Source organism: Ahaetulla prasina, chromosome 2 (genome assembly GCF_028640845.1).
Source record: "Ahaetulla prasina isolate Xishuangbanna chromosome 2, ASM2864084v1, whole genome shotgun sequence".
Taxonomy (NCBI): domain Eukaryota; kingdom Metazoa; phylum Chordata; class Lepidosauria; order Squamata; family Colubridae; genus Ahaetulla; species Ahaetulla prasina.
This window is the reverse complement of record NC_080540.1, coordinates 243236579-243308667: the sequence shown is the minus strand read 5'-3', so window position 1 is coordinate 243308667 and position 72089 is coordinate 243236579. Positions and strand designations below refer to the sequence as shown.

At 38.6% G+C, this 72089-nt stretch overlaps 2 protein-coding genes across 3 annotated transcripts; one reads left to right on the top strand and one right to left on the bottom strand.

Annotated features, from left to right (window-relative positions):
- Window positions 1–37309: 37309 nt before the first annotated feature.
- Window positions 37310–42093, bottom strand: HINT1 (histidine triad nucleotide binding protein 1). Its single transcript, XM_058173311.1, has 3 exons — window positions 41943–42093; window positions 39920–40024; window positions 37310–37616 (listed from the first exon to the last, which is right to left on the bottom strand). Exons 1-3 carry the CDS (start codon window positions 42051–42053, stop codon window positions 37452–37454), a joined length of 381 nt encoding a protein of 126 aa, XP_058029294.1. The 5' UTR covers window positions 42054–42093; the 3' UTR covers window positions 37310–37451.
- A 6395-nt stretch (window positions 42094–48488) lies between these two features.
- On the top strand, window positions 48489–59055 carry LYRM7 (LYR motif containing 7). Of its 2 annotated transcripts, XM_058173307.1 has the most exons (5): window positions 48489–48551; window positions 52234–52306; window positions 54711–54781; window positions 56649–56730; window positions 58915–59055. In XM_058173307.1, the coding sequence occupies exons 1-5, from the start codon at window positions 48537–48539 to the stop codon at window positions 58983–58985; spliced, it is 312 nt and encodes a 103-aa protein (XP_058029290.1). In that variant the 5' UTR covers window positions 48489–48536; the 3' UTR covers window positions 58986–59055. The 2 variants fall into 2 exon arrangements, with proteins under 2 accessions (XP_058029290.1, XP_058029291.1); XM_058173308.1 differs by lacking the exon at window positions 56649–56730.
- Window positions 59056–72089: the final 13034 nt, after the last annotated feature.

Sequence of the window (72089 nt, the reverse complement as noted above, 5' to 3'; positions counted from 1 at the left end):
TTTCTGTTCTGACCACACAATTGAAAAGAATTCCAATGAGATTCTGAAGCCCAACACGCCTTTTTTCAGTTCAAACAAGCATTCATTTCTTGATTTAGCTTTCATCATACAAATCCAATTCCTGTACATTCTTTGAAAACTTATATTAATGCAACCTAAAATTACATATTTTTTTTCTTTTTATGTACACTGAAAGCATATGCACCAAAGACAAATTCCTTGTGTGCCCAATCACACTTGGCCAATAAAGAATTCTAACTATTTGCCCTTTTTGCAACCATATTACACTTTGAGCCATCTCAATTCAAATCAAAAGTGATTGCTAATACATTTATCTTCTATACTTGCAGCAGAGCGGTTGATATCATTAAACAGCAAAATGCCACCTTTGTGAATACTGAGTTATTAAATGCTGTAATAGATTATGTTATAAATAAATAAAATCCTATTTGCAGGCATGTATGCTATATGATTTCCTTTGTTCCTTTATTGTTTACCAAAGCAGTGATTTTGAACCAATCATGTTAGATAAAATAATTGCATTTTACCTTTTACTTTTGTTCCTCTGTGTGTGTGTGTGTGTGTGTGTGTGTGTGTGTGTGTGTGTGTGTGTGTGTGTGTGTTCAATCGTGTCTATTTCTTTGAAACTACCTAGACAAATCCTGCAATTTTCTTGCAAGGTTTTTTCAGAATTGGACTGTGGGTAGCGTTTTTCTTCTTCTTTTGTACACATGGGGTTTTTTTTTGTCTTTTTGTTGTTAGTGTTGGATGTTTGTTAATCTGTTTTTTTATTTCTTTTTCTTTGTTTTGTATTTTATCTTTATTGATAAAAGATTAATTAAATGTGTTTAAAAAAGAACTAGAAGCTGCAATTTCACATTTTTGTGTATCTAATGACATTAATAATAAGATTGTATCAAAGTATAGATTATTCATGGTGTTTTGCAGTCACCCTCCAGTGAAAATTCTGTGTTATTTGTTGAAATTGTAGTCTATGCTCCTATTTTCAAGACTATTCATTCCGGTTTCAGTCTCTGCTCAAACTGCAAGAACTACTGCAAGGAAATTCCATTAGAAAACCACAAATACTAATCTTATTCTGCCCTCCAGTGGTCAATCCTGAAATCACAATGCCTCAGAAATGCCGATAAATTCTGCCAATACAAAAAGACGTATTATGACTTTCAAAATGAACACCTAAAATTGCATTTTATTCATTTTCTTCACGCCTAACTAATCTGTTGGGGTGGGGGGTGGAATCCACTGCTTTTATTCAGTCATTCACATTTATTAATATAGATTTTTAAATAAACATTTTCTTTTCCTTCAAAGTAACTTGAATAATGATGCTATTATAAAATTTATAACATTTATTTTTATTCAGAATTACAGGCAATCTCTTTGTATGTTTTCTCCAAAATTGTCATTTTCACAATTTTTTTTAGACAGACTTGAAGTCACACTATTATTTTTTATGATTTTATTTTTTTACAAAATGAAGACTTAAAATATTTTCTAGGTTTGTAAGCTATAAACTAGCTAAAAAATGTAGAATTGCACAACTCCAGAAGCCTCAAAAATAGTTTACCACATTTAGCATCTGTTACATCTTAAGGTGGCTAGGTTAAGCATGTGGTAATGGATAAAACTAGTGAATGTGGGAACTTGATATGCATTTTCCACATGCTGGTCTAATATCTTATTACACTATTAACAAAATTCCCTTCCTCCTCCAAATAAACATAGATACAAATGCTCTTTTCCTGGCCAATTATTTTTTTTCTGCCTTCAAGACAGACTTGACTCCTGGCAACTGTGTGGAGAGGTCCCTTCAATTTTCTTGGCAACATTTTTGGAAATAGCTTGTGATTGCTTTCATTTCAGGACTGAGACAGAGCCATTGACCCAAAGTCATGAGCTGGCTTTACAGCTAGGCTAGGATAAGAACTAATATTCTCTTAGTTTCTAGACAAATGCTTTTAACCATCAAACTAGTTCTCATAACTAAATAAGCCTAAATATCTAAGAACAGAATTTTCCTCTTCTTCTAATGAACATCTCTTGACACAGGAATTTGTGGGAACAGGCAAATGATGAAATAAGTGCTGTGACATAAACTCTGCTTCTTTTGCATGTGAGTAATGCCATTGTACCTATCTATATCAAGGGAAAAATTTGCAATGTGACATTGTGATCATTTTGTGATCAAAATGTTTCATCATTTTGATGCAACTGCCAGCTTTCTCGGGCTTCCTTCTTGGTATCTTTCAGATATTTGTCTTTCTATGAATTATTTGCCATGACTTCAATAATTTATGATCAAGCAAGCAATGTATACTGTGTGCATCTCATTCATTGGTATCCTGAATTAAATTAAACAAATTTGGACAGAGTGTCCAAGCTAGGCCATGTCTGATACCTACTGAAGCTTGTTTAGTAATTCACAAACAGGAAAAAAAACCCTGCAAAAATTGTACACAAGTGCTTTTTCAAGAGGCAACTGGACTTTGTTTTTTTAATTTTATTTATTTATTTATTAGAGTTATATTGCCACCTATTCACCCATAACGACTCAAGGCGGCTTACAGAATATAAAAAACCGCATTTAAAAAACAGAAAAACTCATAAAAAATCAAATAAATTAATGTAATAAAATCACACCCACCTCCCGCCCCAGCGACAGCCAATCACATGAGCCATTTAATGGGCTCCATCTCATTCTGGGTTCCCCAGGCCTGCTGGCAGAACCAAGTCTTCAGCGCCTTCCGGAAGAGAATTAGGATGGGGGCCGTTCTAATCTCTGGGCGAATGATGTTCCAGAGAGACGGAGCCACCACAGAGAAGGCCTTTCTTCTGGGTCCCGCCACGTGTATCTTCCTCGAGGATGGGACCTGCAGCATTCCCTACCTCCCTGCTCTAATGGGTCGGGTAGATGTGAGTGGCAAGAGACGGTCCCTTGGATAACCTGGCCCCAAGCTGTTGTAGTCCACCAGCAGCCTGCCAAACTGGCAGCAGTCAAACAGTGAGGAGGCTGGGGAAGAACATGGGCCAGTCCTGGAGTCTGGGGAAGGCTCAGATGAGGGCTCTGCATTGGAGGCAGACATGGGGCCAGGGCCATCTGGGAGTTATGTGCAGAATCCAGAGCCTCCAGAGTCAGACATCAGAGAGGCAGAGGAACATGGGGGCCGTTCCTAGTGTGCGCATGTGCAGAGCAGCCAGAAGGTAAGAACAATTAAAACAAAAGGGACGACTCAGGAGTAAGGCTTGGAGAAGACTGGCCCTTCCCATAAGACATAAAGGAAGAGCAAAGGCATGTGGACCTTTGCAGGAAGCAACCTTGTTGATGGTGTCGGTTTGTACTTTGAAGCTCTGTTTTTGACTGTGTTTCCGTGTGGCCTTGCCAAGATAATTGCCAATTATGTCTTTGGCTGCATGTCAAAGAAGATAAAGGTGGGTGTTTACCAGCCTTATCCAAAGGACTGTGGCAGACTTCTGTTGGACTATTTATAAACTCTTAGTAATTCAGCACGTGCTGTGAATGAAAGTAATTAACAGTCGTTAAAATAAAAAAAGGGTTTGGGACTAATTGTGTGCTTTTTACTATATCAGGAAGCCTAGATCAGAACACAAGCCATGAAGGGCTTTAAAGGTGACAACCAGCACCTTGAATTGCATCCGGAAGCAAATCGGCAGCCAATGCAGCTCTCACAGAAGCGCGTGCATGATACGAACCGGTGGCAAAACTGGTTAAAACCCACCACTGTCCTGCCTCCCTGCAGGGGGTGCCGGGGGGTACAGTTCTTGAGAAACTACTGAAGCTTGTTTAGTAATTCACAAACAGAAAAAAAAAATACCTGCAAAATTTGTACACCAAAGTGCTTTTTCAAGAGGCAACTGGACTTTGTTTTTCTTTGAAGATGTTTTGCTTCTCATCCAAGAAGCTTCTTCAGCTCTGATTCCGACTCTGAAAATTGTACACATTTCTTCCTGAACTCTCTAGATAAGGAAAAGTCCTGGGTGAGCAGAGATGAGGAGTGAAATATTTTGAACACCAGCTCAGTCTTCTAATTAATTAGTGGGTTTAAGGGATTTCTTTATTTACTCTCAATCTCCATGCCTAACTTGAAGTCAATTATTTTCTGTTTGCCATCTGCAATTCCTCAGCATTTTCAATCTATTTCTTTCTCCCCATTGTGAAAAAATAATCCTCTTCTACTTGTCTATGTACTAAAGCTTTGCAATTGAATTAATGACCATGCGCACAAGTATACTATCGCTTAAAAGTGCAGACTTACAAAATAGGTCTTGAAAGAGGCGGTGGTGAGACCCCTCAAGAAGCCTTCCCTGGACCCAGCTATTTTGGGTAATTATCGTCCAGTCTCCAACCTTCGCTTTGTGGCGAAGGTTGTAGAGAGTGTGGTGGCATGGCAGCTTCCCCGGTACCTGGATGAAGCCGTCTATCTAGACCCGTTCCAGTCCGGCTTCCAGTTCGGATATAGCACGGAGACAGCTTTGGTCACGTTGGTGGATGACCTCTGGAGGGCCAGGGATAGGGGTTGTTTCTCTGCCCTAGTCCTGTTAGATATCTCAGCGGCTTTTGATACCATCGACCATGGTATCCTGCTGCACCGGTTGGAGAGTTTGGGAATGGGAGGCACCGTTTATCAGTGGTTCTCCTCCTACCTCTCTGATCGGTTGCAGACGGTGTTGACAGGGGGGCAGAGATCGACCGCGAGGCGCCTTACTTGTGGGGTGCCTCAGGGGTCGATTGTCTCGCCTCTCCTGTTCAACATCTATATGAAGCCGTTGGGCAAGTCATCAGTGGCTTTGGGGTGAGTTACCAGCTGTACGCTGATGATACTCAGCTGTACTTTTCCACCCCGGGCCACCCCAACGAAGCTGTCAAAATGCTGTCCCGGTGCCTGGAAGCCGCACGGGTTTGGATGGGGAGAAACAGACTCAAGCTCAATCCATCCAAGATGGAGTGGCTGTGGATGCCGGCACCCCGGTACAGTCAGCTGCAACCACAGCTGACTGTTGGGGGCGAGTCATTGGCCTCAACAGAAAGGGTGCGCAACTTGGGCGTTCTCCTGGATGGACGGCTGTCATTTGAAGACCATTTAGCGGCCGTCTCCAGGAGAGCTTTTTACCAGGTCCGCCTGGTTCGCCAGTTGCGCCCCTTCCTTGACCGGGATGCCTTATACACGGTCACTCACGCTCTTGTCACTTCGCCTGGATTATTGCAATGTTTCTACATGGGGCTACCCCTGAAGTGCACTCGGAGGCTTCAGTTAGTCCAGAATGCAGCTGCGCTGGTGATTGAGGAGCCACACGTTGCTCCCGTGTAACCCCTCTCCTGGGCAGTCTGCACTGGCTACCTGTGATCTTTCGGGTGTGCTTCAAGGTGTTGGTTACCACCTTTAAAGCGCTCCATTGCTTAGGGCCCGGGTACTTACGGGACCGCCTGCTGTTACCTTATGCCTCCCACCGACCCGTACGCTCACACAGAGAGGGTCTTCTCAGGGTGCTGTCCACCAAACAATGTCGGCTGGCAGCCCCCAGGGGAAGGGCCTTCTCTGTTGGAGCACCTACCCTCTGGAACGAACTTCCCCTGGTTTGCGTCAATTACCTGACCTTCGGACCTTTCGCTGTGTATTGAAAACGCACTTGTTTATCCAAGCGGGACTGGCTTAATTTTTTTTAAAAAATTTGAATTTTAATAATTTTAATTGGGGTATTTTATTTATGGGTCAAATTTGACGGTTTTAAATTTTCGGCCATTTATAGAATATGTTATTTTAACTGTTGTTTTAATTTGTATATTGTATTGTTTTAAATCTGGTTGTACACCGCTCTGAGTCCTTCGGGAGAAGGGCGGTATAAAAATCTAAATAATAATAATAATAATAATAATAATAATAATAATAATAATAATAATAATAATAATAATAATAATAATAATAATAATAATAATAATAATAATAATAATAATAATGGTTATTCAGTTAACAATGACACACATTTTCAGATTTTTTTAACTGCTGCACAAGCAGCAGTTACATGCAAAAATTTAGACACCTGGTCAATTTGTATTTTAAATTGTATATTGTATTGTCTGTTTTTACTTTTGGCTGTACACCGCCCTGAGTCCTTCGGGAGAAGGGCGGTATAAAAATCGAATAAATAATAATAATAAAATAATAATAATAATAATAATGGCTGTCATGGAAGCCATGAACTCCCGAGCCGCCAAAGATGCTCCGCCGGTTGATGGCAAGTTGAAATCCCCCATGACCATAAGTCTAGGGGTCTCAACCGCCATCCCGGCAAGCACCTCCAACAGCTCGGGCAGGGCTGTTGTCACGCAGCAAGGAGCCAGGTACATGATCAACAAACCCACCTGAATCCTATGACCCCACTTCACACAGAGGGATTCACAACCAGCTATCTGAGGTACAGTGGTCTCCCTCGGCTCCAGGCTTTCCTTAATAATGACCGCCACCCCCCCACCCCTTCCTTGGGCCCTTGGCTGATGAAATGCCCGGAAACCCGGTGGGCACATTTCAACTAGGGGACCCCCCCCTTCTGTGCCCAACCAGGTCTCCGTAATGCCCATCAGGTCCACGGCACCCTCCCGAATAAGATCATAAATCAGGGGGGCCGCGGTCATTTTTAGTCATTCTTCACTTTTTAATTTACTCTTTTAACATCTTTTTTTCTTTTTATATTTCTTCTATGTTTCTGTAGTTATTTAAAAATCTTTGTAAAATCTTCTTTTAATAAAAATCATTTTAAAAATTTAAAAAAAAGAAATTCAGTCCGACTTTCTCAAGTCCAGTTTCATAGCCTTTCACAACTACTTGGAGTTGTAAGAAGATCATAAATATTAATACATTGAGCCAAATCAGTAGTCAGCTTGTAGAATTTTGTAGATTTTTTTTTCAGCTTTTCCTGAATCAGAGTGAGAAGCATTTTCAGTGCATAGTCCTTCATTCTCTTAAGCAAAAGAAGAAGAAGAAGAAGAATGGATTTATATCTGTTTCTTCACGGAACTGAAGTTGTAAGAGCTGAAGCAGGCAAAGAAAAAATGGTTCTCCAGCTAAAGGTATCAGCTTCATAAACAACCACCATTGGGCTTAAGGCCACCTAGTGTCATATTAGCTATACATATATATGAAAGGATGGGAGGAAGAATCCTTGGTTGTAAATCCTTGAAAATATATTGAAGAATCCCTTATATCATTCCACTAAGTAGACAATCAACTGTTGTATATGACTGAATTCTTGTCTGCAATAAAGATTTTAATCTAGCTGAAGCATGACTATTATCCTGCTGCCAAGTCAGGCTGAAAAATTGACCTAAAAACGTAAAGTATAGTTTACTATAATTTATTGCCAAATCCTGTTGAAGAAGTCTGACAGCTTGATTAACCCCTTTCTGATTCAGAATAGCTTGGGTTTAAATAACTACATGAATTTTTGTGGCACATCTGAGAGCTAGCTTTGAGGATCTGATCAAGCAAGTGACTGCCAGCTATGAAATCCATCACTTATGAAAGGGTTAGTGTTGGGGGCAAGAATAATGCTATGGGCTAGAATGAAAGAAACTGACCAGTTTGAAGACAGACTATCAGATGAAATGCAGGATGAGCTCATCCATCAAGGCATCAAAAACAGGTGACAGCATTAATCAACTGGGCTTTGATGGAAGACTTGAAGAACGGAGTATGGGAAGAAAGCAAAGGTACCACGATTCTTTCATTGTCTCCTTCATCTCCCTACCCATTCAAGATCAACTTTATAATCAATGCAGTTACAAAGTAGTAGAGACTTGGATAAAAGTTATACCAATGCACATATGGGAAACCTGACTTCACACATGAATGCCCTGCTAAAGGCATTACCACTACAATTCAAGTGGTATTCAGCAAGCTCTGACCAGTTCTGGAGAACCGTGTGAAATTTTGAATAGTTTGGAGAACTGGTAAATGCCACCTCTGACTTGGCCCCCCTATTCTCTGCCTCCCGAGTCTCCACCGATCAGGAGGAAATGGAATTTTGCAGTAACCTTCCCTGGAGTGGGGTGGGAATGGAGATTTTATAGTATCCTTCCTCTGGAGTGGGATGAGAATGGGATTTTACAGAAACCTTCTCCTGCCATGCCCACCAAGCCACAGTAAGAACCAGTAGTAAAAAAATTTGAATCACCACTGTACCATTCAAGACATAACAAAATGTCATTGTGAACAACAAAGAATTTCTCATGAGTAGATGATGTGTGACTTGTTAGGTAATGAAACAGCGCAGTCCTTGAGGCTCAGAAACTGGGACAACCAGTATGGCCCAGACATGTGGGGTTAAATGACAATGCCAGTTGTCCCTATTACCTTAGTAAGCCAATGTGGCATAGGACAGAGGTCTCCAACCTTAGCAACTTTAAGACTGGTGGACTTCAACTCCCAGAATTCCTCAGCCAGCTTGCCAAGTTTGCCAAGTTGCCAAGATTGGAGACCCCTGGCATAGGATAGAACGGTAAACCACAGTAGATTTCGGCATCACAGATAGGTTCAGTAAATTACCCACAAAAATAAGCTTTGCCCATTCAATCTCCTGTTCATGTTGAAATATTGATGGTTTGCACTTTTATTTAAAAGTCCAGGTAATGGATTAGCTACAGGTGCACAATCCACATATTCATTAGATCCATGATAACATCATCTTTGATTTCCCAGAATACAAAGCTTATAGATGGCAAGGACTGTTCATTCAGCAAGTGCACTCTCCAACTTAGCCTGTTGAGTATATGGATAATTCTGATTTGTTTGCAGGGACACAATGACTCAGTGGTTAAAGACACTGAGCTGGTCAGCTGGAAAGCTGACATGCCATTCCTGCTCCAGCTGCTGCCTACCTAGTAGTTCAAAAGCATGCAAATGCAAGTAGATAAATAGGTACCACTTCAGTGGGAAGGTAACAGTGTTTGGTGCACCTTTGGAATATAGCCATGCTGGCCATATAATCATGGAAATAGTCTTTGGACAACGCTGGCTCCTTCAGCCTAGAAACGGAGATGAAACTTGACTGTTGGGTCTGCGCCCCCCCAAGCCAGCCCTCCTGCCAGAAAATGACTTGGACAGTGAGGGGGAAGGGCCATCACTTACCTCGGGAGCACCGGCTTCCCTGGCTCAGCTCCAGGAGCCAGAAGCAGGCCAGGTGGAAGAAATAATGAGGCCTCCGTCCCCTGACTCTTTCCCCCGCCTGCAGACCCAGCTGACAGCAATCAGGCGTGGTTGAATCCTAGGTTTCGTAGGCAGGAGAGGAGGGAACAACAGAAGCAAGGGTGGGGCAGGCCTAGGAAGTGCTGAGTCATGGAGCCACACCCCACAGGATATAAAAGGCAGTGAGAGCTGGTGTGTCTCTTTGTAACAGGCAAATCCACTGATTGACTAGAGCTGAAGTTTGTGACTCACCATCGTCGTGGAAGATAACAAGGGCTCTTAGCAGACGCTGGCTATTCTGTTGCCAGAGCTGATAGTGCCGGCTAATTAAGCCATCATTCGGACGGAGGCGGAGGAGGACAGAACACTGACCCTTAGAGTCAGACACGCTAAGGGAATCCTTTACCTTGATGTGTTTGCAAAGGAAAAATCACAGAACCATCCTGTCAATCATATTGATTCACACAAAACGTCACTACCTAATGTCAAATAAAGTTTGGCCTGTCTAAAGACATTGAATGATAAGAACCTATAAAAAGTTCTAACTCCCTTATGCCAGTATTCCTACTATTTTCAAGAATATCCTTTTATGTAGTCCATCAGTACCAGCTCCTGAATTTTGTAATCATTAGGTATTACTACCTTCAGACAATTATTTCTGAACTCTTAGAAGAGTTGAAGAAAATAATCATTTTACCAAATTGGAGCATACAATTTGAAGGGAGTGGTGGTACAATAAAATGCTTTTGATTGTAAATATTGGAAGAAAGAATAAAAATCTACATCTTTTGACCTCCAGCTGGCAAAAGTAACTTCTAAAGATTCACAAATTTCTTTTTCCATTATTTTCTGGACAATACTTTGATTATCTATTTAAACAATTTGATTTTTTCTAAAGCTCCTGATCTTCATGTCAATCAAGTTCAAACAGTTCTTCAATACTTTCCTGTCAGCCCCACTGGAAACCAGACCATGAAATCAACTTCTCAGGAAGGTTAAAAGTATCTTTACTGATATTGGCTGTAATAACAGAAACCTGCAAATCTGATTGTGCTGTTTCTCCTCTTCCTGGTTCAGTGAAATAGAGATCTCTACCTAAGCAGTTTCTGAAGGTTATCTGGTTATTCTGGACTTTAAAAAAATACTTTAGCTCCTTTTGCCTGGGTAAAAGCTTCTCTATATCTCTATCAAAGTCATCTTCTCTACTCTCTATACCTCATGACTATAGCCTCTAGGCCCTTGATGGCGAACCTATGGCATGCATGCCAAAGGTTGCACGCAGAGCCATATCGGTGGGCATATGAGCGTTGCCCTAGTTTAGCTCCAGCAGGCATGCGCATGCCAGCCAGCTGATTTTTGGGCCTTCTGGGCCTACCAGAGTCAGGAAATAGGCTGTTTCCGGCCTCCAGGAGGTGGGGAAGGCTGTTTTTGCCCTCCCCAGGCTCCAAGAAAGCCTCTAGAGCCTGGGGAGGGTGAAAAATGGGCCCACTGTACCATCGCATGCCAAAAGTGGGGGGAGCGCAGAGGGGTCATGTGCACATGCATAGGGGGAAGGGCACATTGAATTATGGGTGTGGGCAAGCATGTGTGCAACCCCCCTGCACTCCCCCCCCCAATTTTGGCATGTGACCGCAAAGGTTAGGCATCACTGCTCTAGGCCAAGGATGTCAAACAGGCAGCCCATGGGCTAGATCACGGCACATGCAGGCCACACCCACCCCAGCTCTGTGAAGGGGAAAACATCGTGATATATCACGTGTCGGCAACGTGACACCGTGAGTTTGACACCCATGCTTCTAACTTATAAAACTGTATTGCTGATCACTCTGTGTGGAATTATTTGGAATTCATGTGAACCCAGCATCTAAGGTACAGTAGTTTATAAGATCATTTTCAGTCATATGCAGATTTGGAAGAAATTTGACCATTTTTACTATAGAATTTGTCCTATGTTTTCTGTTCTGACCACACAATTGAAAAGAATTCCAATGAGATTCTGAAGCCCAACACGCCTTTTTTCAGTTCAAACAAGCATTCATTTCTTGATTTAGCTTTCATCATACAAATCCAATTCCTGTACATTCTTTGAAAACTTATATTAATGCAACCTAAAATTACATTTTTTTTTCTTTTATGTACACTGAAAGCATATGCACCAAGACAAATTCCTTGTGTGCCCAATCACACTTGGCCAATAAATTCTAACTATTTGCCCTTTTTGCAACCATATTACACTTTGAGCCATCTCAATTCAAATCAAAAGTGATTGCTAATACATTTATCTTCTATACTTGCAGCAGAGCGGTTGATATCATTAAACAGCAAAATGCCACCTTTGTGAATACTGAGTTATTAAATGCTGTAATAGATTATGTTATAAATAAATAAAATCCTATTTGCAGGCATGTATGCTATATGATTTCCTTTGTTCCTTTATTGTTTACCAAAGCAGTCGGATTTTGAACCAATCATGTTAGATAAAATAATTGCATTTTACCTTTTACTTTTGTTCCTCTGTGTGTGTGTGTGTGTGTGTGTGTGTGTGTGTGTGTGTGTGTGTGTGTGTGTGTTCAATCGTGTCTATTTCTTTGAAACTACCTAGACAAATCCCTGCAATTTTCTTGCAAGGTTTTTTCAGAATTGGACTGTGGGTAGCGTTTTTCTTCTTCTTTTGTACACATGGGGTTTTTTTTTGTCTTTTTGTTGTTAGTGTTGGATGTTTGTTAATCTGTTTTTTTATTTCTTTTTCTTTGTTTTGTATTTTATCTTTATTGATAAAAGATTAATTAAATGTGTTTTAAAAAGAACTAGAAGCTGCAATTTCACATTTTTGTGTATCTAATGACATTAATAATAAGATTGTATCAAAGTATAGATTATTCATGGTGTTTTGCAGTCACCCTCCAGTGAAAATTCTGTGTTATTTGTTGAAATTGTAGTCTATGCTCCTATTTTCAAGACTATTCATTCCGGTTTCAGTCTCTGCTCAAACTGCAAGAACTACTGCAAGGAAATTCCATTAGAAAACCACAAATACTAATCTTATTCTGCCCTCCAGTGGTCAATCCTGAAATCACAATGCCTCAGAAATGCCGATAAATTCTGCCAATACAAAAAGACGTATTATGACTTTCAAAATGAACACCTAAAATTGCATTTTATTCATTTTCTTCACGCCTAACTAATCTGTTGGGGTGGGGGGTGGAATCCACTGCTTTTATTCAGTCATTCACATTTATTAATATAGATTTTTTTAAATAAACATTTTCTTTTCCCCTTCAAAGTAACTTGAATAATGATGCTATTATAAAATTTATAACATTTATTTTTATTCAGAATTACAGGCAATCTCTTCGTATGTTTTTCTCCAAAATTGTCATTTTCACAATTTTTTTTAGACAGACTTGAAGTCACACTATTATTTTTTATGATTTTATTTTTTTACAAAATGAAGACTTAAGATATTTTCTAGGTTTGTAAGCTATAAACTAGCTAAAAAATGTAGAATTGCACAACTCCAGAAGCCTCAAAAATAGTTTACCACATTTAGCATCTGTTACATCTTAAGGTGGCTAGGTTAAGCATGTGGTAATGGATAAAACTAGTGAATGTGGGAACTTGATATGCATTTTCCACATGCTGGTCTAATATCTTATTACACTATTAACAAAATTCCCTTCCTCCTCCAAATAAACATAGATACAAATGCTCTTTTCCTGGCCAATTATTTTTTTTCTGCCTTCAAGACAGACTTGACTCCTGGCAACTGTGTGGAGAGGTCCCTTCAATTTTCTTGGCAACATTTTTGGAAATAGCTTGTGATTGCTTTCATTTCAGGACTGAGATACAGCCATTGATCCAAAGTCATGAGCTGGCTTTACAGCTAGGCTAGGATAAGAACTAATATTCTCTTAGTTTCTAGACAAATGCTTTTAACCATCAAACTAGTTCTCATAACTAAATAAGCCTAAATATCTAAGAACAGAATTTTCCTCTTCTTCTAATGAACATCTCTTGACACAGGAATTTGTGGAACAGGCAAATGATGAAATAAGTGCTGTGACATAAACTCTGCTTCTTTTGCATGTGAGTAATGCCATTGTACCTATCTATATCAAGGGAAAAATTTGCAATGTGACATTGTGATCATTTTGTAATCAAAATGTTTCATCATTTTGATGCAACTGCCAGCTTTCTCGGGCTTCCTTCTTGGTATCTTTCAGATATTTGTCTTTCTATGAATTATTTGCCATGACTTCAATAATTTATGATCAAGCAAGCAATGTATACTGTGTGCATCTCATTCATTGGTATCCTGAATTAAATTAAACAAATTTGGACAGAGTGTCCAAGCTAGGCCATGTCTGATACCTACTGAAGCTTGTTTAGTAATTCACAAACAGGAAAAAAAACCCTGCAAAAATTGTACACAAGTGCTTTTTCAAGAGGCAACTGGACTTTGTTTTAATTTTATTTATTTATTTATTTGAGTTATATTGCCTATTCACCCATAACGACTCAAGGCGGCTTACAGAATATAAAAAACCGCATTTAAAAAACAGAAAAACTCATAAAAAATCAAATAAATTAATGTAATAAAATCACACCCACCTCCCGCCCCAGCGACAGCCAATCACATGAGCCATTTAATGGGCTCCATCTCATTCTGGGTTCCCCAGGCCTGCTGGCAGAACCAAGTCTTCAGCACCTTCCGGAAGTGAATTAGGATGGGGGCCGTTCTAATCTCTGGGCGAATGATGTTCCAGAGAGACGGAGCCACCACAGAGAAGGCCTTTCTTCTGGGTCCCGCCACGTGTATCTCCCTCGAGGATGGGACCTGCAGCATTCCTACCTCCCTGCTCTAATGGGTCGGGAAGATGTGAGTGGCAAGAGACGGTCCCTTGGATAACCTGGCCCCAAGCTGTTGTAGTCCACCAGCAGCCTGCCAAACTGGCAGCAGTCAAACAGTGAGGAGGCTGGGGAGGAACATGGGCCAGTCCTGGAGTCTGGGGAAGGCTCAGATGAGGACTCTGCATTGGAGGCAGACATGGGGCCAGGGCCATCTGGGAGTTATGTGCAGAATCCAGAGCCTCCAGAGTCAGACATCAGAGAGGCAGAGGAACATGGGGGCCGTTCCTAGTGTGCGCATGTGCAGAGCAGCCAGAAGGTAAGAACAGTTAAAACAAAAGGGACGACTCAGGAGTAAGGCTTGGAGAAGACTGGCCCTTCCCATAAGACATAAAGGAAGAGCAAAGGCATGTGGACCTTTGCAGGAAGCAACCTTGTTGATGGTGTCGGTTTGTACTTTGAAGCTCCGTTTTTGACTGTGTTTCCGTGTGGCCTTGCCAAGATAATTGCCAATTATGTCTTTGGCTGCATGTCAAAGAAGATAAAGGTGGGTGTTTACCAGCCTTATCCAAAGGACTGTGGCAGACTTCTGTTGGACTATTTATAAACTCTTAGTAATTCAGCACGTGCTGTGAATGAAAGTAATTAACAGTCGTTAAAATAAAAAAAGGGTTTGGGACTAATTGTGCTTTTACTATATCAGGAAGCCTAGATCAGAACACAAGCCATGAAGGGCTTTAAAGGTGACAACCAGCACCTTGAATTGCATCCGGAAGCAAATCGGCAGCCAATGCAGCTCTCACAGAAGCGCGTGCATGATACGAACCGGTGGCAAAACTGGTTAAAACCCACCACTGTCCTGCCTCCCTGCAGGGGGTGCCGGGGGGTACAGTTCTTGAGAAACTACTGAAGCTTGTTTAGTAATTCACAAACAGAAAAAAAAAATACCTGCAAAATTTGTACACCAAAGTGCTTTTTCAAAAGTCAACTGTACTTTGTTTTTCTTTGAAGATGTTTTGCTTCTGATCCAAGAAGCTTCTTCAGTTCTGATTCCGACTCTGAAAATTGTTCACATTTCTTCCTGAACTCTCTAGATAAGGAAAAGTCCTGGGTGAGCAGAGATGAGGAGTGAAATATTTTGAACACCAGCTCAGTCTTCTAATTAATTAGTGGGTTTAAGGGATTTCTTTATTTACTCTCAATCTCCATGCCTAACTTGAAGTCAATTATTTTCTGTTTGCCATCTGCAATTCCTCAGCATTTTCAATCTATTTCTTTCTCCCCATTGTGAAAAAATAATCCTCTTCTACTTGTCTATGTACTAAAGCTTTGCAATTGAATTAATGACCATGCGCACAAGTATACTATCGCTTAAAAGTGCAGACTTACAAAATAGGTCTTGAAAGAGGCGGTGGTGAGACCCCTCAAGAAGCCTTCCCTGGACCCAGCTATTTTGGGTAATTATCGTCAGTCTCAACCTTGGCTTTGTGGTGAAGGTTGTAGAAATGTGGTGGCATGGCAGCTTCCCGGTACCTGGATGAAGCTGTCTATCTAGACCCGTTCAGTCCGGCTTCCAGTCGGATATAGCATGGAGACAGCTTTGGTCATGTTGGTGGATGACCTCTGGAGGCCAGGGATGAGGTTGTTCCTCTGCCCTAGTCCTGTTAGATATCTCAGCGGCTTTTGATACCATCGACCATGGTATCCTGCTGCACCGGTTGGAGAGTTTGGGAATGGGAGGCACCGTTTATCAGTGGTTCTCCTCCTACCTCTCTGATCGGTTGCAGACGGTGTTGACAGGGGGGCAGAGATCGACCGCGAGGCGCCTTACTTGTGGGGTGCCTCAGGGGTCGATTGTCTCGCCTCTCCTGTTCAACATCTATATGAAGCCGTTGGGCAAGTCATCAGTGGCTTTGGGGTGAGTTACCAGCTGTACGCTGATGATACTCAGCTGTACTTTTCCACCCCGGGCCACCCCAACGAAGCTGTCAAAATGCTGTCCCGGTGCCTGGAAGCCGCACGGGTTTGGATGGGGAGAAACAGACTCAAGCTCAATCCCTCCAAGACGGAGTGGCTGTGGATCCCGGCACCCCGGTACAGTCAGCTGCAACCGCAGCTGACTGTTGGGGGTGAGTCATTGGCCCCAACAGAAAGGGTGCGGAACTTGGGCGTTCTCCTGGATGGATGGCTGTCATTTGAAAACCATTTGGTGGCCGTCTCCAGGAGAGCTTTTTACCAGGTCCGCCTGGTTCACCAGTTGCACCCCTTCCTTGACCGGGATGCCTTATGCACGGTCACTCACGCTCTTGTCACTTCTCATCTGGATTATTGCAATGCTCTCTACATGGGGCTACCCCTGAAGTGCACTCGGAGGCTTCAGTTAGTCCAGAATGCAGCTGCGCGGGTGATTGAGGGAGCCACACGTTGCTCCCGTGTAACACCACTCCTGCGCAGTCTGCACTGGCTACTTGTGGTCTTTCGGGTGCGCTTCAAGGTGTTGGTTACCATCTTTAAAGCGCTCCATGGCTTAGGGCCCGAGTACTTACGGGACCGCCTGCTGTTACCTTATGCCTCCCACCGACCCGTACGCTCACACAGAGAGGGTCTTCTCAGGGTGCTGTCCACCAAGCAATGTCGGCTGGCGGCCCCCAGGGGAAGGGCCTTCTCTGTGGGAGCACCTACCCTCTGGAACGAACTTCCCCCTGGTTTACGCCAATTACCTGACTTTCGGACCTTTCGCTGTGAATTGAAAACGCACTTTTTTATCCAAGCGGGACTGGCTTAATTTTTTAAACTTTTTGAATTTTAATAATTTTAATTGGGGTATTTTATGAATTTTATGGGTCAAATTTGACGGTTTTAAATTTTCGGCCATTTATAGAATATGTTATTTTAACTTTTGTTTTAATTTGTATATTGAATTGTTTTAATTTTGGCTGTACACTGCCCTGAGTCCTTCGGGAGAAGGGCGGTATAAAAATCTAAATAATAATAATAATAATAATAATAATAATAATAATAATAATAATAATAATAATAATAATAATAATAATAATAATAATAATAATAATAATAATAATAATAATAATAATAATGGTTATTCAGTTAACAATGACACACATTTTTCAGATTTTTTTTAACTGCTGCACAAGCAGCAGTTACATGCAAAAATTTAGACACCTGGTCAATTTGTGTATTTCAATCATTTAACAGAAGCCGACACCACCTCTCCATGGTGTAGAGTTAAATGCATACTATTTCCATGGTGTAGAGTTAAATGCATACTATTTCTGCAAATTTGAATGTATATTTATGGTGCACACTGGGTGACTTTGGGTGAATGAATCCTTTTCAGCCCGAACTACATTAGCTGTTTTGAGGAAAAAACTGAAGGGAATGCTCCTAAAGGAAAAGTGGGACATCAGTCTAATAAACCATTCATAATAAATTGCTAAAGCTAACTCTGCGGAACATTTATCATCCTTCTGATTTTCATTCCACTGTAACAAAAAAAATTAAGCAGCTGGGTTCCCTACTATAGTCTATGATTGAATCTTGTATGAGTTATCTTGAATTGTTTCAACACTAGCATAATCTTCTTTGGCCCAACTCCATATTGGATTTTTTTCAACCCAGAACACTGAGTTCCAGAGTGTTCTGGAACTCAACCATTTCATGGCAGGAATAAAATGGTTGCTTCATTTTAAATGATGGAAAAGTGACGAAGTGATTTAATGGAAGAAGGTAAAGCTATTTCAAATTCTCCCCCTTCCCTCAATAGATTCCATTGGCCCATCTACCCTTCCAACTTTTCCAGTGCCGTTTTCTTTGTCATTGTCGATGAATTAGCTTTTCTTTTTCCTTTTTACAAGGGTCTCACTCTAACCCTTTTCCCACCAGCCGTCATCTACCCCATTCTTCTCAACATCCATAATAGCTAAATCCTACTGGGTAGGTAGATATTTTGAGCTCTGAGCATGTTGGGGGCATTCAAAATTGGATGCCCTGAGTGAGTTTTGTCTAATTACAAAATGGTCACTGCTGGAAACTTGGCAAGCCTCTAAATGCCCATTAACAGAGAATGAATGAAAGAGGCTGCTCTTTCCATCCTAGTAACACTCCCTTGCACTGATGTTAAGTCAATATGTAAAGATTCTTTGGTTCAGTTATGGTTTTTAGAATATATTCTGATTTTCTTCAAAGAGCGTGTTTGTGGGTATTGCATTAGTTTCAGCAAACAAAACAGCATTTTGAGAAGCAAAAGGAAAATAGATGAAGTTCAAATTAATTTGAATTTAGAAAATAAAATAGATGATATTCAGGTTAAGGCTGATAAGGCAGAGGAAGAAAGGGTTATATTACAATATAAATTAATGGAATATGCTATAAGGGTAAGGGTTTAAGAGAATTTAAAGAGGAAAATTTGAAAGAGATTTTTATTCAGGCCTTTGCCCAGATAGAGGAATGGAACCAGAAGATTTTGAAGTTAATATTGAAAAAATTTATCGTGTTAATTCCTGGTGGGCAAGGCAGAAGTGTTTACCGAGAGATGTGGTTATTTATTTTACAAATAAGAGGATTAGGTATGGAATTTTGCAAGCATTTTATAAAAATAAATTTCAAATATTAGGACAAGATATAATAATGATGAAGGAAATTCCTCCTAAAATGTTAAGAAGAAAAGAATTTGCCTTTCTGGTGGATGAGCTTAAGAAACATCAGATATATTTTAGATGGGAGGTTCCAGCAGGTTTAACACTGAATTATAAAGGAAGAAAAGTATTTTCTCAATACAATTTGTAAAGCACGAGATTTTTATACTAATGTATTAAAGATTGGGAATTCTTTGTTAACAGATGTTAAGTTGAATGGTGAATAGATGGTTGAAAATGTGTAAGATAGAAGAAGGGGAGGGAGAATGTTTAATTTTATTAAATATGATTATGGTTAATTTTTGTAAATGACTTATTGTGGATATAAATGTGTAATTTTAGGGGTACTATATGATATATTAAAGGTATAAAGGAATAGGAAGATGGAATATTGTTTAATTTTGGAGGATAGATAGTAAAATTTAGGAACTTGGATTAAATATTATATTTAAGAGATGGATGTAATGTTAATTAGAATGTAATTGTTATAATAGATATATTTTGGATGATATAGGTGTAATTTTAACAATGTTATTTGACATAAGTAAGGTAAAGTGAAGATTTTAATTATTACAATTGACACTTTGGATATTTGTAATATTATTTGTTGTATATATAAATGTTAAAGATGTGAAAAGATGGACTATTGCTTACCCTGAAGGTTGGACAGAAAAATTAAAGAAACTAAGTTGGAAATATGAACTATTTTGAGAGATTGCTAAGGAAGAAAGACATTTTAGAAGAAACCTTGGTGAATATTGGAAGATGGAGCGTTGTTTTGATATTGATTGATGAAGGTTGGATATTAAAAACTACGTACTTTATTCAAGAATAAACACTAACTCAATTGGAAACTTTGGAGAATTCTAGGAGTGGAATGGTTTGATATATAATGGAGTGGAAGAAAAGTATCTTCTTTGTCTTTGGAAGGAGTGGAGGTTTTAAGGAACGACTATGGATTATGATTTGTGCTAGATTTTAATTTTGTTGTTAGTTTTATACCCTGTACTCGGTTCTCGGAAGTCCTGGGGGTGGGGAGGAAGGGAAGGGAGGGGAGGGTAGAAAATGGAGAAAGAAATACTGGATTTTAAAGATTTGGTGGAAGAGCAGAGTAAGGAGATGAAAAATTAAAGGAATCAATTACTCCATTATTGTTATCTAGTACACAGACAGAAGAAAGACTGAATGAATTTAACCAAATTAATTTAGATTTGCAAAGGAAAATAGATGAAGTTCAAATTAATTTGAATTTAGAAAATAAAATAGATGATATTCAGGTTAAGGCTGATAAGGCAGAGGAAGAAAGGGTTATATTACAATATAAATTAATGGAATATGCTATAAGGGTAAGGGTTTAAGAGAATTTAAAGAGGAAAATTTGAAAGAGATTTTTATTCAGGCCTTTGCCCAGATAGAGAATGGAACCAGAAGATTTTGAAGTTAATATTGAAAAAATTTATCGTGTTAATTCCTGGTGGGCAAGGCAGAAGTGTTTACCGAGAGATGTGGTTATTTATTTTACAAATAAGAGGATTAGGTATGGAATTTTGCAAGCATTGTATAAAAATAAATTTCAAATATTAGGACAAGATATAATAATGATGAAGGAAATTCCTCCTAAAATGTTAAGAAGAAAGAAAACACATCACTTTAAGACAAAAAGGAAAACAATTGTCTGCAGAAGGATTTAATTGAAATGAGTCTCATATGCAAGATTAAGAAAAACTTCAATATACATTAAAACTACTAGAAATAGAATGTAATTGTTATAATAGATATATTTTGGATGATATAGGTGTAATTTTAGGGTACTATATGATATATTAAAGGTATAAAGGAATAGGGAGGAAAGAGGAGGAGGAGGAGGAAAGGAAGGAAGGAAGAGGGAGAAGAAAGGAATAGGAAGATGGAATATTGTTTAATTTTATTAAATATGATTATGGTTAATTTTGTAAATGACTTATTGTGGATATAAATGTGTAATTTTAGGGTACTATATGATATATTAAAGGTATAAAGGAATAGGAAGATGGAATATTGTTTAATTTTATTAAATATGATTATGGTTAATTTTGTAAATGACTTATTGTGGATATAAATGTGTAATTTTAGGGTACTATATGATATATTAAAGGTATAAAGGAATAGGAAGATGGAATATTGTTTAATTTTGGAGGATAGATAGTAAAATTTAGGAACTTGGATTAAATATTATATTTAAGAGATGGATGTAATGTTAATTAGAATGTAATACAATGGAATTTGGGAAAAATGTACAAATCACAAATGAGTAATTGCTAAAATGTATAAAATTGTGTGAGATTTGAAATGGAGGAAAAGCAAGTTTAAAATGTATGGTACTGGACCAAGAATTTTGGTTATAATATTCAAATGGATCAATAAAAGAGAATGTGATTGAAAGGTCTGACATTCACCTTGACTTACAATTTTAAAGAAACCTATTTTAAAGTGATATATCATTGGTACATGACACCAGAGAAACTGTCTAAGATGCATAAAGAGATCTTAGACATAAAAAACGTAAAGGGACATTTTTTCATGTCTCGTGGTCTTGTGAAAAATCAAAAACATACAACTCTGTATTGTGATGCAGACAGTTTTAAAAATTAACATTCAGAAGAAACCAAACCTTTTCTTAGTATGGCACTCAAGTAAAAAAGCCCATGGACATTGATTTTATGTATGTTAACTATAGTGAGGCTATTATATGCACAAAGATGGAAAGCTACAGAAAGATGGAAGGATTATGAAGTGGGCTGAGTTTGCAGAAATTACTAAACCAACTTATTTGATTAAGGAGGGAACCTTTATAAAAGACTAGAAATCTTTTACGGTCTTTTTGCTGAAAATGGATAAGAATTAACTGCTAATTTTGTGTGTGAAATGCAATATGGTAGGATGTAAACAGTATTGTCATGTTTGTGACAGCTGGAAAGACATTCAGAAATCACTTTAGATACTTTTCTCTGTTTTGCTTTTTAATAATAATAATAATAATAATAATAATAATAATAATAATAATAATAATAATAATAATAATAATAATAATAATAATAATAATAATAATAATAATAATAATAATAATAATAATAATAATAATAATAATAATAATAATAATAATAATAATAATAATAATAATAATAATAATAATAATAATAATTTAATTTGTATACCGCCCTTCTCCCGAAGGACTCAGGGTGGTTAACAGCCAAACAAAAACAACAGACAAAGTACATACAATATAAATAAAACAAAAACTAAAAAACTTATTCAAAATTTGGCCCAAAATTTAAAATATATTTAAAACCCTAAAAACAAATTAAACATTAAAACCCATAAAAACATCTAAAAATTCTATGCCAGTCCTGCGTGGAAAAATAGATAGGTTTTAAGCTCGCAGCAAAAGGTCCGAAGGTCAGGAAGCTGTCGGAGTCCAGGGGGAAGTTCGTTCCATAGGATAGGGGCCTCCACAGAGAAGGCCCTTCCCTTGGGGGCCGCCAGCCGACATTGCTTGGCTGACGGCACCCTAAGGAGTCCCTATCTGTGAGAGTGCACGGGTCGATGGGAGGCAAACGGTGGCAGTAGGCAGTCCCGTAAGTAACCCGGTCCTAAGCCATGGAGCGCTTTAAAGGTGGTAACCAACACCTTGAAGTGCACCCAGAAGACCACAGGCAGCCAGTGCAGCTTGCACAGGATTGGTGTTATATGGGAGCTCCGGACAGCTCCCTCTATCACCCACGCAGCTGCATTCTGGACTAACTGGAATCTCCGGGTGCTCTTCAAGGGGAGCCCCATGTAGAGAGCATTGCAGTAGTCCAGGCGAGAGGTAACAAGAGCATGACTGATCATGCATAAGGAATCCTGGTCTAGAAAGGGGCGCAACTGGCGAATCAGGCGTACCTGATAAAAAGCTCTCCTGGAGATGGTCATCAAATGGTTTCAAAGGACAACTGCCCATCCAGGAAAACGCCTAAGTTGCGCACCCTCTCCATCGGGGCCAGTGACTCACCCCCAACAGTCAGCCGTGGTTGCAGCTGACTGTACCGGGATGCCAGCATCCACAGCCACTCTGTCTTGGAGGGGTTGAGTTTGAGCCTGTTTCTCCCCATCCAAACCCGTACGGCTTCCAGACACCGGGACAGCACTTCGACAGCTTCGTTGGGGTGGCCTGGGGTGGAAAAGTACAGCTGCGTATCATCAGCATACAGTTGGTAACACACCCCAAAGCCACTGATGATCTCACCCAGCGGCTTCATATAGATGTTGAACAGGAGGGGCAAGAGAATCTACCCCTGTGGCACCCCATACATGAGGTGCCTCATAGTTGATCTCTGCCCTCCTGCCAACACCGACTGCAACTGGTCAAAGAGGTAGGAGGAGAACCACCGAAAAACGGTGCCTCCCACTCCCAAACTCTCCAGCCGGCGCAGCAGGATACCATGGTCGATGGTATCAAAAGCCGCTGAGAGATCTAACAGGACCAGGGCAGAGGAATAATCCCTGTCCCGGGCCCTCCAGAGATCATCAACCAACGCGACCAAAGCTGTCTCCGTGCTGTATCCAGGCCAAAAACCGGACTGGAACGGGTCCAGATAGACCGTTTCATCCAGGAACTGGGGTAGCTGACGTGCCACCACACTCTCTACAACCTTCGCCGCGAAGCGAAGGTTGGAGACAGGACAGTAATTACCTAAAATGGCCGGGTCCAGGGAAGGCTTCTTGAGGAGGGGTCTCACCACCGCCTCTTTCAAGGCGGGAGGGACAACCCCCTCCAACAAAGAAGCATTAATAATTCCCTGGAGCCAGCTCCGTGTCACCTCCTTGGTGGCCAGCACCAACCAGGAGGGGCATGGGTCCAGAAAACATGTAGTGGCATTAAGCTTTCCCAGCAACCTGTCCACCTCCTCAGGAGTCACAGGATCGAACTCATCCCAAACAGTCTCTACAAGACAAGGCTCTGACGTCTCACCTGAATCTACCCAATTTTGGTCCAACCCGTCCCGAAACTGAGCGATTTTATCATGCAGATACACAGTAAAATCCTTGGCACGTCCCTGAAGAGGGTCATCCCGCACCTCCTGCTGCAGGAGAGAGCAGGTCACCCGAAACAGGGCGGCCGGGCGGTTATCTGCTGATGCAATAAGGGAGGAAATGTAAGTATGCTTAGCCTCCCTTAATGCCACTAGGTAGGTCTGAATATATGACCTAACTAGTGTCCGGTCAGCTTCAGAACTGCTGGACCTCCAAGCACTCTCTAGGCATCTTTTCCGGCGCTTCATCTCCCTCAGCTCCTCAGAAAACCAAGAAGCTGGTTGAGATCTGCACCGGGTCAGAAGCCGCAAAGGCACGACACGGTCCAAAGCCCCCGCCGTGGCCCGTCCCCAGGCCGCGACTAGTTCTCCGACCGTGCTGTGGGCCAGATCCTCAGGAAACGGCCCAAGCTCCGTCTGGAACCTCTCCGGGTCCATCAGGCGCCTGGGACGGAACCAATGCATTGGCTCCGTCTGCCTGCGGTGTTGAGTAGCGGTCCGAAAGTCCAGACGAAGGAGAGAATGATCCGACCATGACAAAGGCTCAATGGCTAAATCACCAAATTCCAGATCATTCAACTACTGTCCAGAGACAAAAATCAGATCTAGTGTGCCTCCCCCAATGTGAGTAGTGCTGTCAACTACTTGAGACAGGTCCATGGCTGTCATGGAAGCCATGAACTCCTGAGCCGCCAAAGATGCTCCGCGGTTGATGGCAAGTTGAAATCCCCATGACCATAAGTCTAGGGTCTCAACCGCCATCCCGGCAAGCACCTCCAACAGCTCGGGAAGGGCTGTTGTCACGCAGCAAGGAGCCAGGTACATGATCAACAAACCCACCTGAATCCTATGACCCCACTTCACACAGAGGGATTCATAACCAGCTATCTGAGGTACAGTGGTCTCCCTCGGCTCCAGGCTTTCCTTAATAACGACCGCCACCCCCACCTTCCTTGGGCCCTTGGCTGATGAAATGCCCGGAAACCCGGTGGGCACATTTCAACTAGGGGACCCCCCCCCCTTCCGTGCCCAACCAGGTCTCCGTAATGCCCATCAGGTCCACGGCACCCTCCCGAATAAGATCATAAATCAGGGGGGCCGCGGTCATTTTTAGTCATTCTTCACTTTTTAATTTACTCTTTTAACATCTTTTTTTCTTTTTATATTTCTTCTATGTTTCTGTAGTTATTTAAAAATCTTTGTAAAATCTTCTTTTAATAAAAATCATTTTAAAAATTAAAAAAAAGAAATTCAGTCCGACTTTGTATCTTCAAGTCCAGTTTCATAGCCTTTCACAACTACTTGGAGTTGTAAGAAGATCATAAATATTAATACATTGAGCCAAATCAGTGGTCAGCTTGTAGAATTTTGTAGATTTTTTTTCAGCTTTTCCTGAATCAGAGTGAGAAGCATTTTCAGTGCATAGTCCTTCAGCAAAAGAAGAAGAAGAAGAATGGATTTATATCTGTTTCTTCACGGAACTGAAGTTGTAAGAGCTGAAGCAGGCAAAGAAAAAATGGTTCTCCAGCTAAAGGTATCAGCTTCATAAACAACCACCATTGGGCTTAAGGCCACCTAGTGTCATATTAGCTATACATATATATGAAAGGATGGGAGGAAGAATCCTTGGTTGTAAATCCTTGAAAATATATTGAAGAATCCCTTATATCATTCCACTAAGTAGACAATCAACTGTTGTATATGACTGAATTCTTGTCTGCAATAAAGATTTTAATCTAGCTGAAGCATGACTATTATCCTGCTGCCAAGTCAGGCTGAAAAATTGACCTAAAAACGTAAAGTATAGTTTACTATAATTTATTGCCAAATCCTGTTGAAGAAGTCTGACAGCTTGATTAACCCCTTTCTGATTCAGAATAGCTTGGGTTTAAATAACTACATGAATTTTTGTGGCACATCTGAGAGCTAGCTTTGAGGATCTGATCAAGCAAGTGACTGCCAGCTATGAAATCCATCACTTATGAAAGGGTTAGTGTTGGGGCAAGAATAATGCTATGGGCTAGAATGAAAGAAGCTTAACTGACCAGTTTGAAGACAGACTATCAGATGAAATGCAGGATGAGCTCATCCATCAAGGCATCCAAAAACAGGTGACAGCATTAATCAACTGGGCTTTGATGGAAGACTTGAAGAACGGAGTATGGGAAGAAAGCAAAGGTACCACGATTCTTTCATTGTCTCCTTCATCTCCCTACCCATTCAAGATCAACTTTATAATCAATGCAGTTACAAAGTAGTAGAGACTTGGATAAAAGTTATACCAATGCACATATGGGAAACCTGACTTCACACATGAATGCCCTGCTAAAGGCATTACCACTACAATTCCAGAAGTGGTATTCAGCAAGCTCTGACCAGTTCTGGAGAACCGGTAGCGGAAATTTTGAATAGTTTGGAGAACTGGTAAATGCCACCTCTGACTTGGCCCCGCCCCCATCTATTCTCTGCCTCCCGAGTCTCCACCGATCAGGAGGAAATGGAGATTTTGCAGTAACCTTCCCCTGGAGTGGGGTGGGAATGGAGATTTTATAGTATCCTTCCTCTGGAGTGGGATGAGAATGGGGATTTTACAGAAACCTTCTCCTGCCATGCCCACCAAGCCACAGTAAGAACCAGTAGTAAAAAAAATTTGAATCCCACCACTGTACCATTCCAAGACATAACAAAATGTCATTGTGAACAACAAAGAATTTCTCATGAGTAGATGATGTGTGACTTGTTAGGTAATGAAACAGCCGCAGTCCTTGAGGCTCAGAAACTGGGACAACCAGTATGGCCCAGACATGTGGGGTTAAATGACAATACTTAGTTGTCCCTATTACCTTAGTAAGCCAATGTGGCATAGGACAGAGGTCTCCAACCTTAGCAACTTTAAGACTGGTGGACTTCAACTCCCAGAATTCCTCAGCCAGCTTGCCAAGTTTGCCAAGTTGCCAAGATTGGAGACCCCTGGCATAGGATAGAACGGTAAACCACAGTAGATTTCGGCATCACAGATAGGTTCAGTAAATTACCCACAAAAATAAGCTTTGCCCATTCAATCTCCTGTTCATGTTGAAATATTGATGGTTTGCACTTTTATTTAAAAGTCCAGGTAACGGATTAGCTACAGGTGCACAATCCACATATTCATTAGATCCATGATAACATCATCTTTGATTTCCCAGAATGCAAAGCTTATAGATGACAAGGACTGTTCATTCAGCAAGTGCACTCTCCAACTTAGCCTGTTGAGTATATGGATAATTCTGATTTGTTTGCAGGGACACAATGACTCAGTGGTTAAAGACACTGAGCTGGTCAGCTGGAAAGCTGACATCCCAGGTTCGAAACCCAAGTGCCATTCCTGCTCCAGCTGCTGCCTACCTAGTAGTTCAAAAGCATGCAAATGCAAGTAGATAAATAGGTACCACTTCAGTGGGAAGGTAACAGTGTTTGGTGCACCTTTGGAATATAGCCATGCTGGCCATATAATCATGGAAATAGTCTTTGGACAACGCTGGCTCCTTCAGCCTAGAAACGGAGATGAAACTTGACTGTTGGGTCTGCGCCCCCCCAAGCCAGCCCTCCTGCCAGAAAATGACTTGGACAGTGAGGGGGAAGGGCCATCACTTACCTCGGGAGCACCGGCTTCCCTGGCTCAGCTCAGGAGCCAGAAGCAGGCCAGGTGGAAGAAATAATGAGGCCTCCGTCCCCTGACTCTTTCCCCCGCCTGCAGACCCAGCTGACAGCAATCAGGCGTGGTTGAATCCTAGGTTTCGTAGGCAGGAGAGGAGGGAACAACAGAAGCAAGGGTGGGGCAGGCCTAGGAAGTGCTGAGTCATGGAGCCACACCCCACAGGATATAAAAGGCAGTGAGAGCTGGTGTGTCTCTTTGTAACAGGCAAATCCACTGATTGACTAGAGCTGAAGTTTGTGACTCACCATCGTCGTGGAAGATAACAAGGGCTCTTAGCAGACGCTGGCTATTCTGTTGCCAGAGCTGATAGTGCCGGCTAATTAAGCCATCATTCGGACGGAGGCGGAGGAGGACAGAACACTGACCCTTAGAGTCAGACACTCTAAGGGAATCCTTTACCTTGATGTGTTTGCAAAGGAAAAATCACAGAACCATCCTGTCAATCATATTGATTCACACAAAACGTCACTACCTAATGTCAAATAAAGTTTGGCCTGTCTAAAGACATTGAATGATAAGAACCTATAAAAAAGTTCTAACTCCCTTATGCCAGTATTCCTACTATTTTTCAAGAATATCCTTTTATGTAGTCCATCAGTACCAGCTCCTGAATTTTGTAATCATTAGGTATTACTACCTTCAGACAATTATTTCTGAACTCTTAGAAGAGTTGAAGAAAATAATCATTTTACCAAATTGGAGCATACAATTTGAAGGGAGTGGTGGTACAATAAAATGCTTTTGATTGTAAATATTGGAAGAAAGAATAAAAATCTACATCTTTTGACCTCCAGTTGGCAAAAGTAACTTCTAAAGATTCACAAATTTCTTTTTCCATTATTTTCTGGACAATACTTTGATTATCTATTTAAACAATTTGATTTTTTCTAAAGCTCCTGATCTTCATGTCAATCAAGTTCAAACAGTTCTTCTATACTTTCCTGTCAGCCCCACTGGAGACCAGACCATGAAATCAACTTCTCAGGAAGGTTAAAAGTATCTTTACTGATATTGGCTGTAATAACAGAAACCTGCAAATCTGATTGTGCTGTTTCTCCTCTTCCTGGTTCAGTGAAATAGAGATCTCTACCTAAGCAGTTTCTGAAGGTTATCTGGTTATTCTGGACTTTAAAAAAATACTTTAGCTCCTTTTGCCTGGGTAAAAGCTTCTCTATATCTCTATCAAAGTCATCTTCTCTACTCTCTATACCTCATGACTATAGCCTCTAGGCCCTTGATGGCGAACCTATGGCATGCATGCCAAAGGTTGCACGCAGAGCCATATCGGTGGGCATATGAGCGTTGCCCTAGTTTAGCTCCAGCAGGCATGCGCATGCCAGCCAGCTGATTTTTGGGCCTTCTGGGCCTACCAGAGTCAGGAAATAGGCTGTTTCCGGCCTCCAGGAGGTGGGGAAGGCTGTTTTTGCCCTCCCCAGGCTCCAAGAAAGCCTCTAGAGCCTGGGGAGGGTGAAAAATGGGCCCACTGTACCATCGCATGCCAAAAGTGGGGGGAGCGCAGAGGGGTCATGTGCACATGCATAGGGGGAAGGGCACATTGAATTATGGGTGTGGGCAAGCATGTGTGCAACCCCCCTGCACTCCCCCCCCCATTTTTGGCATGTGACCGCAAAAAGGTTAGGCATCACTGCTCTAGGCCAAGGATGTCAAACAGGCAGCCCATGGGCTAGATGCGGCACATGCAGGCCACACCCACCCCAGCTCTGTGAAGGGGAAAACATCGTGATATATCACGTGACGGCAACGTGACACCGTGAGTTTGACACCCATGCTTCTAACTTATAAAACTGTATTGCTGATCACTCTGTGTGGAATTATTTGGAATTCATGTGAACCCAGCATCTAAGGTACAGTAGTTTATAAGATCATTTTCAGTCATATGCAGATTTGGAAGAAATTTGACCATTTTTACTATAGAATTTGTCCTATGTTTTCTGTTCTGACCACACAATTGAAAAGAATTCCAATGAGATTCTGAAGCCCAACACGCCTTTTTTCAGTTCAAACAAGCATTCATTTCTTGATTTAGCTTTCATCATACAAATCCAATTCCTGTACATTCTTTGAAAACTTATATTAATGCAACCTAAAATTACATTTTTTTTTCTTTTTATGTACACTGAAAGCATATGCACCAAAGACAAATTCCTTGTGTGCCCAATCACACTTGGCCAATAAAGAATTCTAACTATTTGCCCTTTTTGCAACCATATTACACTTTGAGCCATCTCAATTCAAATCAAAAGTGATTGCTAATACATTTATCTTCTATACTTGCAGCAGAGCGGTTGATATCATTAAACAGCAAAATGCCACCTTTGTGAATACTGAGTTATTAAATGCTGTAATAGATTATGTTATAAATAAATAAAATCCTATTTGCAGGCATGTATGCTATATGATTTCCTTTGTTCCTTTATTGTTTACCAAAGCAGTCGGATTTTGAACCAATCATGTTAGATAAAATAATTGCATTTTACCTTTTACTTTTGTTCCTCTGTGTGTGTGTGTGTGTGTGTGTGTGTGTGTGTGTGTGTGTGTGTGTGTGTGTGTGTTCAATCGTGTCTATTTCTTTGAAACTACCTAGACAAATCCCTGCAATTTTCTTGCAAGGTTTTTTCAGAATTGGACTGTGGGTAGCGTTTTTCTTCTTCTTTTGTACACATGGGGTTTTTTTTTGTCTTTTTGTTGTTAGTGTTGGATGTTTGTTAATCTGTTTTTTTATTTCTTTTTCTTTGTTTTGTATTTTATCTTTATTGATAAAAGATTAATTAAATGTGTTTAAAAAAGAACTAGAAGCTGCAATTTCACATTTTTGTGTATCTAATGACATTAATAATAAGATTGTATCAAAGTATAGATTATTCATGGTGTTTTGCAGTCACCCTCCAGTGAAAATTCTGTGTTATTTGTTGAAATTGTAGTCTATGCTCCTATTTTCAAGACTATTCATTCCGGTTTCAGTCTCTGCTCAAACTGCAAGAACTACTGCAAGGAAATTCCATTAGAAAACCACAAATACTAATCTTATTCTGCCCTCCAGTGGTCAATCCTGAAATCACAATGCCTCAGAAATGCCGATAAATTCTGCCAATACAAAAAGACATATTATGACTTTCAAAATGAACACCTAAAATTGCATTTTATTCATTTTCTTCACGCCTAACTAATCTGTTGGGGTGGGGGGTGGAATCCACTGCTTTTATTCAGTCGTTCACATTTATTAATATAGATTTTTTTAAATAAACATTTTCTTTTCCCCTTCAAAGTAACTTGAATAATGATGCTATTATAAAATTTATAACATTTATTTTTATTCAGAATTACAGGCAATCTCTTTGTATGTTTTTCTCCAAAATTGTCATTTTCACAATTTTTTTTAGACAGACTTGAAGTCACACTATTATTTTTTATGATTTTATTTTTTTACAAAATGAAGACTTAAAATATTTTCTAGGTTTGTAAGCTATAAACTAGCTAAAAATGTAGAATTGCACAACTCCAGAAGCCTCAAAAATAGTTAACCACATTTAGCATCTGTTACATCTTAAGGTGGCTAGGTTAAGCATGTGGTAATGGATAAAACTAGTGAATGTGGGAACTTGATATGCATTTTCCACATGCTGGTCTAATATCTTATTACACTATTAACAAAATTCCCTTCCTCCTCCAAATAAACATAGATACAAATGCTCTTTTCCTGGCCAATTATTTTTTTTCTGCCTTCAAGACAGACTTGACTCCTGGCAACTGTGTGGAGAGGTCCCTTCAATTTTCTTGGCAACATTTTTGGAAATAGCTTGTGATTGCTTTCATTTCAGGACTGAGATACAGCCATTGATCCAAAGTCATGAGCTGGCTTTACAGCTAGGCTAGGATAAGAACTAATATTCTCTTAGTTTCTAGACAAATGCTTTTAACCATCAAACTAGTTCTCATAACTAAATAAGCCTAAATATCTAAGAACAGAATTTTCCTCTTCTTCTAATGAACATCTCTTGACACAGGAATTTGTGGGAACAGGCAAATGATGAAATAAGTGCTGTGACATAAACTCTGCTTCTTTTGCATGTGAGTAATGCCATTGTACCTATCTATATCAAGGGAAAAATTTGCAATGTGACATTGTGATCATTTTGTAATCAAAATGTTTCATCATTTTGATGCAACTGCCAGCTTTCTCGGGCTTCCTTCTTGGTATCTTTCAGATATTTGTCTTTCTATGAATTATTTGCCATGACTTCAATAATTTATGATCAAGCAAGCAATGTATACTGTGTGCATCTCATTCATTGGTATCCTGAATTAAATTAAACAAATTTGGACAGAGTGTCCAAGCTAGGCCATGTCTGATACCTACTGAAGCTTGTTTAGTAATTCACAAACAGGAAAAAAAACCCTGCAAAAATTGTACACAAGTGCTTTTTCAAGAGGCAACTGGACTTTGTTTTTTTAATTTTATTTATTTATTTATTTGAGTTATATTGCCGCCTATTCACCCATAACGACTCAAGGCGGCTTACAGAATATAAAAAACCGCATTTAAAAAACAGAAAAACTCATAAAAAATCAAATAAATTAATGTAATAAAATCACACCCACCTCCCGCCCCAGCGACAGCCAATCACATGAGCCATTTAATGGGCTCCATCTCATTCTGGGTTCCCCAGGCCTGCTGGCAGAACCAAGTCTTCAGCACCTTCCGGAAGTGAATTAGGATGGGGGCCGTTCTAATCTCTGGGCGAATGATGTTCCAGAGAGACGGAGCCACCACAGAGAAGGCCTTTCTTCTGGGTCCCGCCACGTGTATCTCCCTCGAGGATGGGACCTGCAGCATTCCCTACCTCCCTGCTCTAATGGGTCGGGTAGATGTGAGTGGCAAGAGACGGTCCCTTGGATAACCTGGCCCCAAGCTGTTGTAGTCCACCAGCAGCCTGCCAAACTGGCAGCAGTCAAACAGTGAGGAGGCTGGGGAGGAACATGGGCCAGTCCTGGAGTCTGGGGAAGGCTCAGATGAGGACTCTGCATTGGAGGCAGACATGGGGCCAGGGCCATCTGGGAGTTATGTGCAGAATCCAGAGCCTCCAGAGTCAGACATCAGAGAGGCAGAGGAACATGGGGCCGTTCTAGTGTGCGCATGTGCAGAGCAGCCAGAAGGTAAGAACAGTTAAAACAAAAGGGACGACTCAGGAGTAAGGCTTGGAGAAGACTGGCCCTTCCCATAAGACATAAAGGAAGAGCAAAGGCATGTGGACCTTTGCAGGAAGCAACCTTGTTGATGGTGTCGGTTTGTACTTTGAAGCTCCGTTTTTGACTGTGTTTCCGTGTGGCCTTGCCAAGATAATTGCCAATTATGTCTTTGGCTGCATGTCAAAGAAGATAAAGGTGGGTGTTTACCAGCCTTATCCAAAGGACTGTGGCAGACTTCTGTTGGACTATTTATAAACTCTTAGTAATTCAGCACGTGCTGTGAATGAAAGTAATTAACAGTCGTTAAAATAAAAAAAGGGTTTGGGACTAATTGTGTGCTTTTTACTATATCAGGAAGCCTAGGTCAGAACACAAGCCATGAAGGGCTTTAAAGGTGACAACCAGCACCTTGAATTGCATCCGGAAGCAAATCGGCAGCCAATGCAGCTCTCACAGAAACGCGTGCATGATGCGAACCGATGGCAAAACTGGTTAAAACCCACCACTGTCCTGCCTCCCTGCAGGGGGTGCCGGGGGGTACAGCTCTTGAGAAACTACTGAAGCTTGTTTAGTAATTCACAAACAGAAAAAAAAAATACCTGCAAAATTTGTACACCAAAGTGCTTTTTCAAGAGGCAACTGGACTTTGTTTTTCTTTGAAGATGTTTTGCTTCTCATCCAAGAAGCTTCTTCAGCTCTGATTCCGACTCTGAAAATTGTACACATTTCTTCCTGAACTCTCTAGAAAAGTCCTGGGTGAGCAGAGATGAGGAGTGAAATATTTTGAATACCAGCTCAGTCTTCTAATTAATTAGTGGGTTTAAGGGATTTCTTTATTTACTCTCAATCTCCATGCCTAACTTGAAGTCAATTATTTTCTGTTTGCCATCTGCAATTCCTCAGCATTTTCAATCTATTTCTTTCTCCCCATTGTGAAAAAATAATCCTCTTCTACTTGTCTATGTACTAAAGCTTTGCAATTGAATTAATTACCATGCGCACAAGTATACTATCGCTTAAAAGTGCAGACTTACAAAATAGGTCTTGAAAGAGGCGGTGGTGAGACCCCTCCTCAAGAAGCCTTCCCTGGACCCAGCTATTTTGGGTAATTATCGTCCAGTCTCCAACCTTCGCTTTGTGGTGAAGGTTGTAGAGAGTGTGGTGGCATGGCAGCTTCCCCGGTACCTGGATGAAGCCGTCTATCTAGACCCGTTCCAGTCCGGCTTCCGGTCCGGATATAGCATGGAGACAGCTTTGGTCATGTTGGTGGATGACCTCTGGAGGGCCAGGGATAGGGGTTGTTTCTCTGCCCTAGTCCTGTTAGATCTCTCAGCGGCTTTTGATACCATCGACCATGGTATCCTGCTGCACCGGTTGGAGAGTTTGGGAATGGGAGGCACCGTTTATCGGTGGTTCTCCTCCTACCTCTCTGATCGGTTATAGACGGTGTTGACAGGGGGGCAGAGATCGACCGCGAGGCACCTTACTTGTGGGGTGCCTCAGGGATCGATTGTCTCACCTCTCCTGTTCAACATCTATATGAAGCTGTTGGGCGAGGTCATCAGTGGCTTTGGGGTGAGTTACCAGCTGTACGCTGATGATACTCAGCTGTACTTTTCCACCCCGGGCCACCCCAACGAAGCTGTTGAAATGCTGTCCCGGTGCCTGGAAGCCGTACGGGTCTGGATGGAGAGAAACAGACTCAAGCTCAATCCATCCAAGATGGAGTGGCTGTGGATGCCGTTACCCCGGTACAGTCAGCTGCAACCGCAGCTGACTGTTGGGGGCGAGTCATTGGCCTCAACAGAAAGGGTGCGCAACTTGGGCGTTCTCCTGGATGGACAGCTGTCATTTGAAGACCATTTAGCGGCCGTCTCCAGGAGAGCTTTTTACCAGGTCCGCCTGGTTCGCCAGTTGCGCCCCTTCCTTGACCGGGATGCCTTATGCACGGTCACTCACGCTCTTGTCACTTCTCGTCTGGATTATTGCAATGCTCTCTACATGGGGCTACCCCTGAAGTGCACTCGGAGGCTTCAGTTAGTCCAGAATGCAGCTGCGCGGGTGATTGAGGGAGCCACATGTTGCTCCCGTGTAACACCGCTCCTGCGCAGTCTGCACTGGCTACCTGTGGTCTTTCGGGTGCGCTTCAAGGTGTTGGTTACCACCTTTAAAGCGCTCCATGGCTTAGGGCCCGGGTACTTACGGGACCACCTGCTGTTACCTTATGCCTCCCACCGACCCGTACGCTCACACAGAGAGGGTCTTCTCAGGGTGCCGTCCACCAAGCAATGTCGGCTGGCGGCCCCCAGGGGAAGGGCCTTCTCTGTTGGAGCACCTACCCTCTGGAACGAACTTCCCCCTGGTTTGCGTCATTACCTGACCTTCGGACCTTTCGCTGTGAATTGAAAACGCACTTGTTTATCCAAGCGGGACTGGCTTAATTTTTTTTAAAAAATTTGAATTTTAATAATTTTAATTGGGGTATTTTATTTATGGGTCAAATTTGATGGTTTTAAATTTTCGGCCATTTATAGAATATGTTATTTTAACTGTTGTTTTAATTTGTATATTGTATTGTTTTAAATCTGGCTGTACACTGCCCTGAGTCCTTCGGGAGAAGGGCGGTATAAAAATCTAAATAATAATAATAATAATAATAATAATAATAATAATAATAATAATAATAATAATAATAATAATAATAATAATAATAATAATAATAATAATAATAATAATAATGGTTATTCAGTTAACAATGACAGACATTTTTCAGATGTTTTTTTAACTGCTGCACAAGCAGCAGTTACATGCAAAAATTTAGACACCTGGTCAATTTGTGTATTTCAATCATTTAACAGAAGCCGACACAACCTCTCCATGGTGTAGAGTTAAATGCATACTATTTCCATGGTGTAGAGTTAAATGCATACTATTTCTGCAAATTTGAATGTATATTTATGGTGCACACTGGGTGACTTTGGGTGAATGAATCCTTTTCAGCCCGAACTACATTAGCTGTTTTGAGGAAAAAACTGAAGGGAATGCTCCTAAAGGAAAAGTGGGACATCAGTCTAATAAACCATTCATAATAAATTGCTAAAGCTAACTCTGCAGAACATTTATCATCCTTCTGATTTTCATTCCACTGTAACAAAAAAAATTAAGCAGCTGGGTTCTCTACTATAGTCTATGATTGAATCTTGTATGAGTTATCTTGAATTGTTTCAACACTAGCATAATCTTCTTTGGCCCAACTTCATATTGGATTTTTTTCAACCCAGAACACTGAGTTCCAGAGTGTTCTGGAACTCAACCATTTCATGGCAGGAATAAAATGGTTGCTTCATTTTAAATGATGGAAAAGTGACGGAGTGATTTAATGGAAGAAGGTAAAGCTATTTCAAATTCTCCCCCTTCCCTCAACAGATTCCATTGGCCCATCTATCCTTCCAACTTTGCCAGTGCCGTTTTCTTTGTCGTTGTCGATGAATTAGCTTTTCTTTTTCCTTGTTACAAGGGTCTCACTCTAACCCTTTTCCCACCAGCCGTCATCTACCCCATTCTTCTCAACATCCATAATAGCTAAATCCTACTGGGTAGGTAGATATTTTGAGCTCTGAGCATGTTGGGGGCATTCAAAATTGGATGCCCTGAGTGAGTTTTGTCTAATTACAAAATGGTCACTGCTGGAAACTTGGCAAGCCTCTAAATGCCCATTAACAGAGAATGAATGAAAGAGGCTGCTCTTTCCATCCTAGTAACACTCCCTTGCACTGATGTTAAGTCAATATGTAAAGATTTTTTGGTTTCAGTTATGGTTTTTAGAATATATTCTGATTTTCTTCAAAGAGCGTGTTTGTGGGTATTGCATTAGTTTCAGCAAACAAAACAGCATTTTGAGAAGCAAAAGGAAAATATCCAGGCATATAAAATGCTATTTTCAAAACACTCCTGTTCATTTCTGCTTTAACAAACAGCATGAAAAAAGATTTAAAATTTAAACATCTTTGATTACTTCGAGTACAACTCACACTTTTTTTTCTAACATAGTAACCTTACAAATTAGAAACAGCTTTTGGAAAGTTTCTGGTGGCTGCATCCGCAGCTTTTAGCAGCTGAATATAGTCCTGAGTATCAGACTGTACTAATTTAAGTTACAGAATAGAAAAATGGAGAAAAAAAAGAATAATTAAGCTTAACCTTTATTGATTTATGGGCAAAATTTATAATTGTCTTCCACATGAAATATTAATTGGGATTATAGACAGAACATGTGTGGACTCTATTCAACAGACTAAAAACAACATTTTTCTTCTCATTCGGAGTCCTAGCCTGGAGGCCAGGCCATCTGACGTCCCCCAAGTACATGGAGATGCACATGATAGACTGATTGAGCACCATCTGGACCTTCATTCACAACCATTCGGTATCCTCTAGTCAGGCCTAATTGAGCTGCACATTTTTTCCCCACAATGATTAAATGGCCAAGAAGCTGAAAAAGAAAAGAAAAACACATCACTTTAAGACAAAAAGGAAAATATCCAGGCATATAAAATGCTATTTTCAAAACACTCCTGTTCATTTCTGCTTTTAACAAACAGCATGAAAAAAGATTTAAAATGAAAAAAAAAGAATAATTAAGCTTAACCTTTATTGATTTATGGCAAAATTTATAATTGTCTTCCACACGAAATATTAATTGGGATTATAGACAGAACATGTGTGGACTCTATTCAACAGACTAAGGACAACATTTTTCTTCTCATTCGGAGTCCTAGCCTGGAGGCCAGGCCATTTGACGTCCCCCAAGTACATGGAGATGCACATGATAGACTGACTGAGCACCATCTGGACCTTCATTCACAACCATTCGGTATCCTCTAGTCAGGCCTAATTGAGCTGCACATTTTTTCCCCACAATGATTAAATGGCCAAGAAGCTGAAAAAGAAAAGAAAAACACATCACTTTAAGACAAAAAGGAAAAAAAGACGAAGTCCATAGAATTGCCAAATCAAAATCAAATTCAGTATGAAAAGTGTACGTATACAGTAGAGTTTCGGCATTGGTAACTGTTTATCTCACCAAAAGCGGGGCACATACAATATAAAAGGACCAAACAGGTTGCATATTCAGCCATTTCTCAAGTGTTTCTTTCAGCAGATTTACTTATTGTTACACTGAAGATTAGCTCAGAAAAATGACAGCAAAATAACGGGGGGAGGGGTGAAACCCAGTTCTTCCTTCTTTTAACCTGGCATAAAAATGTTTAGAGAATATGCAACCTATGTTCTCAGGGCAGCGTTCCCTCATACTTTATTAGAGGTTTTATAACTAACTTTTAAAAACCACTCAAGGAGAAACTTCGGAAAAGTAAATGGCTATTCAGAAATCTGTTATTAGCCATTGCTGCTACTTCATAGGAAGTGCTTACCCAAAGAACATATTGAAAATGTAACAATACGTAACTGTGATTGCACTATAAGTATTATTTACATAAATTCTAAGTATTTGTAACTAAATATAACATGCAATGCAAATGAACCTTGTTTAGAACAGGGGTCTCCAACCTTGGCAACTTTAAGACTTGTGGACTTCAACTCCCAGAATTCCTCAGCCAGTTTTGCTGGCTGAGGAACTCTGGGAGTTGAAGTCCACAAGTCTTAAAGTTGCCAAGATTGGAGACCCCTGGTTTAGAATATAATACGCAATCCAAATAAATCTTGTGTAGAAACTAACAGTGATACCACTAGTCTTCACAGATAGCGACTCTACAAGGTAATGAAGTTTGACTAGGATGTCCAGCTACAATTTCTACAACTATAACTATATAACTACAACTATAAGAACTGTCCAGATTTTACTGTATTCCAATATATTTGGACACTATGCAGAAATTGATTAATCTTCTTGTAGCAAGAATTGCTATTCAAGTTTTGGGTTCTCATGAACAATTTAAATGTTATCTCAGAAATTCATAGATTTAAAAATGAAAAAAAATGCCTGATTTCTACAGGAAAATCATCTAATCTTGAAAATTTACCTCTCCTCATGCTATTAATAATAGATTTTTGCCCCCACGCCACCCCTGTAGGCTAAGAAAATAGTTTGTTTTTTGTTGACAAACACAGAACTAATCTGGAACAGTTTTTTTCTTCTTTTCAAATAAATCCACAACGTTTGTTAAAGATTTGGAAAAAAACCTCTTGAAAACTGAAACGTTCTTTAGTGTTACATGTATAATACAATCACCTTAATCAAAGGAGATCATTGTAGATTTTAGAAAGAGCTGGCATAGTCATACCCCACTCCGTATCAAAGCTGCAGTTTTAGAACTGATCAACAATATTAAGTATCTGGGGGTGCAGATAACTAACAATCTGAATTGATCTCTCCACACATCATCCTTAGTGAAGTGTGCAAACCAAAATTTGCATTTCCTGTGTCAGATGAGGAGAGCACATCTTTCTCGTTCTGTCCTGGCCACTTTTTAGAGGTACGATTGGGAGCATCATAACAAACTGCATCACTGTGTGGTTTGGTGGTAGCAGTGCCACAATAGAAAGTCCATACAGAGAATGGTAAGGACATCTGAGATTATAGAAAGCCTGCTTCTGGTTATTCAGGACACTGCTTATAAGCACTATGTGCTTAGAGCTCAAAGCATTGTTAGAGACTCTGCACACCCACTTCACAGTCTGTTTCGGTTGCTCCCCTCTGGGAGGAGATTTCAAAGTATTTCTAGCAGGACTACTAGATTCTGCAAAGCTTTGTTCCCTATGCCAGCCATCCAATAAAACATGCAAGATTCGTTTTCTCGCTTTATATATATATACACACACATACATACATACAAAAAATTAAGCATATACCCACATATAGACACACGCACATCCGAACTAGACTGTATTGTTTCTCTGGATCATATGTGTGTGCATATGTGGGTATATACATAATTTTTGTCATGTTTATGTAGTATATATTGGAGGCGATTATCCTTTGAGAGCTATATGCAACGAAATCTCATTTTCACGTATCCTGATTACTCTACATTTAAAGTGATGAAGTTATTATTCCCCACAAAAAATCTAATAATTGAACTAAAACTCTGAGCTTTTGCTGGTTTAGCAAACCTACCAAAACTTTACCCATCCTTCTTCAGATATCTCAAATTTTGATCCAAGTTAATCTCTTTTTATTGAAAAGTTGGCCGCTATTTAATAAAGTCTTTTTGCAATACTCACATCTGCATCGGTATCTTCCACTTGAGATATTTGAGCAATATGCTTCTTGGGGATCACTAGGAAATGAGTTGGAGCTTGTGGAGAAATATCATGAAATGCAAGGCACTAAATAGAAAAAGGCACCAATTTAGTAATTGCTTTTATAAAATGAATATAAAGTCTTAAGTAAGCAGATGAACCAAAAAAGGTTTTAACTGGAATACTTTATATGAAATATTACTGAATGCTGGCCTGCCCTCTTCATACCACAATAGTATTTTAAATTACAATTACATATTTAAGCAAAATTTGATTAGAAGTTATGGACATGAAAACTGCGAGAAATGGACTGTGGGATGCATTTTGTTGAATTATAGTCATAACTTTTTGAAAATATAGCTCTACTGGAATCCTGAAAGATATTCATTCTGGCTGAGAATGAATAGACTCCTTCTAATCATAAACTTAAAACTGTGAACAGACAAGATTGCATCTAACTCTAGCAGGAATATGCTCTGGCACAGGGGCCTCCAACCTTGGCAGCTTTACGACTTGTGGACTTCAACTCCCAGAATTCCTCAGCCAGCATAAGCTGGAAGTTGAAGTCCAGAAGTCATAAAGTTGTCAAAGTTGGAGACCCCTGCTCTGGCATATCTTTTTTCTAGCATGTCCCCATGGTGTCTCCTTCCTGTTGTCCTCAGCACAGCAATGAAACAACTTTGCATTGTCTTTAAATAAACAGTACATGTTTTCTCCCTTGGTCAGACCCAGTCCAAGAGTACCCTAAAGGTGCACAAAATCTATACCAGCCATTACTCTGGAGAACAGTCAGATTATTTTATTTAAGGTCTATTGCACCTTTCCTCCTGAAGTGCAAAGAAGTACACAGCATTCCCTGTTCTAGTTATTATTCATTTGGGATGAAACGAAAATATCATAAGGACATAGGAGGATAAAATATTCCTGCAATGGGTAATTGTATGTGAAATTATACAAACACCATGCAGGGACAAGGGTCCAATGGTTGGAATGTACCCTAAGTAATTGAGAACACACTGCAATGCTTAGGATTATGATAATGGAAAGGGAAAGGGAAAGGGAAAGGGAAAGGGAAAGGGAATAGAATAGAATAGAATAGAATAGAATAGAATAGAATAGAATAGAATAGAATAGAATAGAATAGAATAGAAATAACAATAACAATAACAATAGCAATAGCAATAGCAATAGCTGGAACTGGGACTGGGACTGGGACTAGACTAGAATTCTTTATTGGTCAAGTGTGATTGGAGAATTTGTCTTAGATGCATATGCTCTCAGTATAGGTAAGGAGAATAAAATACATTCATCAAGAATAAAAAGATACAACACTTAGTGATAGTCAAGGTTACTAATAAGCTATCAAATTGTACTAGGAAACAAAAACAATATAATTGAATTTGAAGATATATGGTTATAGTAATAAGTGGGAAGAGATAGATACCAGTAAGGAAGAGAAGAATAGTAATATAGTCTTAGTAAATTATTTGACAGTGTGGTGGGAATTAGTTAAGCAGAGTGATGGCATTCAGGGAAAAAAACTGTCCTTGTTTCTAGTGGTTCTGGTGTGCAGCGCCCTATAGCGTCTTTTTGAGGGTAGAAGTTGAAACAATTTATGTCCAGGACATGAAGGGTCTGAAGATATTTTAAAGAATTTTAATTTATTTTAAATTTTAAGAAATTTAATCTTAAAAGATAGAAAACGTTAAGATTCAGGGGTGGACATTACTTGCAGGTAACATATCCTCCTTGCTCGTTTTTTTTTGGGGAGGACGCAGGAAAAATAAGAGCCTCTAGGTGCAAAGAGAGTCTACCTCGCTTTGATTGGCACTCCACCCACAGGCCACGAGATAGCAATCCCGAGGCAACGGAGCCACGGAGCATGCCTCGAAGTCATGCGAAAACCTGTTCAGCGTGGCATTGCAGCCAAAAAAGGCAAATAAACCTGGCCAATAAGACTTATGGCCGCAGCCATGCAAGTTCGGACTCGCCCCGGTTTCCCCACCTTCTCGTCCTCGAAGATGATCTTGGCGGGGATCTCTTTACGGATGATTTTTCCGAATATGGTGTCCCCGCCCGGCTGAGCCGCCTGAGCCCTGCAAACCTCAGCGGCCATCTCTGCACGAGAAACACCCACCTGGCCTCTCTGTAGGGCCTTTTATAGCCGGGCCCCACCCCTTCGAATTGACCAATAGCGAAGCGTAGGATGGGAAACAAGCGGCAAAACTGTCCAATCAAAGCAATATGCTGATAGAACTAACCCGTCTTACCGGTCGATTCCCCTGCCCGTCATTTCATTCCGCCTTCTCGTCTTTTCCCGAGGAATAGCAAAGTGCAGAGGCGTATGATGCGGCAATAAAGTTAAAAAAAAAAACTTGCAGGGAAAAATGCAGTGAATGAGTTCAGCGTTTCTCATAAATTATTAACAGGGTTTATAAACGTGGCCTTTTTCCTTTCAGGCATTTGTTCACCCTCTGTAGGAACCAATTTTATTATTTTAATGTTTCTCTACGTAGCATCGTATCAGACAATGTTGCTATTTCCGTGACATGTGAATTTGAATAAAAGGAAAATATTAAAAAAATTTCTCCGTTAACACAATTTTTGTGGCGGGCACAATGTTTCTGAACCTCCAAGCAATTTAAAAATATATGGACTTCAACTCCCAAAATTCCTCGGCAGCCCGCTTCCAACTGCCGGCATGGCTAGAGAATTCTGGGATTTGAAGTCCCTACGTCTTAAAAGTTGCGGATATTGAGCCAAATAAATGTATACAGGGGTCTCTACACTGAGAGCGCATGCGCTGGCTGAGGAACTCTGGGAGTTGAAGTCCACAAGTCATAAAGTTGCCAAGATTGGAGGCCCCTGGCTTAGTTGAGGACCTGTATACTGCACGAATCAAGAAGAGGGGCCGTGAAAATATTTACAGACCCCTCGCATCCTGGATATAAACTGTTTCAACTCCTACCCTCAAAACGACGCTATAGAGCACTGCACAACAGAACAACTAGACACAAGAACAGTTTTTTCCCGAAGGCCATCACTCTGCTAAAGAAATAATTCCCTCAACACTGTCAAACTATTTACTGAATCTGCACGACTATTAATCGTCTCATAGTTCCCATCACCAATCTCTTTCCACTTATGACTGTATGACTGTAACCTGTTGCTGGCAATCCTTATGATTTATATTGATATACTGATCATCAATTGTGTTGTAAATGTTGTACCTTGATAAACGTATCTTTTCTTTTATGTACACTGAGAGCATATGCACCAAGACAAATTCCTTGTGTGTCCAATCACACTTGGCCAATAAATTCTATTTTATTCTATTCTAGTAGAACGCCGTCGCTTCTTATTCCGTTTCCTTTTATCCCCGTTTTATTCGTCTCATAATGCTACTCTATAGGTATAGCTCTCGAGTCATCTTTTATCTCCTCCCATTTTGGAATGCAGGACACTCGCTGATTTGTCGCTGTCGTGGAGGCGATGTTCTCATAGAACCAATAAAGTGCATGGATGGGCGTGGCTTTGCTTCTCCCGGAAACCTCTATAATAGCGATTCCTCCAAGAGCGCCGGTCTCAGCGATGCGAAAGGCAGAGGTTAGTGGATCGTCCTGCGTACCTTTCGCAGGCAAGATACTGTTTTGGGGCGGGAGAAGATGGTTGTTGGTGTAAAGTTTTGTTGTTGGGCTGAGAACATTATTTGAGCCATATAAGGATGTATTATAGTTGGAGTGCATGCAAAATATGGTACAGAACGTGTAAGAGATATATTCCCCCTTTTTCGTGATTCTCTTACTTCACTGCCTGACCACATTGTTACTACCGGTATGTTTGCTTATCCGTGTCAGAAGCATCACAATTAAAATAAGGCATAGAATAGAATAGAATAGAATAGAATAGAATAGAATAGAATAGAATAGAATAGAATAGAATAGAATTTTATTGGCCAAGTGTGATTGGACACACAAGGAATTTGTCTTGGTGCATATGCTCTCAGTGTACATAAAAGAAAAGATACGTTCATCAAGGTACAACATTTACAACACAATTGATGGTCAATATATCAATATAAATCATAAGGATTGCCAGCAACAAGTTATAGTCATACAGTCATAAGTGGAAAGAGATTGGTGATGGGAACTATGAGACTATACTATAAGGCCTAAAATTTAATATATAAAATACAAGATTAAAATACATACAAATGAAACAGATCTTGCCCAGAAACTAGCAATATTAATTGTGTTATGGCCAATTGATTTTAATATGCATTACACTTTGGGGAGAAAAATCAGAATATAAAATACAAGCTGGATGGACACAACCTTGTAGACGACCCACACTCTTGTCAAGGACCTTGAAGTACTCATCTGTAATGATCTAAGTGCCAGAGCCCACTGTTAACAACATTGCCAAAAAGGCATTAAGAGTTGTTAACCTAATCTTGCATAGCTTCTTGTCTGATAATATTGTACTGCTTACTAGAGCGTACGAAACATTTGCGAGACCAATTCTCGAATACAGTTCTTCTGTGTGGAACCTGCACTGCATATCAGACTTTAATACAATTGAGACAGTCCAGGGATATTTCATGAGGAGAGTCCTCCATTCCTCTGCTCCCTACAGAATACCTTATGCCACTAGACTTGAAATGTTGGCCTTAGACAACTTAGAGCTATGCCGCCTTCCGTCTGACCTAAGCGTAGTACATAAAATCATCTGCTACAATGTCCTACCTGTCAATGACTACTGTCAACCACAACAATACACAAGAACACAATAGATACAAACTTAAGGTAAACCACTCCAAACTTGATTGCAAAAAATACTTCAGTAACAGAGTGGTCAATGCCTGGAATGCACTACCTGACTGTGGTTTCTTCCCCAAACCCCCAAAACTTTAACCTTAGAGGTTAAAGTTTTGACCTCACCCGATTCCTAAGAGGTCTGTAAGGGGCATGCATAAGCACACCAGCATGCCTACTGTCCCTGTCCTAATGTCCTTTTTATTCATATCCATTTCATGTATTCATAATCATGTTTATACTTATATCTGTTATCTAATACATGCTTGACAAATAAAATAAATAAAATAAAATAAAACAATATATGAATCCTTGAAAACTTCCTTGATTTTTTTTTACCTGCCGGATAATCTGGTCCTGAAAGTGAGGTTATGATAAGGCCAATGAGTATACCGTGATGTTCAAATTATAGTAAGTTGTTTTTTTCTTTAGAATTACTTTTTGCTTTCTTTCTTGGGATGTTTTGAATTAGACTACAATTTTCCCATCATCTAAAATGCTGTAGAGCCCTATTGTATACCACTCTGCATCTGGGTTCACACAACACACTAAGCCAGAATCTAATACAGTACATTACAGTTCAGTTTAATGTATTAGCCCTACGTTTCTCATCATCTTTGATAATCCACCTACTTCATTTTTTTCCTCTTTAAATGGCATGTGTGTCTTCAGGTCAGGATTGATTCCTGGCAACTGCCTGGCATCCCTGGAGTTTTCTTGGGAAGATTTACACCAATGGTTTGTCACTGTCTCCCTTAGGCTGACAGAGAGTGACTGGCCCAAGGTTACCAGCTGGTTTCATGCCTGAGTTGAATTAGAATTCAGTTTCCTGGTTTCTCCCTTGGTCAGACCCAGTCCAAGAGTACCCTAAAGGTGCACAAAATCTATACCAGCCATTACTCTGGAGAACAGTCAGATTATTTTATTTAAGGTCTATTGCACCTTTCCTCCTGAAGTGCAAAGTACACAGCATTCCCTGTTCTAGTTATTATTCATTTGGGATGAAACGAAAATATCATAAGGACATAGGAGGATAAAATATTCCTGCAATGGGTAATTGTATGTGAAATTATACAAACACCATGCAGGGACAAGGGTCCAATGGTTGGAATGTACCCTAAGTAATTGAGAACACACTGCAATGGTTAGGATTATGATAATGGAAATGGAAATGGAAAGGGAAAGGGAAAGGGAAAGGGAATTGGAATAGAATAGAATAGAATAGAATAGAATAGAATAGAATAGAATAGAATAGAATAGAATAGAATAGAATAGAATAGAAATAGAATAGAAATAGAAATAGAAATAGACTAGAAATAACAATAACAATAGCAATAGCAATAGCTGGGACTGGGACTGGGACTAGACTAGAATTCTTTATTGGTCAAGTGTGATTGGAGAATTTGTCTTAGATGCATATGCTCTCAGTATACGTAAGGAGAATAAAATACATTCATCAAGAATAAAAAGATACAACACTTAGTGATAGTCAAGGTTACTAATAAGCTATCAAATTGTACTAGGAAACAAAAACAATATAATTGAATTTGAAGATATATGGTTATAGTAATAAGTGGGAAGAGATAGATACCAGTAAGGAAGAGAAGAATAGTAATATAGTCTTAGTAAATTATTTGACAGTGTGGTGGGAATTAGTTAAGCATAGTGATGGCATTCAGGGAAAAAAAGTGTCCTTGTTTCTAGTGGTTCTGGTGTGCAGCGCCCTATAGCGTCTTTTTGAGGGTAGAAGTTGAAACAATTTATGTCCAGGACATGAAGGGTCTGAAGATATTTTAAAGAATTTTAATTTATTTTAAATTTTAAGAAATTTAATCTTAAAAGATAGAAAACGTTAAGATTCAGGGGTGGACATTAGTTGCAGGTAACATATCCTCCTTGCTCGTTTTTTTTTTTGGGGGGGGGGGGGGGAAGACGCAGGAAAAATAAGAGCCTCTAGGTGCAAAGAGAGTCTACCTCGCTTTGATTGGCACTCCACCCCCAGGCCACGAGATAGCAATCCCGAGGCAACGGAGCCACGGAGCATGCCTCGAAGTCATGCGAAAACCTGTTCAGCGTGGCATGGCAGCCAAAAAAGGCAAATAAACCTGGCCAATAAGACTTATGGCCGCAGCCATGCAAGTTCGGACTCGCCCCGGTTTCCCCACCTTCTCGTCCTCGAAGATGATCTTGGCGGGGATCTCTTTACGGATGATTTTTCCGAATATGGTGTCCCCGCCCGGCTGAGCCGCCTGAGCCCTGCAAACCTCAGCGGCCATCTCTGCACGAGAAACACCCACCTGGCCTCTCTGTAGGGCCTTTTATAGCCGGGCCCCACCCCTTCGAATTGACCAATAGCGAAGCGTAGGATGGGAAACAAGCGGCAAAACTGTCCAATCAAAGCAATATGCTGATAGAACTGACCCGTCTTACCGGTCGATTCCCCTGCCCGTCATTTCATTGCCCCTTCTCGTCTTTTCCCGAGGAATAGCAAAGTACAGAGGCGTATGATTATTTTATTTGATTTTTATTTGATTTTTGTATGATGCGGCAATAAAGTTAAAAAAAAAAACTTGCTGGGAAAAATGCAGTGAATGAGTTCAGCGTTTCTCATAAATTATTAACAGGGTTTATAAACGTGGCCTTTTTCCTTTCAGGCATTTGTTCACCCTCTGTAGGAACCAATTTTATTATTTTAATGTTTCTCTACGTAGCATCGTATCAGACAATGTTGCTATTTCCGTAACATGTGAATTTGAATAAAAGGAAAATATTAAAAAAATTTCTCCGTTAACACAATTTTTGTGGCGGGCACAATGTTTCTGAACCTCCAAACAATTTAAAAATATATGGACTTCAACTCCCAAAATTCCTCAGCAGCCCGCTTCCAACTGCCGGCATGGCTAGAGAGTTCTGGGATTTGAAGTCCCTACGTCTTAAAAGTTGCGGATATTGAGCCAAATAAATTTAAACAGGGCTCTCTGCACTGAGAGCGCATGCGCTGGCTGAGGAACTCTGGGAGTTGAAGTCCACAGGTCATTAAGTTGCCAAGATTGGAGGCCCCTGGCTTAGGTGAGGACCTGTATATTGCACGAATCAAGAAGAGGGCCGTGAAAATATTTACAGACCCCTCGCATCCTGGATATAAACTGTTTCAACTCCTACCCTCAAAACGACGCTATAGAGCACTGCACAACAGAACAACTAGACACAAGAACAGTTTTTTCCCGAAGGCCATCACTCTGCTAAAGAAATAATTCCCTCAACACTGTCAAACTATTTACTGAATCTGCACTACTATTAATCGTCTCATAGTTCCCATCACCAATCTCTTTCCACTTATGACTGTATGACTGTAACCTGTTGCTGGCAATCCTTATGATTTATATTGATATACTGATCATCAATTGTGTTGTAAATGTTGTACCTTGATGAACGTATCTTTTCTTTTATGTACACTGAGAGCATATGCACCAAGACAAATTCCTTGTGTGTCCAATCACACTTGGCCAATAAAATTCTATTCTATTCTATTCTATAGAACGCCGTCGCTTCTTATTCCGTTTCCTTTTATCCCCGTTTTATTCGTCTCATAATGCTACTCTATAGGTATAGCTCTCGAGTCATCTTTTATCTCCTCCCATTTTGGAATGCAGGACACTCGCTGATTTGTCGTTGTCGTGGAGGCGATGTTCTCATAGAACCAATAAAGTGCATGGATGGGCGTGGCTTTGCTTCTCCCGGAAACCTCTATAATAGCGATTCCTCCAAGAGCGCCGGTCTCAGCGATGCGAAAGGCAGAGGTTAGTGGATCGTCCTGCGTACCTTTCGCAGGCAAGATACTGTTTTGGGGCGGGAGAAGATGGTTGTTGGTGTAAAGTTTTGTTGTTGGGCTGAGAACATTATTTGAGCCATATAAGGATGTATTATAGTTGGAGTGCATGCAAAATATGGTACAGAACGTGTAAGAGATATATTCCCCCTTTTTCGTGATTCTCTTACTTCACTGCCTGACCACATTGTTACTACCGGTATGTTTGCTTATCCGTGTCAGAAGCATCACAATTAAAATAAGGCATAGAATAGAATAGAATAGAATAGAATAGAATAGAATAGAATAGAATAGAATAGAATAGAATAGAATAGAATAGAATTTTATTGGCCAAGTGTGATTGGACACACAAGGAATTTGTCTTGTTGCATATGCTCTCAGTGTACATAAAAGAAAAGATACGTTCATCAAGGTACAACATTTACAACACAATTGATGATCAATATATCAATATAAATCATAAGGATTGCCAGCAACAAGTTATAGTCATACAGTCATAAGTGGAAAGAGATTGGTGATGGGAACTATGAGACTATACTATAAGGCCTAAAATTTAATATATAAAATACAAGATTAAAATACATACAAATGAAACAGATCTTGCCCAGAAACTAGCAATATTAATTGTGTTATGACCAATTGATTTTAATATGCATTACACTTTGGGGGGGAAAATCAGAACATAAAATACAAGCTGGATGGACACAACCTTGTAGACGACCCACACTCTTGTCAAGGACCTTGAAGTACTCATCTGTAATGATCTAAGTGCCAGAGCCCACTGTTAACAACATTGCCAAAAAGGCATTAAGAGTTGTTAACCTAATCTTGCATAGCTTCTTGTCTGATAATATTGTACTGCTTACTAGAGCATACGAAACATTTGCGAGACCAATTCTCGAATACAGTTCTTCTGTGTGGAACCTGCACTGCATATCAGACTTTAATGCAATTGAGACAGTCCAGGGATATTTCATGAGGAGAGTCCTCCATTCCTCTGCTCCCTACAGAATACCTTATGCCACTAGACTTGAAATGTTGGCCTTAGACAACTTAGAGCTATGCCGCCTTCCGTCTGACTTAAGCGTAGTACATAAAATCATCTGCTACAATGTCCGACCTGTCAATGACTACTGTCAACCACAACAATACACAAGCACACAATAGATACAAACTTAAGGTAAACCACTCCAAACTTGACTGCAAAAAATACTTCAGTAACAGAGTGGTCAATGCCTGGAATGCACTACCTGACTGTGGTTTCTTCCCCAAACCCCCAAAACTTTAACCTTAGACTGTCTACTGTTGACCTCACCCGATTCCTAAGAGGTCTGTAAGGGGCATGCATAGGCACACCAGCGTGCCTACTGTCCCTGTCCTAATGTCCCTTTTTATTCATATCCATTTCATGTATTCATAATCATGTTTATACTTATATCTGTTATCTAATACATGCTTGACAAATAAAATAAAATAAAACAATATATGAATCCTTAAAAACTTCCTTGATTTTTTTTTTAACCTGCCGGATAATCTGGTCCTGAAAGTGAGGTTATGATAAGGCCAATGTGTATACCGTGATGTTCAAATTATAGTAAGTTGTTTTTTTCTTTAGAATTACTTTTTGCTTTCTTTCTTGGGATGTACTGAATTAGACTACAATTTTCCCATCATCTAAAATGCTGTAGAGCCCTATTGTATACCACTCTGCATCTGGGTTCACACAACACACTAAGCCAGAATCTAATACATTACATTACAGTTCAGTTTAATGTATTAGCCCTACGTTTCTCATCATCTTTGATAATCCACCTACTTCATTTTTTCCTCTTTAAATGGCATGTGTGTCTTCAGGTCAGGATTGATTCCTGGCAACTGCCTGGCATCCCTGTAGTTTTCTTGGAAAGATTTACACCAATGGTTTGTCACTGTCTCCCTTAGGCTGACAGAGAGTGACTGGCCCAAAGTTACCAGCTGGTTTCATGCCTGAGTTGAATTAGAATTCAGTTTCCTGGTTTCTACCCTAATGGCTAAACCACTGTGCCAAACTGGTTCTGATTTAAATGGGTACATCATTATACATTCAATGAGACGAAATGTCTATTGCTTCACTTCCATAAAAGCTGCTATCGCCACTTTTGTTTCATCTCCAAAATTCATGTATTCTTAATAGTTATAGAACAAGCAGAAATACAGCAGGTGATGCCTGTTTTAAACTGAAAAGATACATCCATAGAAATTCCTGTTGCACATGTTTTAAAAATTTTAAGTTTTGCAAAATAAGGTGTAAATATGTATTTTTTACCTTGGTGTTTACTTTGTTTTCTTTGATATCTCAGTTCATAAGGATATTTTTATTTCTTCCTATAAAACAGTATTCATTCCAATTAAGTATTTTGAGTTGCATTAGTGTATTTTGGTCTTTCTGCGAACCACTTAGTATTTTTATGGGAATTTTTCCCATTCAGTAGTTAAATTAAAGAGGCTGGTATTCTCTCTTACAAGTTTGAAAACGTTTATATATTTCTTTTCTCTGTCAAAATTATGAAATAGTAACTTTTCTAAAAAATTCTCTTCCACCTATTTCTCTATAAACTAAAAACTGGGTTTTGCAAAAAATAAGTGTTATAAGGATTCTTACTGCTAATAATCTGATTTCTGTATATTAAAAGCAATACTGTTACAGATATCTCTCTCTATTTTAATTAAGCCAGTAGTGTAGCTGGCTTATTTAAGCAGTTACATTACTGACTTAATTTAAGCAGTACATTTCAGCATTTTTGAAATACTGTGTCAAATTTCCCTTAGTTTGATTTGTTTATGTTTATTTATGTTATGTACACTCAGTGTTTACCTTCAAATAATATCTTTCTCTCACAGTTCTAGCATCAAAGGATTAGATAACATCATCTTCTCTCTCAAAGTTTATTTATTTGTATGTTGCTCAGCTCAAATATGTGGCAGCTCTTAAAGTTAAAACAGGAGAACATTACAAAAATTAATCAAAATCATAACAACAAAAACACATTAAATACATTAAAAGAGTAAAAACTATGAAAAACCATAAAAAGACGTACCAGTAATCTGCAAGCATATAGTACAAAGTGCTAACAATGTAACCATCTAGCAGGCTCCACAATGCCACTACCAGGTTCAAGATGGCAAAGCCAAATCTTCAGACCCTTCCAGAAGACAATAAGATCAAGGCTAACTGGCCTTATAAAACTAAAAACTAGCATTCTTAAATTTTAAAGTATTATTGTGTCAGACATATAGCTGGAATATCTGTGAAATGCCTTCTTTAACGACTTTTCTGTCACTTTCTAGAGGTTTGCCTATCTAAGAATCAGGCAAGAAATTTGAGATTATAATACCTATCATATGGTATTTTATGCTGAATTTCACATACCAGTGTTACATACCAGTATCTATGTTAGAGGCAGGACTGTGGATGGCTTGTTATATCAGCATTTTCAGTAGCTGCTAATTCCAGGAATCATTTACATTTCATTCTCCTACAACCAAATGTTTTTTCTTGAAGAATTTCTATATTTTGTTTCCCCGATATTCTTACTTCAAATTTAACTGAGCAAATGGTGCTTTCTTTATAACACAAGAATGTAAAACTTTTAACATTCTATTGTATGTTACAGGTCTTGAAAATTTTCAAGGGTTTACATAGGACAAGGCAAAATGTGTTCAAAGGTGACACCAGAAGCTTAGATGGTAAGAATTTTTTTTTTAGTAAAAAAAAAAGGAACTAAATGGAACAAATGCTCAATCCTTTCCCCAGTAGAGGGCTACTTTGAAACATAGTTTTAAGGTATGATTATTACTTCTAGCATATAGTTGTATTTGAGCCTCTGTGCGTTTTTTAAAAAAAGTATACATTCTGTATATGCACTGAGCCCCTTGTTATTTCATTATAAGATCTTGCCAGTGTTGAATTGTATTTGCTTCACTGTTTATTCAGTCTTTCTTTCCATGTTTTATCTTAAAAGATACAAACCTTAAATGTATCTGCAATTCTTACCTTATGACCAGTGGTGAAGTCTTTACAGGTTTACTACCGGTTCGGTGGCTGCGCATGCGCTCTGTGTGCCAAATTTGGGTGAATAGGTAGTAAAAAAATGCTTTTAAAAGTAAAAAAAAAAGGCTGGAAAAGCGAGCGAGCTGGAAAGAAGCAGCAAGCAGGCGACCAGGCGATTGGGGGGGGCATGGGCGGGGGGGGGGCAGAGATTTTTGCTACCACCCGTCGCCATCGCTACCAGATTGGCTGATCCAATCTGAACCGGGAGCATTTCACCCCTGCTTATGACCTCAAACAGGTTTTCTTCAGTCAGAAGAGAGGCAAAGTCTGCCTTGCTAACCTCAAACTGGCACACATGCATTCAGATCATTTTTATATATTATATAAAATTATATATATATAAAAAGGTGATGACTTACCAGCTTCACCTCCGAGAAGCTGTTGGGGAAGGGGTTGAGCACTAGACCTTTCTAAACCTTAAATAAAGTTGCAGCAGGGCTGCTGGAATAAGAATTTAATCTTTTTCTTCCCTGCAACCTCAAAGGGGACTGGAAAAAAAATCAGACTGCTGCAGGTAAATTCCATATTAACACCTTTTTTTCCCAAAAAAAGAGGGTGAAAATCTGGATGTGTCTTATACTCCAGATGTAGCCCCACCCAGCTTCTCAAACAGAAGTTTCAGAGGCTGAAAGACGCTTCAGAAAAGAAGCCCCCAAATAGAGCTTCAGAAAAGAAGCCCCCAAACAGACTTTCAGAAAAGAAGCTCCCAAACAGAGCTTCAGAGGCTTTTTTTTTTCTGAGGTTCTGTTTTGGAGGCTTTTAGAGGCAGAAAAAAGTTTTTTTCTGAAACACAAGTTTCAGAAGCAGAAAAAAAAAAGCAAAAAACAGCAAGGCACAGAGCTCACAACCAAGGAACCTGTTGCTAAAATTCACCTCTGGGAACAGCTGATTTGGGGGCTAATCCACCTGCCAATCAGCTTTTTTCTTATTTTCCTCCCCAAAAACTAAGGTGGGTCTTATACTCCGGTGCGTCTTATACTCCAAAAAAAAATAGTAATCCTTGCAGCTAAAAATTTGGCTATATTAGGCCTAAATTTATATAAGAGAAAATTACATGGTTTGAAAAGTCTGGTTGAAAAAAACAAAGGAGAAATAAAAGTTTGCCTCAGATCATACAGTATACAATTCTACTTCCGACTTATTACAAAGATAAAATCTTTGTACAAGAAGTATTCTCTGAAATCTGCCTATACAAAAACTGATTAAGAACTGTGATGTATGTGGGTTAAATATGCGGTCATACAACAATAGGGTCAATTAGCTTTACTACTCAAGTCCTATGAGTTTATGTCAGAAGCCTTGTCTAACAAACAAAAAGCTGAAATTTGCCCCATTAAAAATAGATGATCTGGAAAGAGGCCAATTTGGCTAATTTTATGGATTATAATTTTAAACTAGGAACTAAACGGGTCATCAAGATAAGAAAGTAATCCTGAAATGGAATAGAACACAGCTATTAAAGCTGCAGCAAACCCAACCAAACACCACTCACATCAGCACTGATAAGGCAAGCCACTAGAATATAAAATGAGAGCAAACTTCACTCCCTGTAGCACTGATAATGTTACCTAGTTTGGGCAATGAAACATCTTCAAGAAAACAACGAAGCTTAGAGAGCACCAGGGACCCCTTCACATTATGCTACATTTGAAAAATAGCAGCTTATGTATTTTTAAGTATCTCCTTGTTGGAGCCTTATCTTATCCAAAATAATAATTATGCTGCTTTTTGATATATCAGGTAAGCTTTCTTTAAATGCTATTAACTGTTTTATGTTCAACTTCTTCAAAGTGTTGCAAAGGCATAGTTAGTTTTTAAATTTAACATGCCTTTGGGACTTTTAATGACATTTTGTAATATTGTATATTGCAACCTAACTGTTGGGGAAACAAACTACATCTTTTTAAATATCTTCAGATTAGCATATAAAGTTCTGGTAACATACTGTGGAAATAATTTTTATAGAAGTATCTATTTTATATGTAACAAAACTTAATGAATACATTTTTAAAAAATGCCTGTTCTCTTTTTTTAATCTAGCTGCAAGACTTAAGATAAATGAAGAATTCAAAAATAATAAAAATGAGACTTCTCCTGAAAAAATAGCTGAGGTATTTGCGTAAAAATTGGTTTCTGTTATTGAATACAATCCTGTGTTGCAGCTTAAGTTAGTTTAACTATTACAAAATATACTAGGTTTAACTATGTATTAACTATACGGTCCAGATTAGGAACAGAACAAGGATAGAGATTACTAGCAAACAAAGTAAAAGGCAACTGATTAGATGATCCCTGATACCCTTTCTTGCATGTCCCACAACTTTCCAGTTTGCATACTCATTTGCAAAAATTTATATCTTTAGGGTGAATATAATTCTGAAAGAGGATTGAACCCCCATCACTTTTATTTTTAAAGAATGCCGCTTGGAGGGCACCATGAGAAGTTCCTCTGGCACTTGGAGGAACCATATAGGGACAGCTAAACCTTAATGTTTTGGAATTTTGTACGAGCTAGCTAGTTTCTAATGGTACCGGTTTCTTATTTCTTATTAAAGCATTCTAAATATATCTAGATGCTTTTTTTGTCTGACCATTAATCAATCAAGATCCTGAAGCAGAGAGTTAAATTGCTTCCAATTTTGTCACCTTTGTTATATATCAAAATATGTTACTATCACCCCTGTCTGATACAACTGTTATTTTAAACTTTATTAGCACAAGGGGTAATAAGTATTATATATTGTCACCTGTGCCAAACTAGTGAATAAGCTCTTTTTGTTATTCCATTTTAGAAACATTCCCTCATTTATTGAATTCTTTTCCTAAAAATGCCACCATTTATAAATGAATGATAGTTATCTGACAGGTGAAAAAGGGGGGAGATTAGGAACAATAGCATTTCTGAAGAATCTGCTTAAAAGAATAATAATTTCTCTGTAAAACAGGATCAAGTTCTTTTATGTGCATGGAAGATATGTATATAGACAACTTTAAATGAACCACTCTTTGACATAGCCTCTTCTTGCAGAAACTGACACAGTAGATTCTATTATTCTGTAATTTTCTGTCTCTTAAAATTGGAACAACTCTAATTCCTTGAATTATTGATATTTAGTTTCTTTTGCCTGAAGAAAAAAAACCTCTTAAATTCAGCAAGTGTTCATGTGTTCAACAATATTAAACTCTCAGCTGTAAAAAATGAATTTCTGAAGCTTTCCAAAATCTTAGCTGAGTGAAAACTGATAGCTAAAATAAACACATGCATATTTTTTCATGGGTTATTATTCTTTCAATCAGTAATTCAAATATTTTTACAAGCTGATTCATGCAGATAATTGTTTAGATTTGGAGGATTAGACTGTCAAATTATTCATGAACCTGGTGAAATGATAGAATTATAACTGATCTGAAACCAAAATAAACTAATTACTATATGTGTATCAAGTAGTATATTTCTGCTTTATGTTTTAAGAAAGTGTGAAACCTTTTTAGTGCTATCCAGTTAATAGTTCTCTGACTACTTTGAAGCAGGATGATAGCATTATAAGCATTTCTAGTAGTAGGTACAGTATAAATTAATGAAAGTTATGAAACATGAAATTTTAATATTAATATTAGAAGAATAAAAATGTTTCAAAGAGGAAAAAATATCATTAAACAAACTAATAGTTTCAGCCACTCTTTAGTTATTACAAAGGAAATATATTGAAAAGTTCACTTTTGCTCTCTTCTGCAAGCAAATGCATGGATTTTATGATTAAATCTTCACCCCATGATGAATATGTCTTGCTAGTTCTGGAAAAAAATCCATATTCTATTAAAGAGCATATAATATAACTATAGTAATGTCAATGTCAAAGTTAAGCATCCTTTGAAAATCCCAGTTATGAAATGCACAATGTTATGAAATTCATGGATGATCAGGAAGCAAAGTATATTGATGAATAATTATTAATTCTGTTTCCCAACTCCACCTAGTTTATAAAAATAGCTTCAGATGTGGAAGTTATACTTAGAACATGTGTCCTACAAGGTGTTTATGTGGATGCCAATAAAATAAGTAAGTAAAGATTCTCTGCCTTGCAACTTTTATTAATCAGTTTGGCACAGTGTACTTGATTTATTAGGTATAAATATATACCAAATTAGATAGATAGATAGATAGATAGATAGATAGATAGATAGATAGATAGATAGATAGATAGATAGATAGATAGATAGATAGATAGAGGGCATACATATAATTATACAATATAATTCAGAATTTAATTAGATTTAATTAATATATTAATTAAATAGAAATTCTATAGATTTCGATATATTCTGTTTATGGCAGGTTGATATTCATTTTAAGTAGTTCTTTAATGAATAGTGGAATATTGTTGAAATATGAGTATAGTTATGAAAGCCTTATAGTTAGCTATCAAATTTGTTCTGTTTTCCTAATTCTAACGGAATCCGTGTTTAATAGAAACTTTCTCCCTTGAATAATTAAATATCTTAACAAATGTTAATGTTTTTTTCAATATTGTCTCTAAGAATTGATTAGATAATGTATACCTGAAAGTATACCTGTATCCAATAAAATGTACGTGTTTTCTCTATTTTTCTATTCTATACTACCTGTGGAATGTGAGATCTTTGCAACTTAAAATATAAAATGTTATGATTAATTCAAACTGTTTAAACCACTTTTAATCCCAAATATGTACAAATTCAGTTTGCATCAAAACCTTAACTAGAATTCCAGATATGAAGGTACCGTAATTTTCTGTTGGCATTTTTAACCCTTTCTTAATGATCTGTAGCATGGAAATTTGCCTTTTTTAAAAAAGCTGCTATACAGTGCATCTCAGGGACGCGGTGGCTCAATGGCTAAGACGTTGAGCTTGTCGATCAGAAATTCACCGGTTCAACCTGTCAACCCCTCAATCACCCCTTAGGCTTCCATGGCTGAGACTGAATACAAACTGAGATTTCCATAGTTTTAGTTTGATAGCTTAACCACCATGCCACATTTGTTCTATTATACTGAATATTCATTGTGGGTTTTTTAAAACTGAAGAATAAGAAGTAATTGAGCATTGCATTCATCAAGTCTTTATTAGCTACAGTACTCACAGGAGTTTGTGACTCAATAATCTGTTCTTTGTGGCAGGAAGTCACAGATTCCGTTTCTGCGCATTTAAGGAGATAAGGATGATCTCAGAGCTCAGCTCTTGATTATCACATAACATACAATAGCGTAGAAATGGTCTGCCATTTTTTTCTTCCTGGATTTATTTACTTATTTAAATTTATTTATTTAAATAAATTTATTTTATTTTATTTTATTTATTTGGATTTATTTATTTATTTATCACCTGCTAAAATGGAATCTCCAGAAATGACTGGAACAATTTCTGCTCAAACTCAGGAAACCTACCACCAATTGAAACAAATAATACTTGGCTGGGTGAATGAATGTTTTACCTTAGTACAGAGTCTTTTGCGATGATCTGACTACCAAACAGATAAAGAATATTGAATGATCTTTGCAAAAGGCAGAACATTTAAATATACTGTATATTTTATTTATTTATTTATTTAATCAAATTTTTATACCGCCCTTCTCCCGAAGGACTCAGGGCGGTTTACAGCCAAATAAAAAGACAACAATATAAATATAGAATAAAATAATATTTAAAAAACTTATTCAATTTGGCCCAAATTAAAATATCTTTAAAACGATAAAACACACTAAAATTAAAACCAAATAAAATCTAAAACCCTATGCCAGTCCTGCGTGGATGAATAAATATGTCTTCAGCTTGCGGCAGAAGATTCGAAGGTCAGGAAGTTGGTGAAGTCCTGGGGGAAGTTCATTCCAAAGGGTGGGAGCCCCCACAGAGAAGGCCCTTCCTCTGGGGGCCGCCAGCAGACATTGTTTGGCGGACGGCACCCTAAGGAGTCCCTCTCTGTGAGAGCGCACGGGTCGGTGAGAGGTAGTCGATGGCAGTAGGCGGTCCCGTAAGTAACCCGGTCCTAAGCCATGGAGCGCTTTAAAGGTACTAACCAGCACCTTGAAGTGCATGAAGTGCAATTATGTATTCATAATTAGTTTATAATTTTACAAATTCCCATGTGTTGAAAATACAGCTTCTAATTCTACAATCTCCATTATTATTAGAGCACTAGAATGACAGGGTTGCCTTTGTTTAAACAGTAGTGTGGAAAATCTAATAATAATGTCCTTTTCTTCCAGAGCTTTTACCAAGAAAGGAGGTGCTGCGAGATAATGCCCCTTACTGTGACACACCGAAGCAAAACACATGAACAGAATAAAACTTTTGATTAATTAACAATGCCATGTAATTTCTTTTAAAATAAAATTGCTTTCCTATAATACTGGCCTAAGTAATATGTTCAACATGAAAAATGTCAACTATTTGTATTCAGATGAAAAGCAAAAAAACCCACAAACTTTTATTATTTCAAGAAATGTATTCAAATTTATTTTCTGGGTTTAAAAGAATTCCTTTACTATTACCAAATTAGTGCAAGACTTCCATAGCTTTTAATCCCTCCAATGGATATGATTCATTCTTCCTATGTATTGCAAGTTTATACTTTTCTAACGATCCCCAAAATATGTAATAACCTATTTTAGAATTAAAAAGAAAATGTTTTCAAATCTTAAGACATAATTCTAAAGATTCCAGAAAATAAGGTACAGAGTTTCATACAGAAAATGTAAATTAGAAACTTTTTAAAATTCTCAGTGAATTTTATGCATTACGCATATTATTTTAAGTTTAAGGACATCATTTTAAATTGAAGAAAGAAGTGTTAGTTTATAATGGTATAATTCCAGTCATTCCACTCAGAAGTTATTCACATTGAATTCATTGGGTTTAATCCTAGATATGTAGAGTGCAGCCTTAAGCTTTGATGCTGTCTACAATTTATATTATTTACATGCCAATAGACATCAAGTGACTTACGCTTACCTTTTTGTAAATTTTAGTGAACTTAATAATAGGATTGACTTCATAATCGTGAAATTGTGCTATATGTAAATTGTTTCCCTTTCATGTTCTCAGTATAATTCTGAACCTGAGTTTCAGCCTATACATTGAATATTTATGGAGGAATTATACAAATAGCTTGTTCCCTTGTCTTTAACACTACTGTTACAGGGAAACAGTAATGGACTAAAGGTTTAATGAAGGAGAAGGGACTCTTTTAACAGTATGATTTTTTGCTTTTTTTAGAAATACAAATAGTGGAGTAGTGAACGGGAATTCTCCAGAGGTGGGTTTCACCAGGTTCTGAACAGTTCTGGTAGCGGAAATTTTGAGTAGTTCAGAAAATTTTGAGTAAAAATTCTGACTGGCTCCACCCCCATCCATTCTCTGCCTCCCAATTCCCACCTGATTGGGAGGAAATGGGAATTTTGCAGTAACCTTCCCTGGAGTGGGGTGGGAATGGAGATTTTACAGTATCCTTCCCCTGCCACGCCCACCAAGCCACACCACGCCCACCAAGCAACACCCACAGAACCGATAGTAACAAAAATTTGAAACCACCACTGGAATACTCCCATTTGTGTTGATTTAAATACGGCAAAAGGGCTGAAGAACATCCTCATGGAAAGAAATGGAGAGATTATTACAACGTTTTCTATGAAGAACTTTTTCTATTCCTGATCTAGCATGGTGGCTTTCATTCTAAAATTACTGAAATTATGTATATTGTATTTGTAGAATAATTCTCATTGGATAATTACATCAAATTGACTTCATTTCCTCCATTTGGAACCACAGAATTAGTAGCTTACATCCTGACTCGGACACTCTCTTCAATGTTGATTTAAATGATTCTCATAGCATTATCCAGCCATTACCACTGCAAAGTGATAGAAATAGTCATCACTGTTGTTTTGGTCCAAACTTATCAAATGAAATTACTAGTGGGGATAGCTTCAGATAAATGCCATTTCTCTATGATAAAGCTGTAGCAGGCATTTTAATACCCACATGGGCAGATACATTGGCTTATAGGTCAATTTTGTCTATAATTAATGTTTAGAAGCTTACTAGTAAATTAGTACCACTCCATTTGTCCTTTAGATTTTATTTATTTTTATATCCATTCCTAAAAAAGATTAGAGAATATTTAGTCAAAAACATAGTGAAGTGTTCAGCAGATGGTGCTCTTGCATATCTATACAGAAGCAAGCTTGGGAGAAAGTTCATAATCATGTCCTGCGTACATTTTATATTGAGAGGTAAGCAGTATTTAAAACAATTGATCAAATTATTGGAAGTAAATAATTAAACCTCTTTGTTTTACAAAGAAATATAAAAACAGATTGGTTTTCAACTGTTTAATCAAGCATGAGTTGATTAATACATGCATATGAAATAAAACACATACTATTTAGAATAAAAGTAAATTGTAAGTTATGATTCAATGAACAATAACAGCTTATAGCCATAATGGTGAAACCCTCTTAGATATAGGTCTGATTAAATTCAAAGAAACAGATAAGTAAGTGTACAGTATTTATAATCTTAGCTAAATTATAACCTTAATTAGATTTTACATCCAAATTTTTCAGTATCTTTTAAAATACGACTTCTACAGGGATTCATTGCCTTTGTGCTATTGCTGCTGAAAATGCCAGATTGGTGTTAGCTTTAATGATGTAACTGTAATTATTGGCGGTGTATCATATTAGCTCTGTACATAAGGAATTTAATTTTTAGTACTGGCAGTTCTTTACACTTCCTTTGCAAAAATGGAAAAATATTAACACTGGAAAACTAAAAATAAGGCCAAGTAACCTTTGCAGGAAAACAGACTTTCCTTGCATGAGACAGCTTTTACCAAATATTTCCTAAGGTTTAGCTTGGAAACAACTCTGTTACAATGAATGAGAAATGCATAATCATGAATGCAATTAAATGCGCAATCTTTTCTATCAGTTATGACTGCAGTAAATCCCCATTATAAACTTGAATTGTACATACCTTGTGTATCAAAATGCTTTTCTTTATAAACATCGTTTCTTTTTATAGGAAATGTTCAGTAAACTGACTCTTGGGATACAATTTAGGCATATAGTGTAATCTTCTCAGATATCGTGTTTTCTACCCTATTACGGGAACATTTCAGACTAACAAAATCTCAGATGTTATGGAATAATGTAGCATGTTGTGTTTAAAAAATTGGATATGTATGTTTCAGCTAAAAAGCATCCATTCATTTTTGAATTTGAAAGATGTGAAGTTGGGAAGGACTATTCTAGTTCCTGTCTTTTCAAGATGATTTATCTTAGTACAGATGGTATTATTATATCACATTTGATTATACTTTGAAAAATTAAATTTTAAACACCAATTTAAACTAAGACAATATGGGAACTTGATAACTATAAAGAAAAACCAAAGCCCAAAATTCTTAAAAGATTGGTTCATGCTAAGAAGAGGTAGGTAGTTTAGACCACTGCAAAGCAGGAATCATGCTAAATTGGCCTTGGCTTTTTTTTATGCTTAGGAACTATATTCTTATGAAGTTTTACTGTTCAGAATATCTGATTCAGTATTGTCTGTAGGACTGTTTTCTGTCACAACCTGTGTTCACGCATCATGATACTTCATCCAGGTATGATACTTTTCAATATAGCTTTACTGCAGTAACTTAATGGTAGCTTTATTTACATTATCTCCTCCTACAAAGCCTACACTGGAGGGCATAATCACCTGCAGTGGCTCCAGATAGAAATGCTAAGTATAATAAAGTAATCAAGAAATCATTCTACAATTCAATATATTTTTTAGGACACGGAGCAGATTTAATAAGACAGCACCTTTTTTTTTTCCTCATTGGCCTATATGTTGCCTCCGGTCAGTTCAGAAGATTCAGATGTGGAACATCAAATGTGAGGAAAGAGATAAAAGGAATTATGTCCTTCACTTGCCAGAGATTGCCCTGGGCAAGTAACTGCTGTCACTCTCTAACTTGTCCCATGTCGGCTGTTTGCTAAAACAGCTCCAGCTGATTAGCTCTCATACAATTAAAAGCAGCAGGAAAAAAAAATATGTCTGAACAGAGAATATTTGAAAAAAAAATGGGGATTGTACTTCTAGAAAGGACCTTATAAGGCAGCAGTCCCCAATCATTCTGGATTTGTAGACCGCCAGCAGTGGGGGAGGAGAGGGGATGGCTCCCCGCAAGCAGTGGGTGAGCATCATTGGCAAAAACGGAGGTCGGAGTCTCCTGCTGTAGGGTTTTTTTTCTTTTATTGTCCTAACCGTTGGCCAATCAAAATATATCTAATATTTATTTAATTTGCAATTATGTTCTAGGCAGGCCAGTCAGTGTGATAATATATATATATTTATCCTATGAGGTAATCTGCACTGGGAATTGTAATTGCCCCTAACTCAGACAGGGAGCTACATGGACAGGCATGAATGTGAGTTTGTCAAACTCTCAAGATTTCCATGCTGATGTTGGAAATGTAAAAAAAGATCTTCAACCAATGATCTCTAGTCCAGTCTGCAACAGTACATACGTTCTGGAGTTGTTGCTTCAAAACAGGCTGTTAACCAAATGAAACAATGCCTTGGCATGAAAGCAAAACAAATGAGATGAATGAGAATGAGAACACTAACGCTCAAGAGAACAGGAAAGCAAGACCAAAACAACGGATACGAAATAACGCATGGTCATCATGTTCCTCTTTTTTTTTTTTTTTTACCAGAGGATGGTTGCCCCTCTCCTGCCCTTTCCTCCTACACTGCAGAATATGAGTAATTTGATGTAAACTTCCTTTCACTTGAAATTTGTAAGTGGAAGGTAGTTTCTTGTGTTCTTCAGTTGGCTATTCCTCAACAGCAGACTTGGCAAGAAGTTTTACTAGAAATGAAGTATCACTCTTAATTCTCAGAACATTTTTTTCTTAACATGCTTCTTTTCCCCTGCAACATTTTAAGGTATTCTGGGCAAGATGTTCTCTGTGTCCCCATATTCCTGGTCCACCACTTTCTTCCTTCTCAGTTGCTTTTCCAGCTCCACATTCTCTTTTCGTTTACTCCCTTTCCCTTATGAGACATAGGACTGCTCTCCCAGTCCCATTTCTTGGCTAAATTCACACAACCATATACTGTAGTTCTCCTTTCATTGAGAGCAGGTACCAGTGAGGTTGCCCAAAATCAGGTTGCCCCAAAGCTGGTGAGATACGGATATATAGGAATTTGCCACAGGTCTGCAATGCTTCATGTATATCATGGTATTAAGTTTTGTTCATTCCAATACTTATGACAAAACTGCTTCCATCCATTCTACAAGAAGATTGAAAGGACTGCATAATGTAAGATTAGAATTAGAAAAACCATTATATTTGCTTTGCTATGGTAGACTGTGACTTATTTTTTATTTATGTCCTGCCTTTATTTTGAATGTTTGTTGTGGCCAGCATTGAGAGCTAGCAAGAGAAGCCAATCTGATTCAGATTTCAGTCTGTTGAAATAAAGTACTTATCCATACCATAATCTCACAAAATCAACATTGATAATGAAACCTGATTTTATTGATTAAGGCTACATGTTACAAAAACTATGAATAGTCTATGGTTTTTTAGAGTGTATCAATGTGTGTTGTTCACACCCAATGCATTTGGCATATTCACCAGTGTGTATGATATGTCATATCTACACCTATCTCCTCATATCTATACCTATCTCTACATATATAGGCATACTGTCGTCTTTTTTTTTCAAGATCACAGTGAAGTAGATAAACCTCCTTTTAAAAGCAAGAAGTGTTGTAGAGGTTGCTGGGCCTACAGTTTATTAGTGAGGGTGGCCACAATTTATTTATAGCTCATCAAAACGTGGCACTAACATTTTTTTGGAGGGTTTTTTTTGCAACAGTGGCTGTTTCCAGCAGTTTTTGTAGCATGGAAACAACAGTATATAAGTGGATATATGTGTGCTAATTCTCTGAAAGGCTTTATTTATTTATTTATTTATTTATTTATTTATTTATTTATTTATTTATTTATTTATTTATTTATTTATTTATTTATTGTTAAATTTATTTGCTGACTATCTTAAGTATGAGCCTGCAAAGTGCTGCAGCTGCAAAAAAAAACCAAAAACTAGTCCTAGGCTGCATCAATAAAAGAATAGCATCAATTGCCTTCATTTGTGAATAGCATCAAGATCACAAGAAATGATAGCACCACTTTATATTACATTAATTAGGCCGCAGTTGAAATACTGTGTCCAATTCTGGTCACCACAATATAAAAAAGATGGAGGATTATTTTCCAAAGTTTTTGAGGGCAGGAAAAGAAGCAATGAGTGGAAGCTTGTTAAGAGAGATCCAACCTGGAACTAAGAAATTTCCTGTCTGTAAGAACAATTAACCAATGGAACAGCGTGCTACCTGGAGCTGTGGGTACTCCATCACTGGAGCTTTTCAAGAAAAGATTGGACAACCATTTGTCCAGGATGAAATAAGGTCTCCTGCCATGGGCAGAGAATTGGACTAGAAGACCTTCCAGGCCTATTATTCTATTCTATTCTATTCTATTCTATTCTATTCTATTCTATTCTATTCTATTCTATTCTATTCTATTCTATTCTAAAAAATAGTAGAACGTTTCCTGAGATAAACAGAAAGTGCAGCTTTAAGATGGGAAATGGGTATCTTTGTGTTTCAATTTGTGTCTGAGAGGAGCTTTGGCTGTTCCATTCTTCTCGGTTTATTTAATTACCATCAAATATCTCATGTGGCATTTACATTGTGATCAGTTTTTAAGCTTTTCTTTGTTTTCCCAGCAATTACTTCCTCAAATTTAAAGGTATCCCTAGAACTCAAAACTTTTGAATTCTCTGATCTATTAAATACAAAAGTGTGGCCAAACAAAAATATGTTGCTTATGTTGAATGTTTGGGACCAGGTTATAGCTTGCCATATTTTCTGCCCAGATACTCTATTCTGACCCAATACTCTGTTTTCTCTTTTCTTCCAACTATTTTCCACCTGATTCCCACTGAGTACATTCATTTTTTTTTAATATTGGTAAATGTAGAATACACACATACACACTGGGAAGTTTTCTACAAATGAAAGACCCTGAAGACCTTCTCAAGCCCATTCATGCAATCTTCTTGTGGGTGAGCTTTATAATACTTAAGAATCCATAAGTTCAGAGAACGAGTTTGCTGTTCTAATACAAAATTAGCCAATGTCTAGTTTGACAGAATACCAAGAACTTTCAGAGATAAATATGTTTAAGTATTTACTTCCTGCTTGCTGAGCAACACCAAATTTTTTTCCTTTTGTAAATGAGACTGGCCTCTGGGTTTCATAAGATGTGATAGAGATCCTTCTATAAATAGGAACAAATATTTAGTCAATATATTCTAATCACACTGGTCAGTCTTCAGTTAGAAGGACGACTAGGGCAAGCCAAATTTTTGTTTTCTGAATGTATGATTTTTTCTTTTGACAGAGTGCTTTCTATCATGCCTTCAGGATGTAAACTACATAACCCAGTTTGTACAATCTGTTATGCCATCTGACCTTCCATCATTTTTCCCAAGGTTTGTATGAGGTGAAGCTGAATTCCAGCCAAATTGGCTGATACTGAGACTGATGAAAAACCAGCTCATAGAGAAAAACAACTAAAGGAAATGGAAGAGGTTATAATTGCTCCCTTTATCTAGAGAATGCATCCACCTTTTGATTCTCAGTGAATCGGATTTGGAAGAATAGTTGGCTTGCTCTTAGGCTGGATTAAAGTGGATGAAATTGGAAAGAACAAAGTTAGCTTCTGGGAAATAATAGTTCCTAAAAGAGCACTCTCTTCTATTTAATGTTTGGTACGTGTGTATCCTAATAAACTTCTCCATAGCTCTCTACCATAAAGTTACTGAAATGTCCATTGATTGTTTGATTAGAAAAAAGACAAAACTTATGTTTATTGATGATTGGAAACCCAGTATGGATTCTGCATAAAATTGAATAAAAATAACCTTATGATTCATGGTTTTGATTATTAGATAGAATATATAAAGAAAGAAGAGAGACATGATATAACTTTTAAGAGGGAGGTCAATTTATAATTATACTTGTATTGGAAGCCACTTCTTTATAACTTTTCCCTTTCTTTTGTATTTTGCTGCTGTTCTTTTTCTTTTGGCACTTTTAGTTTTTTTCTTTCATTTTTTTCCTTTTTTATTTTTCTGTATTTTAGGTCTTATTCTTCTGTTTAAAGTTTTCAACAAAATTAGATATGTATATGCACATGTAAATCCCTAAGGAACCAGTGGTGGGTTTCAAAATTTTTTACTACCAGTTCTGTGGGTGTGGCTTGGTGGATGTGGCAGGGGAAGGATACTGTAAAATCTCCATTCCCACCCCACTCCAGGGGAAGATTACTGGAAAATCCCCATTACCTCCCGATCAGCTGGGACATGGGAGGCAGAGAATAGATGGGGGTGGGGCCAGTCAGAATTTTTACTACCGGTTCCCCGAACCAGTCAAAATTTCCACTACCGGTTTTCCAAAATTGGTCAGAACCTGCTGAAACCCACCTCTGTAAGGAACCATTTAAAAATAATTAATTAAACGACTACATCTGGTCTGCCTGGTACAAATTCCAGCTTGGACAGTGGTGTGCTATAGCAGTTCATACCAGCTTCTGAGAGAGCCAATTTTCAAGAATTCTGAGAGCTGGTTGAAAGCAAGGTAAAATGCCCAATTTGTTATAAAATGAGTCAGATGAATCAATAATATTGGAAATGTTTCCTTTATTCAAACTGGGAATATTAGTATAAATTTAAAAAGCTTAATGTTGTTTTTATTTAAAAATGGCACAGGTTTTTAAGCAAATTTTACTTGACCGTTGCTTTAATTCCCATATATCTAAATATACATCTCATTTCTATTATTACTGTAACCATAAACTAAGGAAAAAATGAAAGGAAAAATTAAAGATTATAGTATCTGATCTCTAGGCAACCATTATATCCTGCTATGTTACTATGTTCAGAATTTAAGGTTGTAAGGAAACAATAGAAAGGGAACGTAGGAAGAAAGAAGACAGAAGAACAGAAATGTATAAAAAGATATATTATCAAAAAAAGAGGATTTTTTAATGAAATGTCATTTTGACCCTGAATTAAATGAGAGTAATTATAAAATAAGTTATATAGAAATTAGTCAAACTATGTATTTCAAGCAATAAAGACAGACTGACTGACTCTTCTATGTAGTACAAAGTTAAACAAGAATTCTTTGTGCAAATTTGAATTCATACTTATTATTCATGTATAGTAAAATAATAAAACTGTGAATATGGGTGATGTAGAAGTTTGGATATTCTTCATGTCCATTCGTTCTTATTTTACTATTTTATTATTATTTAGGCCCCAAAAATTTGGCTTACAACCAGAAAGAGGAAGACTTTTCCACAAGTGAACACATTTGCTGACCTTTCTAACATCTCCGATTATGATCCTTTTTCTCTCTACACTCAGCAGTCATGTGCTCTTCCTCCCAACAACTGCCTGAGCATTCATAGGTGAAGATAATTCACACTTACAAAACACAGGAAGACTAAAAAAAATCTTTAAGCACTTCCAACTGGAAGCTTTAACTGTGAAAAACACTATTAAGAAATAGAACAGTTGAGGCAATATCTCAAGGACCAAGAAAATTTTCTGAAGTAGAGAAATAACAAATCATTACAAATGACCAAGTGATAAATTTAATAAACTCACACTAGAGTGACTATCCACAATTCCATAATACTGTGTAGTTTACAAAACAACAATCTTCAAGACAAAATTGTCAAAAAATATTACCTCTAACCTCATCACAAAAATCATGGCTTAAAATATGCAGAAAAAAACCTACTTTGGAACAGTACTTTGTACTGATGAAACAAAAACTGAAGAATTTGGCCCCCACCTTTAAAAGATATATTGGGGAGGTGGGGAGCTGAAGTTTATAAAAAAAAAACTTGCCAACTATTAAGTACAGGAGGAATCTGTTACAGTTTGGGTTTGTGTGGCAGCAAATGGTACAAGAAATATTGTATGTAAGAGGAAAGAAGAATGGATTTCATTAATTATCAACATATCCTAGTAGTTAATAAATGAAGAAACTGAAGCTGAAAAGAGGTTGACTATTTCAGCAAGATGACATTCTAAAACATATTTTCAATCAGGCATAAAAGGAAAGAAAAATAAATGTTCTATAAGAGCGGCCCAGTACTGTAACTTGAATATTATTGGAAATCTATGAATTGGAATGGAAGCATGAAGTGCGTGCAGACAGACATATTTTTATTTACCTGGAAGAATTATGGAAAGAATACTGGAGAAAAGTTGTAAAAGCAAAAATTTGGAAGTTATTTTGGAAAGGGGGGGAGGAGAAAAAAGGGATGCTGTGGCTCAGTGGCCAAGACGCTGAGCTTGTCGATTGAAAGGTCGGCAGTTCAGCAGTTTGAATCCCTAGTGGCGCATAACAGGGTGAGCTCCCATTACTTGTCCCAGCTTCTGCCAACCTAGCAGTTCGAAAACATGTAAAAAATGCAAGTAGAAAAATAGGGACCTCCTTTGGTGGAGGGGTAACAGCGTTCCGTGCATCTTTGGCATTTAGTGCTGCTGGCCACATGACCACGGAGATGTCTTCAGACAGTGCTGGCTCTTAGGCTTTGAAACTGAGATGAGCACTGTCCCCTAGAGTTGGGAACGACTAGCACATATGTGCGAGGGGAACTTTTACCTTTACCTTTTTATCCACTGTTTTCTTATCTTAATCTGTAAAATTGACTAGCACAAGACTAGTAAATATGCTTTCAAATTTCCAGAAAGATGTGGATATTGTATCAGTTTCTTTTCCTTTATAGACTGCATGAAATACAACATTTGGCAAGAGATAGCTCTTTTGTACAGTAACTGTTAGACTCTGCGCAGAGTCATTTTATAGGGCAGATGTGTGGCATAAAAATTAAATAAGTAAATAAATAAAGAAAATATAAAAACACCCCAAAAATTTGGTGAGGGGCTAGCAGGATATAGGATTAAGCAAATTGGTCACCTAATTGGCCCCTTATATCTGTATTATTAGGTGCATGAGCTCTTTTCTCCATTTTCCACTTCTTTTTCGCCTGCTAAGTAACCTAGAAAGGTGATATAGTATTATACTGTATGAGTTGATCAGTAATCTTTTTTCAATCAGGGAATGATTATATGTAGCTTGGAGGATCTAAGTCAGCAATACTTCTTTATTTGCATTAGCCTCTGACTAAAATGTTATCCATTTTTGGTCTAAAACTATCATAATGCCTGTTTTCAAAGACCCAACAAGATAGTTCTTGTCTTTCTTTTTCTTAAAATACAATATCAGTGGGATAAAATTGGTATGTCTTTTCAAATCCTGCTGTATTTCAAATCCAACTAATCAAAAATAGCCAACATTGTTCAGTAGAATGGGAATTGAAATCTAAAAATATTGAGAAGATTACAGATTACCGTCTCCCAAATTAAGTACTGGACTGTATAGCATACTGGAAGGGCCAATTTATGTTGAAGCTAGACATCAAAGATATTTTTTTCTGAACAGCAAAGGATATTGCTGGAGGAGGGCCACAATTAATCTATACCCTTTATTATAATGGTAAGGAAAATATGTACTTCAGTACTAAGAGACAAATGCTGGAAAGCTTCAGACACGTATCCATTTAGCTGATTAGTTTTGATTCCTTGAAACCAGCAATGCTTGGTCAGCAATTGGCAGAAATGATTTAACCTCTATGTTTCTAGATGTGCTTAAAAGTCTGTGCTGACCAATTGGCCCCCATCTTCACCCATATTTTCAATAAATCACTAGAGATGTGTTATGTTGAATGGGCCGGTGAATGGCGCAGGCTGGTAAGGCCTGTTATTAAGAACAGCCTGTTATTAAGAACACAAAGCCTGCAATTACTGCAGGTTCGAGCCCGGCCCAAGGTTGACTCAGCCTTCCATCCTTTATAAGGTAGGTAAAATGAGGACCCAGATTGTTGGGGGGGCAATAAGTTGACTTTGTAAAAAATATACAAATAGAATGAGACTATTGCCTTATACACTGTAAGCCGCCCTGAGTCTTCGGAGAAGGGCGGGGTATAAATGTAAAAAAAAAAAAAATGTTCCTTCTTGCTTCAAACGCTCTACCATCATCCCAGTGCCGAAGAAGCCCACCATCAAGGAACTGAATGACTACAGACCAGTTGCTTTAACATCTGTAGTCATGAAAACCTTTGAAAGGCTAGTGCTTTCCTACCTGAAAACCATCACGGATCCGCTGTTAGACCCCTTGCAATTTGCATACCGAGCAAATAGATCAACAGATGATGCTGTTAATATGGCTCTGCACTACATCCTACAACATCTTGAGTCTCCAAAGACCTATGCAAGGGTCCTTTTTGTAGACTTTAGTTCAGCATTCAATACCATCATTCCAGACACTCTCCTAACTAAGCTAAACCAGCTACAGGTACCGGAACAGGCTTGTAAGTGGATCACAAGCTTCCTAACAAACAGGAAGCAGCAGGTGAAGCTAAGCAAGATCACATCAAATACCTGTACAATTAGCACAGGGCCCCCCCAAGGCTGTGTGCTCTCCCCACTTCTCTTCTCTCTGTATACCAATGACTGCATCTCCAATGATCCATCAGTTAAGCTACTGAAGTTTGCAGATGACACAACAGTGATTGGTCTCATTCGAGACAATGACGAATCCGCATATAGATGAGAGGTCGAATGACTAGCCTTGTGGTGCAACCAAAACAATCTGGAACTGAACACACTCAAAACCGTAGAAATGGTGGTAGACTTTAGGAAAAACCCTTCCATACTTCCACCTCTCACAATACTTGACAACACAGTATCAACAGTAGAAACCTTCAAATTTCTGGGTTCTATCATATCGCAAGATCTCAAATGGACAGCTAACATCAAAAACATCATTAAAAAAGGACAACAAAGAATGTTCTTTCTGCGCCAACTCAGTAAGCTCAAACTGCCCAAGGAGCTGCTGATCCAATTCTACAGAGGAATTATTGAGTCTGTCATTTGCACCTCTATAACTGTCTGCTTCGGTTCTGCAACCCAACAAGAAAAACACAGACTTCAGAGGATAATTAGAACTGCAGAAAAAATAATTGCTACCAACTTGCCTTCCATTGAGGACCTGTATACTGCATGAATCAAGAAGAGGGCCATGAAAATATTTGCAGATCCCTCGCATCCTGGACATAAACTGTTTCAACTCCTACCCTCAAAACGACGCTATAGAGCACTGCACACCAGAACAACTAGACACAAGAACAGTTTTTCCCCGAAGGCCATCACTCTGCTAAACAAATAATTC

Excerpts from the sequence above, each read along its gene's own strand:
- LYRM7 (XM_058173307.1), top strand. Across the intron at positions 52,307-54,710 it reads TGACACCAGAAGCTTAGATG|CTGCAAGACTTAAGATAAAT; the intron begins GTAAGAATTTTT and ends TTTTTAATCTAG. Across the intron at positions 54,782-56,648 it reads CTCCTGAAAAAATAGCTGAG|TTTATAAAAATAGCTTCAGA; the intron begins GTATTTGCGTAA and ends AACTCCACCTAG.
- HINT1 (XM_058173311.1), bottom strand. The coding sequence starts at position 42,053 with ATGGCCGCTGAGGTTTGCAGGGCTCAGGCGGCTCAGCCGGGCGGGGAC. Across the intron at positions 40,025-41,942 it reads TCATCTTCGAGGACGAGAAG|TGCCTTGCATTTCATGATAT; the intron begins GTGGGGAAACCG and ends TTTTCTATTTAG. Across the intron at positions 37,617-39,919 it reads TGGAAGATACCGATGCAGAT|CTTCTTGGCCATTTAATCAT; the intron begins GTGAGTATTGCA and ends TTTCTTTTTCAG.